Raw genomic sequence first — 72,089 nt, 5'->3', positions numbered from 1 at the left:
TGCTTTAGAAGTACGATTCAAGAAAGAAGACAAGATGGATTGGTAACATTGGTAACCCTTTTGCTATATTTGCAAAATCCACAAAACACTTCAACAAAGAAATCTAGTGTATTTCCACTAGTTTCAAAACTCGATATCATTAAGTTATCTGGAAAAATATTGTCCAGAATATATCCAAATTTTTCTATGGAAACAGATTCCGATATATCGGAGACGGAGAAACTATTAATCAGGGCAATGCTCTAAAAGAAGCCATGGAAAAATCAATTCATAGGTTTCTTGAGGAACCTGAAGAAATAATATCAAATCTGAAGACACTGAAGGCTGAATTTTCAGTATTTGAGGCAACCAATAAAAGAACAAAAAATTTCGATTTATTATTTGATGCCCTGAAAACGATAAAACCAAGTTCAGTAGCCAGTGAGAGAGTATTTTCTATTTCAGACAATTTTGTATCTATAATAAGAACAAGATTAAGTAATCATTCAGTGGACATTTTATGTTTTTTGAAATATTTCCTGAAGAAAAATACTAAATGAAATAAAAATTTATAATTTATATTTTGTACGGATTTTAGTTATTTTCGTTTTTTATTTATTAAAAATTCGAAAACCGGTTTTTTTGGAAATACTAGAATTTGAAAACCGGTTTTTGTATAAACCCTAATTTTCACCTTCCAAATACTGAGTGGAACTTGTGAATTTGTCACTCACATAATAGCAGAACTTTTCTAGATTTATTGGATGACTGCTTTCTAGAGGCAACAAGAGAAAGCAATACTACTGATCTGATTACCTGCAGTGACTTTTCAGGTATAAGAATATCCAGATAAAGGAACCACCAGGTGGAAGTCATCATAATATACAGATGTGAAATTTACTTTAAGGATAGAACTATTGTCAAGGATAAAAGAAAAGGATTTTGCTTTTGTAAAGGTTACTAAATGGTTTAGACCAGTGGTTCCCAAACTACTGAGATCTATGACCCCTTCAAAAATGGAAAAAAAAAAAAAAAAAAAAAAATTTGTGGACCCCCCTATATATATATATATATATATATATATATGTATGTATGTATGTTTTTGTGCATGTGTGTGTGAACACTGGGTTTTCTGAAAAGAAAATTCAAAGTTTTATGTTTAAAACAACTCAACTTTATTCTTTTTACATAAATATATAATAACAACTTTATCATCAATTTGCTATAAATAAAACAAATAATTTGACCAGTTCTAGAGGGTAGTTTTGCGGACCCCCCCCGAACTGGTCTGCAGACCCCAGTTTGGGAATCACTGGTTTAGACAATTTAATTTCTTCTTAACAGGGCAAACTGATGATGTTGCCACTGCAAATTCTAAATGAGAAACATTTTGGGAAGTAATCATAACAGTATATATCCTTTTTGTAACAACTAGGAAATATACTGTTCAAGATTTAGACCTCAAATGGATGTCAGATGAGCTGGTGACACAGAAGAAAAATGCATGAGATAATTATAAATTATCAGGGGAGAGATTACACTGGTCAACACGTAAAATGTTACGAAAACGAAAATACCCAATCTCAACTAATTTCATGCTGCTGAACTCACAAATCACATTAAAATTTGTTGATTGGCTCTTGTTTTCGAATTACAGTTGGGGCCTCATATTAGTGAGTTACTCTACATTATCAGCTACAGCTCTCAGCAAAATGCATGGCAATGCTGCAGTTTCAGTACCACATGCTTTTATCACGTGATCAATAATGTCACCTTGCTCTGCATTACGTGATAAGTTGCTGCCGCTTCAAATACATCTTCAACTCTGTTGCAGTAATCCTTGAATATGGCTAGGTAAAAAAGTAAAAAAAGTAAAGTGCAGCCATTATCAACCCACTGCAGGATGGAAGCCTCCTCAACAATTCATGTTGAGGGAAATGGACCATAATCTGCCACGCTGGTCCTGTGCGGGTTGGCAGATCAACCGTATTCAGCAGTCAGGGGCTTGAACCCCGGTCTACTCAAAGAGCGTGTGCTACTGCACTCCCGCTCCTGCCCACTCGGCTACGGAGGCCGTCTCTTTTTGGGTAGGTACTCAGTGATTTCTTCTCAGTTAACGGTTGTTCTCTATGAGATTCCTACTTTTTGTGCAGTATTTGTGTCATGTAAGATTAATATGTCCTGGAATTGTGTGAACAGTCCGGATGACTTCTGTTATGTATGTGGAGAAGTCACGTTAGCTTCAAGAAAGCGCTGCTTAACTTAGTCATAAAAAAGGCCTACTTCTTGTACTTTGGGTGTAAAGTAGATGACCAGGACAAGAACTGGGCTCTAAACATATGCTGCACTACCTGTTCATCAAAACTCAACACGTGGATGAATCGAAAGGGACATTTTATGCATTGCGCAGTGCCCATGATATGGAGGGAGCCAACATATCACGTTACAGACTGTTACTTCTGTATGGTGCCTCCTATTAGAAAAGGGATGACAATGAAGAAAATGTGGACAGTAACGTACCCAAATATACCATCTGCAATTCATCTCATGCCTCATGGTGAAGTACTACCTATTCCTGAATCGCCCAACTGTTTTTCTGTACACTCTGATGAATATCAACTCAATATACATAAAGTACAGTAGCCGTCTACGTAGGGTTCCGCCGTTTTGTCCAAACCTTTATTCTTCTGAACCACATAAGATCACAGAAAGTGAGCTTAATGACCTCAGATCACAGATCTTGAACTGCCAAAGAACAAGGCAGAGTTTTTGGCCCTAAGGCTGCAACAGTGGAATCTTCTAGATTGTTCTGTGAAAGTGACATTTCTTACTCGAACTAAAGACTATGATAAATTCTATCAAACAGAAGGTGAACTCACTGTTTGTAAGGATGTTGATGGTCTAATGGCAGCAATGAACACGAGGCATGTTCCTGAAGAATGGTGACTATAGATGCTGCTAAGGTTAGCCTTAAGGCTGTGTTATTACACAACAGAAATATGCTGCCTTCAATACCACTTGCATATGCAGTCCACAAAAAAGAAATATACACTAACATGGAGAATATCCTCTTAGGTGTACACTATCAGAAAGTGTGAGTAGCAAATATGTGGTGATTTAAAGGTAATCTCCATTTTATTAGGACTATGGTTACACTAATTATTGTTGCTTTCTCTGCAAGTGGGATAGTCGTGCCAAGGATATGCACTACAAGAAAAGGAGTTGGCCTCAACGAAAATCATTAACACCTGGAATGAAGAATGTAGCAGATCTGAACCTCTGGTAGATCAAAATAAAATTTTGCTTCCACCACTCCAATCAAACTCGGGGCTCATGAAAAGTTTTGTGAAGGCTTTGGAAGTGAATGGTCCTGCATTCACATACTAGAGAGAGAAATTCCCAAAACTTAGTACAGAACTGTGGTGCCGTCAGCGACGAACATGGTGAGCACTTCCATCAAGACATTGCAGCGATGGAACAAAGATACAAAAGCAAACGGAGTGCTGCCATGTTAGCCGATTAGTGTTGGATGGCAAAAAGGGATGCTCCTGAAGCTGAATACAAGCGAAGGCAAAAAGGTCCCGTGTTTGATACAAGTATGTTCTTAGCTATACCTTGCTGCCATATAAATAAAAGATATCTTGTATAAATATAAAAAACACTTTTTTGAAAACAAGAGCCAATGTGCAATTTTAAGCACTATTTCCATGTTTAGTACCCCAAATTCTACAAGCACTATTTCCGTGTTTAGGACCACAAAATTTATAAGCACTATTTCTGTGTTTAGCACCCCAAAATCTATGAAACTTACTTTCATGCCTAAAACAAGATATTACCCAAAATTTGTTCTTCGGTGTAATCTACTATAAGTAAAAACTAATCTGCAATAAGTCACTACGGGGGATGTAGTAGGCTAAAGAAGGTTACAAGAAGTCTGTGACTAAGAATACAAAAAAAGTAGCAAATAATTCTTTAGTAATGAATGGGCCTGGTGTACTGGGGTCCATGGTTGAAAGAACAAATATAGACACGTATAATTATAACCCAGTTTAATGTAAAATATACTAACAGGCAGTAGCTTTCGAGACTGGCGTTTCTCTTTATCAACTGAAATTCAAATACAACAGATAAGTGCAATGAGCTGAGTGAGGCACGTTAATTTTGTGCCATTGTTGTTGTTGTACGGACGTGCGCTGCTTTTACTCCACTGATCATCTAGCATTAAAACGGTTGTCTCTAGGATGGGGTGTAGACGTATGCCTTTGTGGTGGTTTATTGCCTTTGGATTGTTTAATATGTTAAGTGACTCTAGCCACAGGCGGTGGCGAAAGTGTCGTGAGTGGTCTACTATTTCAAAGTCACGTTTGGAATCAAGATCGTGGTTGGTGGCCCAAAAATGTTCCGCGACTGCGGACTGGTCAGTTTCGGCAAGCCGGATTGCTCTGTCATGTTCCGTAAGGCGATCTTGGAGATGCCTTGATGTTTCTCCTATGTAGCAACTGTCACAGTCTCTACAGGTGATGCGATATACTACATTGCTGCATAAGACAGGTGTGACAGGGGTCTTCACACTGGAGACAAGTGAATGTAGGTTCCTGCAGGGTAACTGCACGCATTTGATGCTGTAATTTCTAAGGACCTTCGAGATCCGTCTTGACACGCCTGGATAATAGGGAATGTAGGCGGACGATATACCGTCTTGGTTTGGCGGTCTTGGGTAGGTTGTGAGTTCTTGTGCCTGTAATAGCCACCTGCTTAGCACGTGGGATGGATAACCACATTTGGTTAGGTCTGCCTTCTAGGTTACGCACCCTATTCTCCAGGGCTTGAAGCCATTCCAGCACTGATACAATTAGGCGTAATGAGATCTCCCGTGTGAAGGCAGACCTAACCAAATGTGGTTATCCATCCCATGTGCTAAGCAGGTGCCTATTACAGGCACAAGAACTCACATCCCAACCAAGACGGTATATCACCGCCCGCCTACATTCCCTATTATCCAGGCATGTCAGGACGGATCTCGAAGGTCCTTAGAAATTACAACATCAAATGCGTGCAGTTACCCTGCAGGAACCTATGTTCACTTGTCTCCAGTGTGAAGACCCCTGTCACACCTGTCTTATGCAGCAATGTGGTATATCACATCACCTGTAGAGACTGTGACAGTTGTTACATAAGAGAAACATCAACGCGTCTCCAAGATCGCCTTACGGAACATGACAGAGCAATCCGGCTTGCCGAAACTGACCAGTCCGCAGTCGCGGAACATTTTTGGGCCACCAACCACGATCTTGATCCCAAACGTGACTTTGAAATAGTAGACCACTCAACAGTTTCGCCACCGCCTATGGCTAGAGTCACTTAACATATTAAACAATCCAAAGGCAATAAACCACCACAAAGGCATACATCTACACTCCATCCTAGAGACAACCGTTTTAATGCTAGATGATCAGTGGAGTAAAAACAGTGCACGTCTGTGCAACAACGATGGCACATGATTAATGTACCTCACTCAGCTCATTGCACTTATCCGTTGTATTTGTATTTGAATTTCAGTTGATAAAGAGACACGCCAGTCTCAAAAGCTACTGCCTGTTAGTATATTTTACATTAAACTGGGTTATAATTATACGTGTCTATATTTGTTCTTTCAAATAATTCTTTACTTGTATTATTAGAAGGAAAGGGATGAATTATATTACCCCAGATAAGAATGCCATAAATATTGATGATCCTGTTCATATTTTGAATTTATATTCACACGTGAAAAAGTTTTTAGAGATTGGAAAGCCAGAATTATGAGTGCTAAAGGATTTTATGATAACTGAGAAGAAAGTGTAAGAGAAATTCAAGTAAAAAGTAAATAAGGCAACTGGAGCTTATGGAATCTAACCAATTATATTAAAATAAGTGGCAAATGAGGTATCTTTGGCAACAATTATGAAAGCAACCTTGAATTCAGGGGAGGACCCTATAGATTGGAGATAAGCAATGTCTCTCCTATTCATAAAGAGAACTGTGGTGCAATGACTCTCCCAGCAGTCTCTGAGTTCAAAGGACAAAATGAATAATTACAGACCCAGATGTAAGCCTAAGTTCAGTTTCAAGGAAAATAATGGCGTCTGTGGTTAAAGGAGTATTCCAGTATCATCCTGACAGGAATGGAGTTACATGTAAATCATAACATGAATCTGTTATGGGGAGATCTGGTCTGACCAATCTAATTAGCTAAATAGTAGCTAATTAGATTTGTCAGACCAAACAAACAGTAACAAACGAACTGGATGAAATAGTTTTGACATCATATATTTTGATTTTAGTAAAGCTTCTGACGGTGTTCCACATGAATGGCTGCTATACAAGGTGAACCAGTGTGGTATTGGGGTCAAGGTACTGCTATGGATAAAGGGATGGTTGAGCAGCAGAAGTAGTTATAAATGTATACTGCTCTTTTGGATTAAGATTCTATTGGAATGAGCAGCAGCCTGGAAAACAAGACGCAGGGTATATCAGAGACTGCTGGGAGTCATTGCAGTACAAGTAAACACATGGGTTGTTGTTGTTGATATGGAGGTTTGATGGCGCATAGGCTACTTTGGCCATAATGCGCACATGGGTTGTGTTAGGGTAGCTACGAAAAGCATGTATACTTGCATGTACATCAATGTTAGGAGTTTGGTAAATAAATTTAAAAAATTTGATGAATTTGAGGTATTGCTCAAAACATCAAAAGCAGATATTGTTGGGATATCAGAGACTTGATGTTACACAGATATAAGGAATGCAGAACTGGAATTTGGGGAGTACATTGTGTACAGGAAGGGAGCAGGCATTATGCCATTAGTTAAGAAACACAAAATCCAAGGTGGTAGGTACAGCCAGTCGATATCGCTGGACATTGCAGTTGTTTGTTTGGTTTTTAGGAGCATTAGCAACTAAGGCCATATTGCTCCGGGGATATGAGGTGGTCATTCCCTGACCTTTCTGCATCCCCTGTATTTGGTGGTCATGGGCTCGAACCCTGGTCTAATCAAGAAGCTTGTGCTACGCACTGCTGCTCCTGCCCACCTGGCTACGGAGGCACCAGAACAGTGCAGTGTCGAGTCAGTTTGGTGTGACATAAGCATTGGGAGATCAAAATTGAGAGTAGGAGTGTGCTACAGGCCTAATGACTCTGATGAGTATAATAAGAAACTGTACAGGGAAATAGAGTGGGCCAGTAAATCAGAGAGTCTTATAATGGGAGATTTTAATTTCCCAGATATTGACTGGAATTTGGGGGCTGGTTACTCACACACTAGCAGGGCTTTTGTGGATTTATTGGATGATTGTTTTCTACACCAGCATGTTTGGGAGGCAAGTAGAGGGAGTAACACTCTTGATCTGATTATCAGTAGTAATTCTTCATGCATTAAGAATCTGCAGATAAAGAAACCACTAGGTGGCAGTGATCAGAGTGTATGCTGAAGTGGGATTTACTCAAAGAGGTAACTACCATTAGGGGTAAAAGGAAAGGTTTTTGCTTTCGTAAAGGCCACTACGGTGGTCTGAGACATCATTTAAATTCTATATGGTGGGACCAACTGAGGATGTTACCAACAGCAAATTCAAAATGGGAAGCATTCAAAGAATTAATCTTGGAAGCTACTAGGCTTTAGATACCAACTAAGAAATATTGTTCAAGGTTTAGGCCTAAATGGATGTCAGATGAACTAATGAGACATATGGCAGAGAAGAAAAATGCATGGGATACATATAAATTAATGGGTGACATGGATGCTTATGATAGATATAATCTGGTCTGTAACCAAGTCAAAAAAAAGAGATTAGGCAGGCAAAGGCAGATTATGAGAAATCCTTGGCAAAGGATGCAAAGAAAAACACAGAGTTTTTTACCTATATAAACTCTAGAAGGAAAGGGATGAATCAGATTGGTCCACTGGATATTGATGGTTCAACTGTTGATGATCCTGCTCAGTTAGCTAACAAACTAAATGAGTATTTTGCATCTACATTCACCCATGAGGAGTTATTCAGGGAGGGGAATGCCAGAGGTGAGTTAAACTCTGGTAGTGAGCTAGATGATTTTGTAATAACTAAGGAAAGTAGAGGAGAAATGGTTGAAGATAAACATAAAAAAGGCACCTGGGGTGGATGGGATTAACCAGTTATATTAAAGGAGGCAGCAAAGGAAGTAAGCAAACCCTTAGACATAATTATGAGAGCTTCTTTGGAGGAGGTACCCATGGACTTGAGATGTGCAAATGTGACCCCAATTCACAAAGGAGGATCAAAGGGCAACACAAGTAATTATAGACCTGTTAGTTTAACTTCTGTACCAGGAAAATTAATAGAGGCACTGGTTAAAGAAGCACTGAAGGATCATCTAGACAAGACTTCAGTTACAGCTCGCACACAGCACAGTTTTGTTAAGGGAAAGTCCTGCCTGACCAATTTGATTGGATACTATGATGTGGTCACAAAGCAACTGGATGCTGGGAATAACTTTGATATTATATACTTGGATCTTAGAAAGGTTTTTGATACTGTTGAACATGGAAGACTGCTGCACAAATTGGAGCAATGCGGCATTGGAGGCAAATTGCTGCTTTGGATAAAGGGATGGTTGAGTGGGAGAAGACAGTGGTAATCAATGGACACTGCTCTTTGTGGACTAATGTTATTAGTGGAGTCCCTCAGGGTTCAGTGTTCGGCCCATTATTGTTTTCTGTATTTATAAATGATATTGATGATGGTATATCAAGCTTAATGTCCAGACAATACAAAGGTTGGCAGGGTTGTTAAGGACACTACTGACGCTATGCTGCTGAAACAGGATCTAGAAAAGTTGAGCAGATGGGCTGAGGGGTGGAAAATTAAGTTTAACATTGACAAATGTAAAGTACTACATATGGGAAGCAGTAACCCCAGAGTAACGTATCAACTCTGTGGTACTACACTGACAGTGGTCGAGAATGAAAGGGACCTGGGGGTGGTTGTGCAGGCAGATATGAAGTTTTCTGAGCAGTGCAGATGGTCTGCAAGAGTAGCTCGTGGTGTCTTGTCAATGATATACAGGAATTTTTCTAGCAAGGATAAGGAGGTGATTATCCCCTTGTATAAGGCAATAGTCGAACCACACCCTGAGTACTGTATACAAGTCTGGAGGCCTCATTTTAAGAAGGATGTAGAGTACAGAGAAGGGCAACAAGATTGTTGAATGGAACAAAGGGTTGCTGTTACGAAGAAAGACTTAAGTTCTGCAAATTGCAGTGTCTGGAGACTAGACACCTATGAGGTGATCTGAGTGAGGTGTATAAGGCTTTGAATGGTTTGAGCATGCTCAATGCTGATGGGATCATTCCTCTTGGTCAGAATAATCACCTGAGAGGGCATAAAATTCAAATTGAGGAAAGACAGATGTAGGATAGATGTGCAGAAGTTTGCCTTTAGCCAGCGGGTAGTTGATTGGTGGAACAGACTTCCATCTTTTGTTGTGGAAGTGGATAGCCTAAATAAATTTAAGGCTGAGCTGGACAGGTATTTAGAACGAATGGAGGGGTAAAATTGGACCTTTTTTTTTTTGACTGATGCTGCATAAGCTTGCCTTCATGCATCGTGTGCCTCTACTAATGCTAATGCTAACTGTAACGACTAACATGAAGTTGTCTTAGCAGTGCTGGCACACTGCTATGAGAGCTCATAAGATTCTGCCAATGACAGTCTTATTTTCTCTACACATTGTATTCACCAAATTAAAATTCTGAATCCCTTTTGCCTGGGAGGCACCATGTTTCTAATATCCCTACAGTGTTAACTTCAATTTGTTTACCATACTCCTAGCACAGGTGTATAAGCAAGTGCATGTACTGTTTCTGAACACAATTCATATATGTGCCTGACTACAGAGGATCCTTAGTAGGTCATGTATCCCCCAACACCTTGCTTTCCAGGTTGCTATATGTCCCTCTAGAAACAACACATAGGTGACTCAGTTTTATCTCTGCTTGCAGGTACTGTTAGTCTGTGTATCCCCTCCCCAAACCTAGCAGTTTTCTGAACCACGCTAATAGTTCCGTGATCAGCAGACATTCTTGCAATTCTGCTACTCTACTGTATCTCATCAAAATAAAACAGTCTGTCCTGTTAACAAGTATTAGCATTAGCAGAGGCACACGATACAAGAAAGCAAGCTTATACAGCATTGGCCAAGAAAAAAACATATATATTCTCATTTCACCCATATATTAGGTCCAAATGTTTGTGTAGTTCTGACTTGAATTTATTTAAGCTTTCAACTTCAACAACTGATGAAAGTTTGTTCCAGCAATCAACCATATACTGGCTAAAGGCAAACTTCCACACATCTATCTTACAACTGTCTTTCCTCAATTTGAATTTATGTTTTCTCAGACAATTACTCCAAGCAAGAGTAAGAATCCCATCAGCATTCAGCTTGCTTAAACCATTCAAGGCCTTATACACCTCAATCAGATCACCTTGCAAGTGCCTTGTCACCAGACACTGCAATTTGCAAATCCTTCCTTCTTAAGAGCAACCCTTTGTTACATTCACTAATCTTGTTTCCCTTCTCTGTACTCTTCTAGCAATTCTACATCCTTTCTAAAATGAGGCCTCCAGACCTGTATACAGTACTCAAGGTGTGGCCGGACCATTGCCTTTAAAAGGGGTTAATCACATTCTTATCCCTGCTAGAAAAATTCCTGTATATCACTGACATGACACCATGAGCTACTCTTGCAAACTGTCTGCACTGTGCAGAAAACTTCATATCTGACTGCACAATTACGCCTAGGTCCTTTTCATTCTCTACCACCTTGAGTGTAGTACCACACATTTGATATGTTACTCTGAGATTAATGCTACCCATATGCAGTACCTTACATCTGTCAAGGTTAAACTTCTTTTGCCACCTCTCAGCCCATCTACTCAACTTTTCTAGGTCCTCTTGAAGTAACATACCATCATTAACAACTGTGCTAACCTTCGTCTCATCTGCAAACTTGGACTTTAAGCCCTGATATACCTTCATCAGTATCATTAATAAATACAGAAAACAACAAACTAAACTCTGGGGGACTGCACTAATAACATTAGTCCACAAAGAGCAGTGTCCATTGATTACTACTTTCTGTCATCTCCCACTCATCCATCCCTTTACCCATAGAAGCATTTTGCCCTTAACGTCATACTGCTCCAATCTGTACAGTAGTCTTCCACATGCAACCAGTAACAAAGACTTTACTAAGATTAGCATTAATTAAGACATACGATGCAAGAAAGCAAATTTATGCAGCATCAGCAAAAAAAAAAAAACCCCTCCCATTTCACCCCACCATTCATTCCAAATACCTGTCCAGCACAGCCTTAAATCTATTTAGGCTATCAACTTCCACAACAATAGATGGAAGACTGTTCCACCAATCAATTACCTGCTGGCTAAAGGCAAATTTACACACATCTATTCTACAACTGTCTTTAATCAATTTGAATCTATGCCACTTCAGGTTCTTAATCCAAGTAAGAGATTCCAAGGAAGCTCTCATAATTATAGCTAAGGGTTTGCTTACTTCATCCTTTAATATAATTGGATAGATCCCATCCACCCCAGTTGCCTTTTTCATGTTTATCTTCAACAATTTCTCCTCCACTTTGCTCTCCATTATTAAAAAATCATTTAACTCACTACCATAGTTTAATATACCTCTGGTATTCCCCTCCCTGAATAACTCCTAATGTGCAAATGTAGATGCAAAATACTCATTCAGTTTGTTAGCCAATTGAACAGGATCATCTACAGTAGAACAATCGATATCACGTGGACCAATCTGATTCATCCCGTTGCTTCTAGAGTTTACATAAGTAAAGAACTGTTTGCTGTTTTTTTTTTTGCATTATTTGCCAAAGATTTCTCATAATCTGCCTTTGCTTGCCTAACCTCCTTTGTGACTTGGTTAAAGACCAGCTTATATCTATCGTAGGCTTCATGTCACCCATTAATTTATATGTATCCCATGCATTTTCTTCTCTGCCACATGTCTCATTAGTTCATCTGACATCCATTTAGGCCTATACCTTGAACAATATTTCTTAGTTGGTATGTAAAGCCTAGTAGCTTCCAAAATTAATTCTTTGAATGCTTCCCATTTTGAATTTGCTGTTGGTAACATCATCAGTTGGTCCCACCGTATAGAATTTAAATACTGTCTCAGACCTTCGTAGTCGCCTTTACGAAAGCAAAACTCCTTCCCGTTTTCTTCGATGGTAGTTACCTTTTTGATTAAATCTCACTTCAGCACAATGTGATCAGTGCCACTCAGTGGAAGTGATCACAGTGTTCTGCAGATTATTAATGCATGAAGAATCACTTATTTAGCTGCAGATTATTAATGCATGAAGAATCATTACTGATTATCAAATTAAGATTATTACTCCCTCTGGTTACCACCCAAACATGCTGCTATAGAAAACAATCATCCAATAAATCCACAAAAGCGTTGCTAGTGTGCAAATGACCAACCCACAAGTTCCAGTCAATATCTGGAAAATTAAAATCCCCCAATATAAGACAATGTGATTTAATTGGCCACTATTTCTCTATACAGCTGTTCATTATACTCATCAGAGTCATTAGGCCTATAGCACACTCCTACTGTCAATTTTGCTTTCCCAGGGCTTAGGTCACACCAAACTGACTCAACACTGCACTGTCCACCCATGTCAATTGGATGCACTTCCTAAGATTTAATGTGTTTCTTAACTAATATCATAACCCCTCCTCCCTTCCTATCTTTCCTGTACACATTGTACTCCCCAAATTCCAATTCTGCATTCCTCATATCTGTGTGAAACCACTTCTCTGATATCTCAACAATATCTGCCTTTGATGTTTTGATCAGCACCTCAAATTCATCAAATTTATTTACTACACTCCTAGCATTGGTGTACACGCAATTATACATGCACCTGTTCTTATTCTTAGGTACCCTAACACAGCCCATGTATTTACTTGTTCCGCAATGACTTCCAGCAGTGTCTGAAATACTCCACACCTTGTTTTCCAGGCTGCTGCTCATTCCAGTAGAAGTGCAAGAATCACTTTCACCTCTACCAGCAGCTACTGTTAATCTATTAGTCCATGTATCCTCCCCCCAACCTAGTAGTTTTCCGATCCACCTAACACTGCCGCGATAGCATCAGCAAATATACTTGCGCCCCTCTCTATTTAAGTGTATCCCATTCCTGTAGAAGCAGTCTCACCTGTTAACAAGCACAGACCATGCTGAAAAAAATTCTACCCCATGAGCCTTGCACAATCTCTCCATGACCGAGAGAGGGAGTATATGATGAGCGCCTTGATCGACAAGGCACTCATCATATACTCCCTCCTATCGTGTCTGGGCAGAATTGCAGACACTTTCAAATTCAACCCTAATGCACTTCTTTTCCTCACATTCCTTACATCGAGCACACACAAAGACATTCCCCTTGGCAATATCATGTCTTGTTCCTGATTATCCACAAACATCAAACAAGCAGTACATTTCAAAATGCTGTGATTCAGAGGACAAATTCCATCTGTTCTTCCCTGAGCCACAGCACTGCCACCACCTTGAGCCTTTTGCTTTGCTGCTCTGAGGCATGATTTCGATTTAATTTTAATACAATTCAAATATAATTTTAATAAAATTAAAAGTATCAAACTAAATGTCTATCCCAATGCAGTAATAACAGTACAAATATATTTCAGTATCGAGTTTTATCTCCTTCCGAATTACATTATATTAATTTCGTGTCATCTATCAAGTTTAAGTTATAACGTTGCGTTTGTAAAATCTAAGTGGTTATATGTATTAAGTTAAAACGTTATGTTTGTAAAATCGAATTATTTATAATAGATAATAAATTTAACTATCTACTGCCACCCACTTGGTCCAAACTCTCACGGCAGCTGTGCCAAATCACTGATTCTAAAAGCTCTACTAATATTATTATTGTTGTACCTTACGTCTACGTGACAAGTTATTAAAACACGTAAGCAGTGCTATAATTTATAGTTTATAATCCTCTGCTGACACTATTTACACTGCTACAAGTTACGTATAAACTTCCTGTATCTGCTATACCGATATGGAAAATAATGGCAGCAGATTCGTATGCTACTGTCAATACAGTGTTGGAAGAATCGATTGTGGTTTTCTATGCAATTACAAAGCCAAGTAACGAATAAATTAACCAAATTAATCATAAAATCACAAAATATACTATACTAATAAATTTAAATCAAAAGTTATACAAAAAAAAATAAAATAAAATTTCTCAGTACTGAGAAAAATTCTACCCCACCAGCATTGCACAATGTCTCCAGGCCTGAATTGATTGACAAGGCTCTCGTGTAATCCCTGCTATCATGTCTAGGCAGCATTCCAGGCAATTTAAAATTTTAACCAAACTCACTGCTTTTTCTCAGTATTACTCTATACCTTTTAAGTAAATCCTCCAATTGACCATTCTTAATATCATTGGACCAACACGTACAACAATATCATCTTTTGTGCCCTTAAAGGATAACTGTTCTTCTACAACATTATTACCAGACATACCTTGATCCTATTCCACTTATCATTTTTGCATAATACATTTCCTGTACCCCGACAACAGAATTACCAAGTATAGCTACTTCCTGTGGGACCAGCAGTTTCTGCCTTTGGAGAGAAAGTGCTGGTCTGAGAAAATGTTATGTTGGCTCTAGTATTGAGCTTTGCAACTGAGTAACTGATGGGTTTCTCTTTTTAATTCATTCGAGCCCTTCAACCAAGCCCTTCTTCAAATGTTCATATTCTTCTATCACAATGACAAATTTCTGTTTATTCTCTCATATTCTTTGCTTTAAAAACAGAGAAAAGCGAGGTATCCTCTTGGCTGTATAATGTCCTATCTTGGATGGTCTCGCAAACATGCTACAAACTATAAAGTCCTGATATGTAGGGGAACTTGCCCTCATCAGTTCTACTCTCAGAGCATTCACACTAATTGGAGCTCTTGACTTTACTACTTCTAGTCTGAGACATGATTTTAACTTAAATTTAAACTAAAAATACTACACTAAACTAAGAGATACACAAGTAGAATAATAATGCTGCACTATTCTCATTATGAAACAGTAGTATATGCTTACACTGTTATAAAATTACTTTTGCACTATTATAAATTTATAGTTTACAGACCTCACATAAAAATACCTCTAATATTAATTCTACTCACCTCATAAAAATACTTCTAATATTAATTCTACTCCTATGGAATTCCATAAAAGAATATTAAATAGTGTTTATAGTTATTTTAACATTTTTATATTGATGCAATGAATAATGAATTTATGCCCACTCATGTGAGTAATCTGAGCAACAAGAAGAATCCTAATGCCAATGAGATTCTGTATCTTGCTCAGACTATGCACATGAGGTGACCTAAATTCAAATTGAGGAAGGATGGTTGCAGAATAGATTGTGCTTTCAGCCAGCTTGAGGTTTATGGAACAAACTTTCATCTGTTGTTGTTGTTGTGGAAGTGAATAGACAGGTGATGTGGGAATTTTTTTTTTTTTTTTTTACTGATGCTGTATATTATTATTATTAGCCATATGGTCCAAGGAAGCCTGAGGCTTATGCTGCAACAAAAAAAAACAAAAAAAAAAAAAAAAAACTTACTTTCTTGCATCACTTGCCACTATTAATACAAATAGCAACAGAATTGCTCAAAAATGAGTCATCTATTGCGACTCATTTTTGAGCAACTTCTAAGGGGCTAATTAATAAATAATTTCAACTACTTTATCAGATTAACACAAATAACAACTACATTACTAATCTGAAACACAAAGATATCAAAAACTAGTAATTTTTACATAATAAAAAAAAAATCTACTTAGATTTTTCAAACTAACTGCTTTCAAAAATGACCTCTGCTTAATAATTAGTAAATGCCCTTGTTCCTATCCTGTTTATCACCCTTAGTACCACTCATCTGAGTCAAATTGTGCTTCAACAAGTGAGTATGCAAAAATCACATGCTGCTGTTTTACTGTTTATAGTCAATAATGTTAAGAAAACAATAATTTACTTACACAGAGAAACCATGAAAACGTAGGCAGCAAGGTTACTTACATGTGCTCAGATTTTGACATTTACTTCTTTTACAATTCATGAGGGAAAAGAAAATACTAGTAACACTGTTACTAGTATTTTCTTCTGACTGTTGGATTAATATCTGTTGGAAGGTAGGTCAAGTTAATTCCTATTTCAGTATGATGTATGGTACCAGGATATGGTATTTTGAAATCCAATCAGACTAAGACAGTAAGTATAGCAAAAATTTTATAAATTAAAACCTCTTTTCATTTGTGCTTTTTATGGAGAGCAATATGCACAGATAAGCTAAAAACAAACCTTTCAACCTAACACAGAATGAAAATCCAGTTTCAAGAAAATATATATTTTGGATGGAGAATATTCAAGTTGTATCAGTAATAAAAAATAATGCTGCATTTTGTAGTTATATAAAATGAAAACTAACAGAAAAAAGGAATCATAACAAAAACAAAGAATACAACACTATGTTGTGTTCTTTGTTTAAAGATTTATATATATATATATATATATATACAGTGAAACTTCTAACGGACACCTCTCGTTAACGGACATCTCTCTACAACGGACATTTTCAAATTCCCAACTCACCTCTATTGGTTTTAATGTGTTTACAGCTTCTGTCTAGCGGACATTCTCTGTAACGGACGCGGACAGGCAATCTGCACTATTTCGTTTAGATTAGCACTTAATTTGATCTCCCCATAACGGACAGCGGGCGAGCTTACGGCCCTCTTTTTAGGAACTTTTCTTCCACGTATTGCCTCAATCGTGTGTTTATTTTCTATTTCCGATTCTCTGAATTTTATCAAGGTTTACGTCGCGGTTCTAAACCCTTTTTCAAGAATTTTAAGGCACGTGTAAAACTTCTGATGAATTCAGTGTGTGCAGGGGGGGGGGGAATATGGTTGGCCTTTCGTCTTTTCAGTTTCAGTTTTCAGTTTTGTTCAGTGTCGTGTGAAGTGCACAATGTCTTCTCGTAAACATTTAACTTTAACAGATAAAGTCGAACTCATTAATGCGTATGATCGGCAAAAAAATAGTGTTCGCAATCTCGCTGCAAAATTCAAAATCGGGAAGACGCAGGTAAGCGACATCCTAAAGGGAAAAAAATGAACTGCTCAAACAATTTTGGCAACACGGAAATGATCAGTTTCAAAAATGATTCCCGAAAACTGTTGGACTTCAAATTGACAATGTTACGTATGAGTGGTTTTTGTCGCGAACGTGATAAAAAAATTCCCATTAATGGTCCTATTACGTGTATTAGGGAAAAGGCTTTGGAGGTTGCGAAATCTATGGGAGTAAATGAGTTCAAAGCTTCTGTGGGATGGCTAGACAAGTTCAAAACTCGGCATAAAATTTCTTGGAAAACCGTAAGTGGTGAAGGTGGATCTGTTGATACTGGGGTTGTAACAGAGTGGACCGTCAAACTGGAAGATTTATGTCGTGATTTTGAAGCTAAGGATATTTACGACTGTGATGAAACAGGGTTGTTTTTTAAAGCTCTTCCTGAAAAAACAATGAGTCTAAAAAAAACGAAAAGTGCCAGGGCGGAAATATTTCTAAGGAACGCTTGACTGTACTATTGTGTACAAATATGCTGGGAGACTTTGAACAAACTCTTGTTATAGGAAAACCACAAAATCCTCGTTGTTTCAAGGGCATAAAGTTGAATCTTTTGAATGTTGACTGGAAGTCTAATAAAAAAGCGTGGATGACACGAGATATCATGAGCGAATGGATAAGTCACTTTAACCAAAACATGATTCATCAAAACAGAAAAATTATTCTTTTCATGGATAATGCTGCATCTCACCCGCACATTGAATTGTGCAACATTCAAATCATTTTTCTGCCACCAAACACATCTGCAGAGTGTCAGCCCTTGGATCAAGGGATAATAAAAAAATTTAAACTTCACTACAGAAAACGTGTTTTAAGACATCTCATTGCAAACATGAACGATGTAACATGTGCGAGTGACCTTGCAAAGAAAATCAGCATCCTAGATGCGATTCAATGGATTTCCTCTTCAGTAAACGCAATTAGAAAACAAACTGTCGTGAACTGTTTTGTAAAGTCTGGCTTCTCAAATGCAAAAATTGAAGTTGTGAACAGCAATGTAGAGCACCAAGAAGAACAAGAACTTCAACATCTATTGATAACGTACGATACTTCAGCTACAAGTGACCCTGGCTACAAAGATATAGACTCGAACCTCACTACAGAAGATGGTACTCTAGATATCAACGACATTATCATCGATATTTTTCAAGAAGTTCCTCATGAAGATGAAGAAATGGAAGGAGGTCATTCTGTCGAAGAACATATTAACGACGAACCACCGATGAAAATAGAAGAAGCGCTCATACAAATCAATCGTTTAAAAATGTTTTTCGCCGCTGAAGAAGATACTGAAGGAATTTCAATGGTTTCTTCACTCCAAACAAATGTTGAAAACAAAATTATCAGCCGGAAGAAGGTGCAGAAGAAAATAAGTGATTACTGTATGTATTTTTCTTAATATAAAGTCATAATATGCATAGCACAATTGTATGTATATTATTTACAAAAATATTGTCCAAAATCTGTATATATTTTAATTTAATTTTACATTAAACGTTTAACGATTTTTCATTTTTTTTCTTGTTAGCGGACACTTCTCTCTAACGGACACATTTTCGTTCCCCATGGCTGTCCGTTAAAGGGAAGTTTCACTGTATATATATATTTAAAGATATACAGAAAGATCTCTTCAGATAATAATGTATGAATAATTTCTAGAATAATTTTTACAAAGTAATACATAGATTGTATCTATAGCAAGTATAAATTATAGTTGACATATAGGGAAACTTTTGGGCTCGAAATGGTACCAATGACTCCCAGGGAACATGCATGAACTGCATATCCAAGCCTTTCCAGAGGGAACATTCAGCGCAACTTAAAGCTAAAAAATAAAGGAAGTTTCCCAGTTCTTTTTTGCTGCCAATAATCATATAACAACTTAGATACAATCAATATTATCAAAACAGATATAATAGAATTTAAAACATCCAAGTAATTTATTAACTGAACTGCTTGCGAACAGAGTTCTGATTTCATTAGTTTATATATAACCTGATTAGCATTGACACCACTGTCAGCAGAGCATCTAATTCCTTCAATATCTTGTACCTGTTTATAATGGTTTTGAAGCCATGTCTGAAACCTAACAGTATTGCAGTTGCATTTCCAAGGATTATCTGCTAAATATAATTCCACTAAACGTGAAGAAAACTGATCCAACAGATGAACAGGAATTTCTGATAACCTATTTTTGGTCAGTCGCAGAACAATGAGGTTTTTTAGCAAACGAGTTCCTTCTATACCTTTTAGTGTTTCAATTGTATTATTATCAAGGTACAGTTGTTGGACAGTTTCCCATGCTTTTATTTGAATATGGTCTATAGCTAAAGAGTTAATTTGATTATTCTCCAAGTTAACAACACGTGTATCATAAGGGAGCTTCTCAGGAAGAATTTTAAAATTCATGTCTTTGCAGTGTACAAGTGTTGCCACTTTCTGTTTATCCACAGTACAGTTACAAACTTTACACAATGGAGATTCCTGACTTTTCTTGTCGAGATGAATAGCTTCAACTGCTTTTAGAACAGTTTGGTTTTCAAAGCTTGGAGGACTCCGGCATGTCACCGTGTCATCAAATGGAATATTTCTGTGAAGTGTTGACCATTCTTGTAGCCAATATAAGACTTCATCACAGTGCCATGGATTGCCTATATTCAAATATTAAAATAATTTTTTTTCTTACAAACATATCTTTACATCACTGAACAAAGAGTATTTATGATTACCTGATACTGCTTAGTACTGCAAGTGATTTTTTCAGACAGTTTATTTTAACAGGAAAAAAAACAAAAAACTACTAAATTCTAACCAAATACAAGAGAGGCAATCAAATCAATCCCGGATCAATCAAATCAAGCCCATAGTAACTTCTTGTTTACCACATATTTTGTGCTATCCATTGTTGTTATGTAGTTTTTTTTTAATTAAAAAATGTTCTTCATTAATCCCTTCATCAGGTACATGGTACCTACAAGCCACTTCTTTTGTGATTTGCTACAAATTACAAGAAGGTAATAGTTGGTGTTCTTCAACTAATTTTAAGAAATAGGATAGAAAGGAATACTGAAAGATATACACTGTCATTAATGTGGCACCTAATAGACACTAACTGCATGACTGCGTATTTCTTTCTTCAAATTACTTGGAGGATACAAATACCCCATATCCTGCAATAATGTTTCATCCTCACACCCATAAAGGCAGAATCTATGCACCACTGGCATTGTATAATTTGGCTCATGGTACCATGTACAGTTGTCAGAAAGTTATTATTTTTTGACAGATAAAATATAGAGGGGAAGTAGAATACAACAGTAGAGTGAAAAATTAATAGAAAACAACAAATTTCAAGCAGTGAAAAATAGATTAATTATGTAAATCATAATTAATAAAACATCACTTTCATTCCATGAAAGAATCAAAAAATAAAGTTTTTATAATACAAACAATCTAATAGGTTGCCATGTGCGCATTTGCATTCCATTTATTATTATTAGCTTTATGGTGCAAGGAAGCCTGAAGCTTATGCTGCACAAGCCAAAAAAAAAAATTCCCGAGTTACCCTGAGAGAGAGAGAGAGAGAGAGAGAGAGAGAAGTAAAAGGGAATCACAAGGAAAGAGAAGGATGATGATATCCACCTCAGGATCCTGGGTGTGCAAAGCCCAAACACACCAGATATGAGCCCTAGGAATGCTAAAGATGCTAGAACTAAAGCAGAAAGAAAAATATACCGATTGAAGCAAAATATCATTGTAAACTTCACCAGAAAAACAAATAACTTTAATGCACTGCAAATTCATTTAATTAACAGTGCTCTAAATTATTTTGAAATATTCATTTACACTGGTATATTTACATAAAGAAAAAATCCATTGTAAAGCAAATAGGTTGTACTATCTATAGGAAAACTTATAGGGTGTTTCATAACATATGGATCATACTTTCAGAATTAATTTGGGACTTGAAACCAATGAAGCTAGGGGCTATGGATGTTACATTTTAAAAAATGGCTGTGAAGTCTCATGGCAAAATTAATAAATATAAAATAAATAAGAATAAGCAGACACATATTTGGTATAATTGTTTATTTATATTACTACAGATGCATCGGAACAGCATACTGGAAGTTAAAAAGATATAAAAAAAAAATTCATATATTTAAAACAAAAAAAACTATTTTAAAATAAAAATAATTTTTAGCATTAGTAGAGGTATATGATGCAAGTAAGCAAGATTATGCAGCATCAGACAAAAAAAAACATTTCCACTTCACCCCTCCATTCGTTTGAAATACCTGTCCAGCTGAGCCTTAAATTTATTTGGGCTATCAACTTCCACAACAAGGGATGGAAGTCTGTTCCACCAACCAACTACCCGCTGGCTAAAGGCAAATTTCCGCACATCTATCCTACATCTGTCTTTCCTCAATTTGAATTTATGCCCTCTCAGGTGATTATTCTGAGCAACAGGAAGAATCCCATCAGCATTGGCCATGCTCAAACCATTCAAGGCTTTATACACCTCTATCAGATTACCTCGCTGGTGCCTAGTCCCCAGACACTGTAATTTGCAAAACTTAAGCCTTTCTTCGTAAGAGCATCCCTTTGTTCCATTCACTAATCTTGTTGCCCTTCTCTGTACTCGTTCCAGCAGCTCTACATTCTTCTTGAAATGAGGCCTCCAGACCTGTATACAGTATTCAAGGTGAGGCCTGACCATTGCCTTATACAAGGGAATAATCAAATCCTTATCCCTGCTAGAAAAATTCCTGTATATCATTGACAAGACACTATGAGCTACCCTTGCAGCCCGTCTGCACTGCTCAAAGAACTTCATATCTGCCTGCACAGTTACCCCCAGATCTTTTTCATTCTCTACCACTGTCAGTGTAGTACCACAGAGCTGATACGTTGCTCTCGGGTTGCTGTTTCCCATATGTAGTACTTTACATTTGTCAATCTTAAACTTCATTTGCCACCTCTCAGCCCATCTGCTCAACCTTTCCAAATCCTGTTGCAGCAGCATAGCATCAGTAGTGTCCTTAACAACCCTGTCAACCTTTGTATTGTCTGCAAAACTTGGACATTAAGCTTGATATACCATCATCAATATCATTTATAAATACAGAAAACAACAATGGATCCAACACTGAACCCTGAGGGACTCCACTAATAACATTAGTCCACAAGGAGCAGTGTCCATTGATTACCACTCTCTGTCTTCTCCGCCTCAACCACCCCTTTATCCATAGCAGCAATTTGCTTCCAATGCCACACTGCTCCAATTTGTACAGCAGTCTTCCATGTGCAACAGTATCAAAAGCCGTTCTAAGATCCAAGTATATAATATCAAAGTTATTCCCTGCATCCAGTTCTTTTGTGACTGCATCATAGTACCCAATCAAATTGGTCAGGCAAGACTTTCCCTTAACAAAACCATGCTGTGTTCGAGCTATAACTGAAGTCTTGTCTAGATGATCCTGCAGTGCTTCTTTAACCAGTGCCTCTATTAATTTTCCTGGAACAGAAGTTAAACTCACAGGTCTATAATTACTTGTGTCAGCCTTTGATCCTCCTTTGTGAATTGGGGTCACATTCGCACATCTCCAGTCTATGGGTACCTCCCCTGAGTCCAAGGAAGCTCTCATTATTATGGCTAAGGGTTTGCTTACTTCCTTTGCTGCCTCCTTTAATATAACTGGATAGATCCCATCCACCCCCCAGGTGCCTTTCTTGTGTTTATCTTCAACAATTTCTCCTCCACTTTACTCTCAGTTATTACAAGATTATCTAGCTTACTGCCAGAGTTGAATACACCTCTGGCATTCCCCTCACTGAATAACTCCTCAAGTGTGAATGTCGATGCAAAATATTCATTTAATTTGTTAGCTACCTGAGCAGGATCATCAACAGTTGAACCATCGATATCAAGTGGACCAATCTGATTCATCCCCTTCCTTCTAGAGTTTACATAAGTAAAGAACTCTTTGCTGTTTTTCTTTGCATCCTTTGTCAAAGATTTCTCGTAATCTGCCTTCGCCTGCCTAACCTCCTTTGTAACTTTTTTACAGATCAACTTATATCTATCATAGGCTTCTGTGTCACTTGTTAATTTATATGTATCCCATGCATTTTTCTTCTCTGCCATATGTCTGATTAGTTCATCTGACATCCATTTTGGCCTAAACCTCGAACAATATTTCTTAGTTGGTATGTAAAGCCTACTATCTTCCAAGATAAGCTCTTTGAATGCTTCCCATTTTGAATTTGCTGTTGGTAACATATAAGTTGGTCCCACCATATAGAATTTAAATACTGTCTCAGACCATCGTAGTCGCCTTTACGAAAGCAAAAACCTTTCCTTTTACCCCTGATGGTAGTTACCTCTTTAAGTAAATCCCACTTCAGCACACACTCTGATCACTGCCACCTAGTTGTTTCTTTATCTGCAGATTCTTAATCCATGAAGAATCACTACCGATAATCAGATCAAGAATATTACTCCCTCTACTTGCCTCCCAAACATGCTGATGTAGAAAACAATCATCCAATAAATCCACAAAAGCCTTGGTAGCGTTCGAGTGACCAACCCACAAATTCCAGTCAATATCTGGGAAATTAAAATTCTCCCATTATAAGACTCTCTGATTTACTGGCCCATGCTATTTCCCTGTACAGTTTCTTATTATACTCATCAGAGTCATTAGGCCTATAGCACACTCCTACTCTCAATTTTGATCTCCCAATGCTTATGTCACACCAAACTGTCTCGGCACTGTGCACTGTCCAGCAATGTCGACTGGCTTCACTTCCTTGGATTTTATGTTTCTTAACTAATAGCATAACTCCCTCCTCCCTTCCTATCGTGTCCATCCTTTCTGCCTAACCACTAGGAACTGGAATTTTGGGAGTACACATTGTACTCCCCAAATTCCAGTTTTGCATTCCTTATATCTGTGTGACACCACGTCTCTGATATCCCAACAATATCCACCTTTGATGCTTTGAGCAATACCTCAAATTCATCAAATTTAATTACCAAACTCCTAGCATTGGTGTACACGCAAGTATACATGCACCTGTTCTTATTCTTAGCTACCCTAACACAACCCATGTGTTTACTTGTACTGCAATGACTCCCAGCAGTCTCTGAAATATGCTGCATCTTGTTTTCCAGGCTTCTGCTCATTCCAATAAAAGCAGTGCAAGAATCACTTTCACCTCTGCCAGTGGCTATGTTAATCTATTAGTCCTCGTATCCCCCCAAGCCAGCAGTTTTCCAACCCACCTAACACTGCCTCGATAGCATGGATGATACGAGATATCATGCAAATATTCTTGCACCCTTTCTATTTAAGTGTATCCCATCCCTGTAGAAGCAGTTTATTATTACTAATGCTGTTGGTACATTGTGTGTCAGCAGAGAATTAAGGTAGATGTACAGCTTAACTTTGTGACTCATCTATTGAAGCATTTGCCAATCAGAACTCTTAATTAATAATTTAAATGCTTAATAAAACCATGGCTTATTCAGGGCCATCATGCTGCTATAGACAAACAGTAAAAAAGGAAATCACAATAAAAAATATGATAAACATACTTTTACTGTGAAAATCTTTATAAAAACACTTTGAATAATAAATAAATAATACCTATTAAATTAGTTTTGTCCAATTTACTATACTTTTGTAATCTGAAATGTCAGATTAGCACTTATGATGCTATTATTTAAAAGCAACACTGGGGAATGAAACACATACTACTTAAAGTGTGTTATTATTGACATCCAATAAAGGAAATGGTGACTTTATTAAACACACTGCAACAAATAAGCAGGAGTGGGCAGGGTAAGCAGCAAAGTAAAAAGCAGCCAAAATGATAAAATAAATTTTTTCTTGAGATCCAAAAAAACATTCAAAACTAACCGTTTAAAGACTTTAGACTTTCTAAAAAAAAAAACCCAAATTCAAAAATAAGGTTTGGGCACCATGACTAAAATTTCTGCCCCTGGAGAATTTTTAGAAATTCATGGTGCCAAAACCCAGACACCTCCCCCCCATCTTTCCTAGAGGGACTTCCTCAGCATTCCAGAAGTGTATACAGTAATACCCCGAAGTTACGCAATAGGTGGGTCCGACGAAAATCGCTTAAGTCGAATTCGCGTAAGTCGGGGTACAACTTTGCATATAAATACATATAAATTTTGTTTAATTGGGACCAAGGACTAACAAAAACACTAATTTAGAAGAAAAATATTTAATAAAATTGCAGTTCTTTATACATATTAATACAAAATATGTATTAAAAAAATAAATGAGTTACATAAAAAAGCTATTTCGATGTCGATGGCTTCATAAAATCTAACAAATTCGTCTGAAGACACAGCGCTTTTTTTTCACGCAGAATTTCTTCGTAGCAAGCTAATAATTTTTTTATTCCTTGCTTTGTAGCTATAATGCGTTCTTCGTTAGAGTCTATGTTTTCTAAAATTTTTAATCCCTTTTCAATTGAGCTGAGACCTTCTGTCAAGCTTGCAATTGTCATGTGCTTTTCTGGTGAAACTGGGTCTGAAGTGTCGGATACTTCAGTGACGTTTTGCTCATGCATCTCTATGAGCTCATTCATTGTCAGCTCCTGACTGTGTGAATCCAACAGCTCATTGACATCATCACCATTGACTTCCAAATCTAACTGCCTGGCAAGATTAACAACTTCTTCTATTACATGAGCGACATGATCGGTTTCTGGCATTGTTTTCGTCTCATTTTTGAAAAAAAATGGACAAAGTTTCTTCCAGACACCATTCAATGTTTTTTTGTGAATTTCATCCCAAGATTCTTCAATGATTCTTACGGCATCTAAAACATTGAATTGTTTCCAAAAGTCTTTAACAAATATCTCACTATTTTGTCTCATAGCTTCATTCAGACGTGCAAACGAACGCCTCGTGTAGTAAGCCTTGAATGTTTTGATGACTCCCTGGTCCATCGGTTGAAGCAAGCTGATTGTGTTTGGAGGCAAAAACACAACTTTCACTTGGATCGAAATTAATTAGGGTGGTAGGAGAGTGACCAGGTGCATTATCAATAAGAAGCATCACTTTAAATGGAATCTGTTTAGACTTGCAATAATGTTCGACTTCGGGTATGAAGTGGTGACCAAACCAGTCTTCAAAAACGGAAGCTGTCACCCAAGCTTTATGATTGGACTTCCAAATCATTGGTAAGCTAATTTTATATATACACCAAACGAAAAAATCAAGAACTGCGTAACTCTGAGTTCGCGTAATTCGGGGTATTACTGTATTTCATAAAAAAAAGGCCTTGCTACTACATGTTTACTTTATAATAATTTTATTATTTTTTACGATTAAACTTCAGAGCCATTTGTAAAATTCAAACAGCCAAAGCTCCATACCCATATAGAATTGGACACATGTTTATATAAACTTTTTGTTTTCAGGTCCTGAATCAATCAATTCTAAAGTACAGCCACACATTATGAAAGGCACTGTTTAAAATAACTAAATGCACAAGGCATAATACATTAAAAGTTTAATATCTATATAATATCGGTGTGTAGATACACCATAGACAACTCTTAAGAAACTACAAAGTAGTTGTTGTAGGCATCATTTGCTCTTTCTCATATTGTGCTCTGCCTTCACGACGAGTTGCCATGATATTGCATTACCTCGAATAAGTAACGCCTCACTAATAGAGAAGACTATTGTTACTTATTCTCAGTGAGTACCATCACCACCCAGACATGTTTCAAGGCTATAGTGAAGCATTACTTATTCAAGGTAGTGCAATATCATGGCAACTCGTCGTGAAGGCAGAGCACAATATGAGAAAGAGCAAATGATGCCTACAACAACTACTTTGTAGTTTCTTAAGAGTTGTCTATGAAAGGCACTGTATATGTATTTAAAAGATTCACCAGATAGTTTTCAGCACAGAAAATTAAGAACAAATGATAATGCACACTAAATCATACTTTCAAATCAACATATCTCATTAAATCAATACTTTCAGAACAATATATTTTATTATATCAATATTTTATTCTATACATTAAAATCAACACATTAAATCAAGGCAATTTTTTTTTTTTTTTTGTGGGTGAATTTTTACTTGTCTTGTGTTTTTTTGAAAACTCTTGTGCTCTTTTTGCAAACAATAACGGTAGTCATGATGGAAGAATACTATCATTAGCATTAGTAGATGCATACGATGCAAGAAAGCAAGCTTATGCAGCATCAGCCAAAAAAAAAAAAAAAAAAACCAACACCGTCCAATTTCTTGCCTCCATTCGTTCCAAATGCCTGTCCAGCTCAGCCTTAAATTTATTTAAGCTATTAGCTTAAATAAATTTGGAAGCCTGTTCCGCCAATCAACTATCCACTGGCTAAACGCAAATTTCTGCAAATTTATTCTACAACTTTCTTTCCTCAATTTGAAAATGTGCCCCCTCAGGTTCTTGGTCTGAGCAAGAGGAAGAATCCCATCAGCATTCAGCTTGCTCAACCCATTCGAGGCCTTATACACCTTAATCAGATCAACTTGAAGATGCCTACTCTCCAGGTGCTGCAATTTGCAGAACTTAAGCCTTTCTTTAGCATTAGCATTTAGCATTAGTAGAGGCATTTGATGCAAGAAAGTAAGCTTATCATCAGCCAAAAAAAAAAAAAAATAAATAAATTAAAAAAAATAATAATAACCACTTCTACTTCACCCCTCTGTCCGTTCGAAATACCTGTCCAGCTGAGTCTTAAACTTATTTAGGCTATCAACTTACACGACAAGGGATGGAAGTCTGTTCCACCAACCAACCACCCCCTGGCTAAAGGCAAATTTCCGCACATCTATCCTACATCTGTCTTTCCTCAATTTGAATTTATGCCCTCTTGGTAAGAGTATCCCCTTTGTTCCCCTCACCAATCTTGTTGCCCTTCTTTGTACTCGTTCTAGCAACTCTACATCCTTCCTAAAATGAGGCCTCTAGACCTGTATACAGTACTCTAGGTGCGGCCTGATCATTGCCTTGTATAACGGGATAATCACCTTCCTGTCCTTGTAGCAAAATTCCTATATAACACTGACAAGACTCCATGACCTGTCCTGGCAGTCCATCTGCACTGTTCAGCAAACTTCATATTTGACTGTACAATTACCCCAGGTCTTTTTCACTTTCCACTTCCCTGAGTGTAGTACCACACAGTTGGTACATTTCTCTTCAGTTATTGTTACCCATATGTAGTACTTTGCATTTGTCAGTGTAAAACTTCAGTTGCCACTTCTCAGCCCATTTTCCCAACTTATCTAGATCCAGCTGGAGTAGCATACTGTCTTTACTGTCGTTGCCAACCTTTGTATTATCTGCAAACTTGGATATTAAACTTGATACACCTTCATCAATATCACTGATACATATAAAAAACAACAATGGGCCCAACACTGAACCCTGGGGGAACTCCACTAATAACATTAGTCCAAGAAGAGCAGTGTCCATTGATTACCACTCTCTGTTGTCTCCCACTCAACCATCCCTTTATTCATTATAGCAACTTGCCCTTAATGTTATACCTCTCCAATTCGTACAGCAGTCTTCCATGTGCAACAGTATCAAAAGCTTTCCTGAAATCCAAGTATATGATATCAAAATTTTTGGCATTCAGTTCCTTTGTGAAAACATCATAGTATCCAATCAAATTGGTCAGAGAAGACCTCCCTTTAACAAACCCATGCTGTGCCTTAACTATTACTGCAGTCTTGTCTAGATGATCCTGCAATGCTTCTTTAACCAGTGATTCCATTATTTTCCCTGGAATACAAGTTAAACTAACAGGTCTGTAGTTACTTTTGTCACCTTTTGAATCCCCTTTGTGAATTGGTGATACATTGACCAACCCCCAAATTCCAGTCAATATCTGGAAAGTTAAAATCCCCCATTATAAGACATTCTGATTTACTGGCCCACTCTATTTCTCTGCACAATAGCTCATTATACTCATCAGATTCATTAGGCCTATAACACACACCTACTCTCATTTTTCCTTTCCCAGTGCTAATTTCACACTAAACAGACTCAACACTGCATTGTCCACCAACACAATTGGATGCACTTCCTCATATTTTATTTGTTTCTTAACTAACAGCATAACCCCTCCTCCCTTCCTGTCCTGTCTATCCTCCTGTACACATTGTACTCCCCGAATTCCTGTCTCCCATCATCACTTCATTCCATTTACTGTTTTATCTTTTTGATATCTTGGTGAAATCTTTCACACTTTTCTTCATTCACTGCACCAAGTTTCTATACAGAAAATTAACCTTCAAACTCATATTGCAACCGGTTTATAGAAATTAATATGTATGTTGCTGGCAATCTTCTCATAGTCCTCTTATTTATAAATGAACCAAAAATTTAAATAAACAAATTTATTTAAAACTAAATAAAACTAACTCTCACAACAATCTTGAGTACTAACCAAGCCACTTCTTTCTGAGACAGTATTCATGGTAACAGCATATTGCTGAAGCTCTCTGATTTTGTGGGTCCAAAGAAACCACCAACACTGAGTTTAGGCAGAAGCAGTTTACTTGGTGAGACAAGAGGATCACTGATGATATTTTTTCTTCCAGTGTGAGATTAGTCCTTTTTGGACATGTTCTTGTTTTACAGCGATCTTTTTTTTTTTTTTTTTTTAAGGAGCATTAGCAACTAAGACCATATTGCTCCGGGTCATGCGGTGGTCATTCCCTGACCTTTCCGCATCCTCCGTATTTGGTGGTGACGGGCTCGAACCCCGGTTTAATCAAGGAGCGTGTGCTACGCACTGCTGCTCCTTCCCACCTGGCTATTACAGCGATCTAACACGACCACTAGGTCAGGGGAGTTTACAATTAATTATTTTAACAACAAATTCAATCGTTTAGTGGTCACACTGTCTACATGGGCCAATGAATCTAAATTTGATGAATCATATGTAACATGCAGTACTCTGATTAAACCATTACATCAGAGTGCAAAAACCTTGTAGTAGATGAGAATGAATTCTTTTTCTCTTTATCTATTCCAAGCAAATGAAATGCCATGTACTAACAGATTCTTTTCACTCAACCTGGAGCCTAACAGCTGTGCTAAATTCTTCCACAGATCAAAGTCCCACACCAGATAGCTCATTCAGCTTGTGCAAACTGTTGTCTATTTTTTTAACATGGCTTCAACTTCACCAGTGCCTACAATATTATATTACAGCTTTGCTCCTAGTGCTGTATCCTGTAATACTAAACATACAAATATAGCAATTCCATGTGTGGTCTTTAGTTTCTGAGTTCACATAACACCATATGCACTTTTCATGATTTTCATCTTCTATTTACCTAATGTCTCCTCACTTTCAATGCATGGTAGATATCATCTGTAGCCAATGATTTGTCTCAGTAACCAAATGAATGGCAAAATAGGAAATGCAAATATATGCAAAAAATAAGCATGATATACATAAAAATGACTGTCTCTCATTTTGTGGTATAGTTTCCAAAGGTGTAGCAGAAGGAATTGGGGTTGTTCATTAACCAAAGAACGTTTCAAGTACCTTGCCGATACCCATCATCAGACCTTGCTGCTGACCAAATCCTCCTGCTGGACGCTCAGACCTAAATGGGGCAATGGCAGAAGCAATTTACCTGATGAGACAAGAGGATCACTAATGATATTTTTTTCCCAGTGTGAGATTAGTCCTTTTACATGTTCTTGTTTTACAGTGATCTAGCTTGACCACTAGGTCAGAGGAGTTTACAATTCAGCCCATTTAGGTCTGAGCATCTGACAGGAGGATTCGGTCAGCAGCAAGGTCTGATGATGCGTATCGGCAAGATACTTGAAACGTTACTCAATGTATATTAGTTTAGGTAACACCGAAATAAAATACATTAAAAACTCCACATGGTATAAGAGTGGTAATTTAGATATATTATAATTGAAATTTTGAAAAAAATTTTTTTGAAAACCATAACAGAAAAAAAATATATAGTACTAGTTTTTGGTAATCTCATGAGATAAGGAAAAAAAACCTGTGCTCATAATTTTCAGTCAGCAAATATCATGCACACCAGTGTTTTATATATATATATATTTGTACAAGCTAAGGATACAATACAAAAAAAAAATACACCAACCAACAATAGTAATATCAAAAAATACTTTATTTCTGTCCCATATGTTGAACAGTGGCACAAACAACTTAACAGATTCTTTAAAGAAAACGAATTTAAAATTGTAGCCAGGCCAATACGGAAATTACACACTATACTGAACAATCGCTCAGTCCTTTCCTTGTGTGCAAATAAATGACCTGGTATACAACATTTCTTGCGGTGACTGCGACTTATCTTATCAGGGTTCTATGCGGTTCCTCTGAATTTTCGTGTTAATCAACACAACGCCCTTAGTTTGTGTTTCTCGTTCAAGCAGCGTCAGAATTAGCCTTTTATGCCATTAATGAAAAACATACTTTTTTATTTAACGAGTCCAAAATACTTAGGGTCCAACGTAATTATATGGGACTATTAATTGCAGAAACCGTTGAAATTAAATTACATGAGAATTCTGTAAATGTTCGCCAGCCATATCTAATCTCCGACTCATGATCCTTACACGCATGCGCAAAGACAAATAATCCGTATTTAAGTTTTATGCTCACCCCTATTCAGTAATTTTCATTACTGTTATCACAACATATGGTCAAAAAGCATTGTCAGCTTCAGGAAGAAAAATCGTTAGGAAATATTTTTCGTTAAATTAATTTTTTACTTAATTTTTAATTGTGTTAAATTGATTTCTAATTGTTCATTTGATTTTTAATTATTATTAATTATTTCTTACTGTAATATAAGATTTTTGATTTTTTTAATTGTTTTCGTTTTAATTTCTGGAGAGTATCACATAGAAGTGTTCTATGTATCATATTGAGGTAAACTTCTCTTATTCTTTTACAAATACACACACACACACACACACACACATATATATAGATAGATGCATGCAATTTTCCCTTTAGTCTACTCAAATGCCAATTTTAAAATTAATAACACACAAGTAAAACTCAAATAAAATACACATTATAAAAATAAATAAATTCAAACAAAGAATATAATTTCAGAAGCATACTTTATTTCTAAGGATTAGATAACAAATTAAAACTTAATAAATCACAAATTGAAATATAGTAAATCATTAGTTTTCATATATACAATATGTTTTGTTATACTGTTCAGAATTAAACTAGTGCTAAGTGCTAAGAGAACTGAGTCGGCGCCTCTGTTGCCAGGTGAGCAGGAGCAGCTCTACATCCTTCTTAAAATGAGGCCTCCAGACCTGTATACAGTACTCAAGGTATGGCCTGAACATTGCCTTATACAAGGGGAAAATCACTTCCTTATCCCTGCTAGAAATATTCCTGTATATCATTGACAAGACACCATGAGCTACTCTTGCAGACCGTCTGCACTGCTCAGAAAACTTCATATCTGCCTGCACAATTACCCCCAGGTCCTTTTCATTCTCTACCATTGTCAGTGTGGTACCACAGAGTTGATACGTTACTCTGGGATTACTGCTTCCCATATGTACTTTACATTTGTCAATGTTAAATTAATTTGTCACCTCTCAGCCCATCTGCTCAACTTATCTAGATCCTGTTGCAGCAGTGTATCATTAGTGTCCTTAACAACCCTGCCAACCTTCGTATCGTCTGCAAACTTGGACATTAAGCCTGATATACCATCATCAATATTATTTATAAATACAGAAAACAACAATGGACCCAACACTAAACCCTGAGGGACTCCACTAATAACATTAGTCCACGAAGAGCAGTGTCAATTGATTACCACTCTCAGCTTTCTCCCATTCAACCATCATTTTATCCATAGCAGCAATTTGCCTCCAATGCCACACTGCTCCAATTTGTGCAGCAGTCTTCCATGTGCAACAGTATCAAAGGCCTTTCTAAGATCCAAATATATGATATCAAAGTTATTCTTTGCATCCAGTTCCTTTGTGACTACATCATAGTATCCAATCAAATTTGTCAGACAAGACTTCCCCTTAACAAACCCATGCTGTGTTCGAGCTATAACTGAAGTCTTGTCTAGATGATCCTGCAATGCTTCTTCAACCAGTGCCTCCATTAATTTCCCTGGAACAGATGTTAAACTACCAGGTCTGTAATTACCTGTGTCTCCCTTTTATCCTCCTTTTGTGGATTGGGGTCACATTTGCACATCTCCAGTCCATGGGTACCTCCCCTGGGACCAGGAAAGCTCTCATAATCATGGCTAAGGGTTTGCTTACTTCCTTTGCCGCCTCCTTTAATATAGCTGGATAGATTCCATCCACCCCCAGGTGCCTTTCTTATGTTTATCTTCAACAATTTCTCCTCCACTTCACTCTCAGTTATTACAAATTATCTCTATTTGGCACCTCCGTAGCCAGGTGGGCAGGAGCAGAAGCGGGTAGCACACGCTCCTTGATTAGACCAGGGTTCGAGCCCATGACCACCAAATACAAAGGATGCGGAAAGGTCAGGGAATGACTACCGCATATCCCCAGAGCAATATAGCCTTAGTTGCTAATGCTCCTAAAAAACCAAACAACAACAAGATTATCTAGCTTACTGCCAGAGTTGAATACACCTCTGGTATTCCCCTCCCTGAATAACTCCTAATTTCTCCATTACTTTAGAAAGAGCAGAAGTAATTGCAATGGGATGATAATTGGATGGGAGGGATTTGTCACCCTTTTTAGGAACTGGTTGGATATGAGCAAATTTCCAAGCAGAAGGAAAAACATCTTTGGAATAAGAAAGTGAAAAAAGGCAGCAAAGAACAGGAGTAAGTTCAGGAGCATAAGTTTTGAGAACAAGTGGAGAAATACCATTAGGACCTGGAGCTTTCTTAGTATTAAAATTTCGTCAAAATCCTTCTGACATCCTTTTGATGGATTTTGTTTGTTTGTTTGTTTTGGTTTTTAGTAGCATTAGCAACTAAGGCTATATTGCTCCGGGAATATGCGGTAGCCATTCCCTGACCTTCCCGCATCCTCCGTATTTGTGGTGACAGGCTCGAACACCGATCTAATCAAGAAGCGTGTGCTATGCACTGCTGCTCCTTCCCACCTGGCTATGGAGGCACCCCCATCCTTTTGACAGAAGACCACAGGCGGCATTCAATGAAGTGTATTGGGAATGGTGGGAGGTGTTTTACCAAGATCATTAATACATAAGTTGGAAGAAAAATGGTATGCTAGCAGATCGGCTTTATCCTTGGGTGAAGTGACAACAGAACCATCCAGTTTTGACAGAGGTGGGAGCACAGATGGGCAAAAGTTGTGGCTGATAGCTTTGGCAAGAGACCAGAATGTTCGGCTACCATTAGGGCAAGAAACAAGTTTTCTACTCTTAGCCTGTTCAACCTTTAGTTTGGACTGATTAATCACTGTTTTTCAATTGTTCCGAGCTTTGGTGTAGGCAGAAAATGAAACTGAAGAATTGGAAACAAGTCAATTACGATATGTAACTTTCTTCTCTTGAACAGCTTTAGCACATTTATTGGAAAACCAAAGTTTAGATAAAGGACGAGATTTAAAGAGTGTGGAATAAAGGATTCCATTCCTACAAGAATAATTTCACTGACACTATCTGAGCAAACGTTGACATTAGAAGTTTTGAAACAGTAATCCAACAAAGGAAAAGAAGAAAAAAAATCTCGCAGGTCACCCCATTTTGCATTCTTGTAATGCCAAACAACACAAGGTTGAGAATTGCCATGAGATAAAGGCTCCATTGGAAGCCTTTATCTCATGGCTATTCCCATGAGATAAAGGCTTCCAATCTTGGAATTGTCTCAGAAGGGACAATCGCCAAGTTGTGATCTGAGGTGCCTAAAGGACCATTCACTTCGACCGTGTACTTAGAAGAGTTGTTTGTGAGAAAAAGATCAAGCGTGTTGGCTGTATGGTTAGGATTGTCCAGTATTCTTGTAGGAAAATGAACAATCTGTCCAGGGTCATTGGTAATTGCAAAAGCCTCAGCATCTTGACCAGCTGGGTCGGTGTGACTAGAAAACGGAAGCCAGCTGGAGTTGTGAACATTAAAATCGGCAAGGAAAATTACCTCACTGTTAGGAAAATTGGACTGAAGAAAGTCAAGTTGCAAAGAGAGAAAGTCAAAGAGCATGTGATTAGTGGAGTTGTTGGGAGAACGGTAGAGTCAACAGATGAATTTGACACAATGTGGTAGAGAGATTTTAAACCAGAGAAGATCAAAGAGAGGAGATTCCAAATTACCAAGTTTGTTTGTTTGTTTGTTATTTAGTTTTTAGGAGCATTAGCAACTAAGGCCATATTGCTCCGGGGATATGCGGTGGTCATTCTCTGACCTTTCCACATCCTCCGTATTTGGTGGTCATGGGCTCGAACCCTGGTCTAATCAAGAAGCATGTGCTACGCACTGCTGCTCCTGCCCACCTAGCTTCCGAGGCGCCAAATTACCAAGTCTCTGACAGGGAATATTGGAACGGACATATGCACAAGTACCACTTTTGAGGCGGAAAGAATCATACAGCGAATAATTTGGGCAACTGAGATGAGCAGTAGTTGAATCAACCGATAACTGAGATTCTGTCAGAAAAAGTACATGGGGTTTGGCAGACTGCAAGTGGAAATGGACATCGTTGAGATTTGAATTGAGACTACGTATATTTGCGAAATGAACTAGGAAGTATTGCTAAAGACTCAACACTGGAAGTGACTGTATAAAACTTTTTACTTTTCCCCTTCCAAAATAGACCACACATATAGTATATAGGCAAAATTTGAAAGGAAATAATTTGATTTTTACTGTGCTGTGTAATATTTACTGTACTTTTTACATCTAGTGTACAATTAGTCTCAGGACGAGCCTCAGCTACTGACCGGGTCGCAGGTGGCAGATAGCAAAAGGCCCTCAGGTATGGGGGTTAGCTGTGAATAAGGAGCCCAACAGTCCTGAACTGAGGCGACATTGCTAATAGGGTGTAGGTGGATTACAGGTGGTATGGTTACACACAGAACTACATATATCCAATGATGGCACTGTGACATAGCAAGGAAGCATTTCCATTAAATAAGAGCTACCATGCCTATACAGCTGCAACAGGTTTGGCAGATCGGCAGCTTAAATTTATTGGTTTCAACAGAAAAATAAGCCTCAGAAGAATAAAATGTACAGCAAATGTAATAGTCACATAAAATGTAATAACCCAGGACAAGACATCCAGGGTTATTACATTTTATGTAACACACCCCATCTTGGTGATATCTATAATGGCGCATCGTGCACAAGCCCGATGATCACCAAGCAGGAGGACAACCAATATTAAACTAGCCACACAAAATATTATGACACTGTCAGGAAAAATTGAGGAGTGTGCGGAAATATTAATGGACAGAAAAATAAACATACTAGGACTGGGTGAATCAAACTGGAGAGGAAATGGGTGTAGAGAGTTATAGGAGGCTATTACCTCTATTGGTCTGGAGGTGACATAGCGAGGAAGGGTGCAGCCATCATTATAGATCACAGGATGAAGGAAAGATTACTGGAGGTCATTAACATCAGCAACAGACTCATGTCAATTAAATTGCAAATGAACAGCTGTGAAACATTGAAGATTGTACAATGCTACACATCGCAAGCCAGTTGCGAAGAAATGTAGAAGCTGGAGTTTGAAGACAAGCTTGAATGTCACCCATAATGACTGTCCTGAATGCAAAAGTCGGAGTGGAAATACAAGGAGTGGAAGACATCATGGGTCCGCATGGATGGGGACCTAGGAATGATGCGGTGAGAGGCTGTTGGATTTCTGCTTATGGAACAGCTTGGTCATAGGAAACACCTGGTTCAAGAAGAGGAAGTGTCACAAAGTGACAAGATACAGATGGGACAGTCAGCAGGAATTCCTCATTGAATATATACTAGTGGATAAGGAGCAACAAAGAATACTAGTGGACATCAAGGTCATTCTGAGTGTCTCCCTGGGCAGTGATCACGGGTTACTTGTTGGAGTTATAAGATTCTCTAAATTAAAGAGGATCAAAATAACAAGAAAGAAAAAACTGTGGGTGTGGAAATTAAAAGAAGAGGAAACATTCAGACAACAGTTCAGGTTTTTTTGGTTTTTTTTAGGAGCATTAGCAACTAAGGCCATATTGCTCAGGGAAATGCGGTGGTCATTCCTTGACCTTTCCGCATCCTCCGTATTTGGTGGTGACGGGCTCGAACCCCGGTCTAATCAAGAAGCGTGTGCTACGCACTACTGCTCCTTCCCACCTGGCTACGGAGGCGCCCAACAGTTCAGGAAGGTTATACCTAAGACAGTAGTGAACAGTGTGGACTCCGAATGGAAAGCATTTGAAGACTGCATAATAGGACTGACAGAGCAGGTATGCAGAAGGACAAGGAAAGAAATCCCATGGTGTTTGAAAAGATAAGAGAGAGGATGCGAAAAAAAAAAAAAAGAATAATGCATTCGGGACCTACTTCCAGAACAGAAATGATGACAATAAAGAGAGAGAGAGAGAGAGAGAGATAAAACTGCAAAGAGAGGGATGTGGTTGGAAGAATGGAGTGAAACTATACAACAAAATATCGATGGTAGTAAAAAGATGCTGTATGGCATGGCCAGGAATAGGAGAAGAGACAGTGAGCAGAGAAAATGCCTGATTGATGAGAATGACAATCTAATAACCAAGGATGAAAAGATAAGAGAAACATGGAACTATTTCAACAATCTGCTGAATGTGCAGGACAGCAAGCAAAAGGGACAAAGGCAGGTTTGTCATAAAAGAGAGGATGAGGGAGAAAATACAGAGAGAGAGACCAGACAGACCTAACACAAAGTGATGTGGTGCAGGTAAATCTGCTGGTTTAGAAGAGATAAATGGAGCGGTGCTGATGGCTACAGGTGAGGCAGGAATAGAGTGGATATACAGACTGTTTTGCAAGATCTGGGATGAGAGACAGTTGCCAAAGGACTGGAAATAAGGTGTGATCATCCTGTTGTTCAAGGGGGGAACAGGAAGAAGTGTTCTTATTATAGAGGCATCACATGTGAGCAAGCTGTATGAGAGAGTGTTGGAGCAGATGATAAGTGAAACAATTGAAAACCTGATGGCTGAGGAATAGTATGGCTTAGGCCTGGCAGATCAACAGTGGATCTAATTTTCTGTATCAAGCAACTGATGGAAAAATATCATGAACACAACAAAGAACTTTTTGGACATAAGGATGTCATGAAAATGGAGTTTTTGGACATAAGGATGTCATGAAGAGAGAGAAAGTGTGGGAAGTTTTGAGAAACTTGGGGATAGAGGAACATCTTGTGGAGAGAATAGAGAATATATACACCAACACAGTGAGCAAAGTAAGAACAGTGGTTGGGTTGACAGAGAGCTTCAAAATAACTTCAGGTTTGAGACAAGGAGGCATCCCATCACCACTACTATTCATAGCTGTCATGAATGATGTGCAATGTAGAGTGGCAGAACAAAGCGGACAAGATCAGATTAAAGTGATGCTCTTCACAGATGACATCTGTATATGAGGAAAGAACAGGGAACAAGTGCAATGGCTAGTTGATGTGTGGACTAGTATGGCCAAAGAATTTGGACTGGTCTTCAACCAGGAGAAGAGTGAAGTAATGGTTCTAAAGAGGTGTGGCAAGCCAGACAGATACATTACAATGGAAGGATACAAGCTGGCGGGAATTTCTAAAGTTTGGGAGGCTATATACCAGACTTACTATGTACCAATTGTGACATATACATCTGAAACTTGGACTGTGAGGAAAAAGGATGAAAGCAGAATGCAGGGGGTAGAAATGAAATTTGTGAGGAGCATAACCAGAAAGACAAGATGTGACAAAATCAGGAATAATGTGATTAGGGAGAAAATGCAGGTAAAAAAAACTCCAGAATAGGATTGAAAGGTCCTGCTTAAGATGATTTAAAAGACACATTGAGAGGATGAACAAGAGGTGTTTGCCAAGAAAAATGTTTGATTTACAACTAAAAGACAAAAGACCGGGGGGAAACTAAGAATGAGGTGACAAGACATGATAAAGACTGATGTCATAGAAGAGGAAACTGGATTGAAGTCAACGAAGGAGAGAAGTACATGGCCAGGACATGGTGGCAAGGCTTCTTATGGCAACCCGTGGAACAATGACAGATGATGATGAACAATTAGTGGGCTATGCACCAATGAGCCAAAACATTATGACCAGCGAGTTATTACACAAATCAAAGAAACTGCAGGTGAACTGCGGCACGGGTCGGAACATGGTATCAAAAACACCTGATACTCTGCTCCGTTAATCAGTGTTACTCTTGTTCTTCAGATGGGAAAGGCAGCGGACTTAAGTGAGTTTCACAAAGGCCAAATTATAATGGCCACATGACTGGGTCAAAGCATATCTGAAATGGCACGGCTGGTGGGGTGCTCACGGTCAGCCGTGGTTAGTACCTACCGAAAGTGGTCCGAGGAGGGAAAATCCACGAACTGCCAGCAAGGCTCATCGATGCTCAAGGTGAGCGAAGGCTTTCCTGAATGGTACGTGGCAACAGAAGGGCAACTGTGGCGCAACTCGCCAGTAATTGGAATGCTGGTGACGGGAGTAACATGTCACAACACACAGTACATCGAACTCTGCTGAAAATGGGGCTGCGTAGCCACAGCCCGCTCCGAGTGCCCATGCTAACCATGGTTCACTGGCAACAGCAAGGTTTACTGCCCTTGTAATAACCATTCATTGTGCATTTGACATTCTTATCTGTTTCACAGTTTCAGGAATTTGGTGCTGCACCCAATGTGGTCTTCATTCTTTGTTGTTTTAATTTTTTTTTCCTTAGGGCTTTGAATCATTATCCTCTTACATTTTAAGTATGTTAAAATACCATTCACCTTATAAACCTTTTGGGTAATTTATACATTAATATCTGGATACCCCTACACGGATAGCTGGTCACATCTTATTCAAGCACCATGTGTCAGATATATCTATAAATATTCTTGGGGACTGGTTTGAGGAGACAGTGGTACAATTGTGAATGCATGAAGCTACAATAAATGGAGTTCATAGACTTCCAGCACAGAATAATAATAGGGTGACACATAATCAATCAGTCTGTACATCACATTTCTTTGGCACTGAAGATCCCTAGGTTGACGATTGGTGATGTGATTTACAAATGCAAGCAGACTGGTGCTGAAACCATTGTGAAACAACCTGGGAAACCTATGAAGCTGATGGAACATGAAAGGAGAACACTGCAAAGAATCATCTGTTTGGAATGCAGATTGATGTAGGAGCATACACAAGCCATCGGGCGACTGGGACTCATGCAGCTGTGCTACTGGTAGGATAAGTCATGGTTCATGGTCTATCAGTAGCACAGCTACTGGTAGACCATGTACCATGACTTATCCTACCAGTAGCACAGCTGCATGTATAGCACAGCTACTGGTAGACCATGTACCATGACTTATCCTACCAGTCTGACAGTTGTGCCTGGGTGTGTGGATCTCTGGAGAAAGCTACCTGCCAGACTGGTGCCGAAACCATTGTGAAACAACCTGGCTCTCCTGGAAAACCTTTGAAGCTGATGGAACATGACAGGAGAACACTGCAAAGAAACATCTGTTTGGAATGCAGATTGATGTAGGAACATACACAGGCCATCGGGTGACTAAGACTCATGCCAGCACCAGTACAGTGTGCAGGAAACTGCATAATATGGGTTACCAACTGTTATGCACTAATCACTCTGACTAATACCAGATGCCATCGAGATTGGTGTAAGGCCCACTGTTCTTGGAAAGCTGTGCTTTGGAGTGATAAGTCATGGTACGTGGTCTACCAGTCTGACAGTTGTGCCTGGGTGTGGTGGATGTCTGGAGAAAGCTACCTGGCAGACTCTGTCGTCCTAATGATGAATTTTGGCAGAGGTAGCATAATGGTCTGGAACTGTTTTTCATAGTTTGGCCTGGGACGTGGTTGTTTTGGAAGAAACCATGAATTCTGAGGTCTATATAGATGTCCTGGACAATAATGCATACGAGTCTTCTGGTAGCATGCCAGAAAACTCATATCTATATCAGCTGGACAACATTCAGTGTCATACTGTTTGCACTGTGATGGACTGGTTTGAGGACCTGGGCATTGTAAAGTTGGACTGGCAAGCCGATAGCTGAACTGGTCACTATTCTGAAGGCTGAATGGTGGAAAGTATTACAAGACAATTACAAAAAAATTGGTGTTCCATAGGACTAGGGACAGTAAGGTTATTTGTAGATACAAAAGCCAGATATTAATGGTAGGGCAGTGTGTGTGCATGTTATTTTTTTTTTTATCTGCTAATGCTTTGAAATAATTATAAAAAATATTTCTGTTTACACTATGCTTACAACAAAATCGCTTCAATCATACTGGAACCATTTCTGTTTACACTATGCTTACAACAAAATCGCTTCAATCACACTGGAACCATTGTAATTGCTAATGATGCATGCCATAAGCAAGTGCTTCACATACTGTCAAACATTGTATTTCATGATGGAGGAGGCACAACATGAACTTCACAGCATAAATACACAAATATTTTATGGTATTAATAACTGAAAGCAAGCAGTGGCAATAAAATATTTTGAATCTTATCTGTTCACCTTTAATAAATCATCCAAACATTACCAAAGCACTAAGAATTGAGTTAAATTTGTTGGTAACTCATTTCAAAAGAAATTTTTCTAAATTAAAAGTAACAAAATTCTTTTTTAATCCACTATACTTTCTTTTTAATCTGCTATACCTGCCAGCTATTCTGTTAAAGACTATCAGAAATGAATCAGAAATGGTATAAATTTTAAATTTAGAGGAAATCTTTAAAGGATTTATTGGGGTGAAGGTGCTTTAATTTCTGAAAAGCATGAGATGTAATAGTTCTGATTTTATTATTTGAAAATGAAAGACTGACTAGATTAGTTAAAGAATCCATATATTTTTCTGACAGGTAGGATAACTGTGCCCTCAAATGCCCAGTGGGTTCTGTATATATATGTTATTCAAACTATTTTAAAGTGCATTATAATTTCAGAAGTAGCACCTTGAAAAACAACAAAAAACCTTTCAAATAATTTTAATAATATTCAAATTCAAAGGATACTGAAATTTTTTAATAGTCCTTTGATTAATGATAGTATACATTACATATGTAGAGCTGGTTCCAGGCAAGTGTAAGATGTGCACTGAAACCTGCACCCACATGTCTGAACCGGCCTTGCACTCATTCTTGTCCTTTGGAATTACTGGTGCACTGACTACCCAGGCCAAAATGCACCAGTTCTTATTGAACTCCAGTTCATAGGTTAGTCTTGTATAGGCTAAACACCTGGAATAACTCATGGCACATTACCTTACTCCCTCTACCTGATATTGGCTGACTACAGTGCCAACTTATAAAACTTGAAGAGGCCTTTAAAAATTTCTCCAGCTTCTAATGGGTTTCAATCTCATCAGACCTCAACAAACAAGTAACCAAATACTAATAATCAGACTGCAGTTTTTTTTTGCATCTGGTTTGGAAAATCCCAGAGCTACCTAGAGCCAGTTCCTGACAAAAAAGAGAAAAATTAGGGAAGAGGCTGGCCCATTATTATTTTTTTTATTATGATCAACACTGTGAATTTCTGGAAGGTTAAGATATGAACCTGAAAACAGAAGACATTTATAAATCTCTTAATGACAATCATATAATCACAAGCATCAAGTTTATCACTTGAATTATAATACAGAATTATTCACTGCTATTACCTACCTGCAAGTTCAACATTCAGTCTATTGCTATTTAATATTCCTTCTTCGAGACTTTCAAGGCAATTATTGGCAATTATCAACTTCAAAAGATTCTGCATAGGCAAAATACAATCTGGTGACAGTTGTTTCAATCTATTATTAGACAAATCAAGAAATTCAAGAAAATGTAGATTCTGAAAAGTATCTGCATCAAAGGATTGAAGTTCATTGTAAGATAATGATAAAACCAAAAGGCTAGTTAAATTTTCAAACCACTTTGTATCAAGCTTAGTTAGATGATTTCCTGAAAGATTCAAGCTTTGAAGATGCTTTAATTTCTGAAAAGCATGAGATGAAATAGTTCTGATTTTATTATTTGAAAATGAAAGATTGACTAGATTACTTAAAGAATCCATATATTTTTCTGACACCTCTATCAAACTATTATTTGACATGTCCAAATTTTGTAGGTTACTTAATTTTCTAAATGCATTTGAAGAAATACTGCTCACAGAATTGCATGATAAGTTTAAGCTTTTAAGGTCTTTCAAACTAGAACTGAAATAATTTTCTGCTATTATTTTTATATTACTATAAAGAATGTGTATATTAGTGCATTTTCCATGTAAATTTTTCATCATTTGTTGGAAAGTGGATTGATTTGGCAATTCAGTACATATTAAGGTAACTTCTTCCAGGCCAAGAGAATTGGGAGTTTTTTCAACCTTACATTCAGAAGGAAGGCCTTGCTGTATCAAACAATCAAATGGTCTATCTGATAATGATTTGCTGATAACAGACACCAAACAAGCTAATATATATACCCACTGCACTACTGAAACTGAGGGCATGATGATTAATTAAATGATGTTAAAAAGCCAGATCTTGATTTGTTGACACTCAAATTCAGAAATGAAAGGTTTGACTGCTTCTTGGTTTCAGTATAAAAAATTTCTTTAATACCTGAAAATAAAATAACACACTTCAGAAAAACATAACTGACAGGTACATGTATAATTCTTGGAAAACACAATTTTGTGGAAGAAATGCAACATATGATAATGTTATCTGTACAATAACCATTAGGCCAATATGATATATGAGACTTTGCTTAATGTTGCCTTACTTAATGTTTTAATGTTAAGAAAGAGTTTGATCAACAAACAGTTTTAACGTGTATAAATCAACAAGCATGTTACATTATAACAGAAGAAACAGCTTATTCTATAGTTTTTTTCAGACAGTTATATAACTGGTCTTTATTCAAATTACGAAGTTAATTTTATAAGATAAAGTTATGCGGCAATCTGAACTTGTGATCGAAATTCTTATATTTTCTGGACTGTTATTGTGTTTTTTCTGCAAGTTTTTAGGAGTTTCTTATAGCTGAACAAAAGTGGTCACTAAAACTTCTGAATAAAAAAATAAAAAAAATAAATTAAATGTAATAAAAGCATTTCCAGGGTGTCAAATATAGTGGCAACAATGAACAACCCACCCTATCTCTCACTCCTAGCATAAAGGTTAATTACTATCATTAAAACATCTATTAAAATAAAAAAAAATTAAAGTTTAAGCTACTTCATATACTGCTCCATTTGTTAGAAGTAGGATTAACGGATAACAGAGACAGCAACAAAAAAATACCTCTTCTTCATCTTAAAACTCCAAAACCATTCATGCAATAAATTATGGTGCCACCGTAGCTATGTGGGCAGGAGCAGCATTGCGTAGCACACGCTTCTTGATTAGACCGGGGTTCAAGCCCGTGACCACCAAATACGGAGGATGCGGGAAGTTCAGGGAATGACCACCGCACATCCCCAGAGCAATATGGCCTTAGTTGCTAATGCTTCTAAAAACCAAATAACAACAGCAATAAATTATGCTAAAACTAAGGTTCGCTACAGTGGCAGACAAAAAAACTGCATCACTTGTGAATTTTGTAAATACAGTAGGCCCTCGATTTAATGGCCAAAAAATTTTTGTCCTAAAGGAAAAATTTAGAACTTTTTTTTATTCGCGAATAGAGCACGCTAAAAGGTTGGGTCAATGAGTCAGCATTATCTTATCATGCATCTGGTGTTGGGCTCGGTGTATTACATCATTTAGGTGAGGAGGGTAATAGAGGGGGATTGATTAGCAGTGTGCATCAACACTCGGTCTTTTAGTGCAGTTCGTCCTATTCTATTGTTTACGTTTTGCATTTTACATATTTTATAATAAATACATAATATTTGTCTATCATTATGGCCTCCAGGATAAAGAAGTAAAGCATAAACGTGTTAACTTGAGTGTTGCACAAAAATTAAAACTGATTGAGATGCTTGAATGTGGTGTAACCATTGCATGTGTGTGCGAGATTTATAGTCAAAAAGTAAACAGTTTCAGACATTCGCAAAAAAAAAAAAAAACTTAAGGTGTTTGCATTAAAATACAGTGTAGATGGTTGTTCCAAGACTACTTCTACAGTTGGTAGTAGAAAACATATGAAAGTGGCCGAAGATAAAAACCTAGAGGAAGCAGTGTACAAGTGGTTTGTTCAGCAGTGCTCAAGTGGTGTTGTTGTTGTGTTAAATGTGTTGAGTTAAAGTCAGCTGCTGAAAGGCTTGCTAAGCATATGGGCCTAAAATTTCAGAGGAGTGATGGATGGTTATGGTGTTTTTGAAAGCACCACTGCATTGTTAATAAAAGAACCTGTGGTGAACCTTTAGGTGCAGAGGAAGAATAGTTGAGTTGGAGTTGAATAGTTGAAGTAAAGTTGAGGCTTTCAGAAAATATCTAAATGACCTCATTAAAAATGAGGGCCTCATTTTATCATAGCTTTATAATGCTGATGAGACTGGGCTTTTTGATCATGCTGTTCCTGAAAATACCTAGGCTTACAAGCACCCCTGGTCGTATGCTAAATAAGGAGTGAATTTCAGTTTTATTTTGTGCAAATGCTGATGGCTTATACCAGGCTTAAGCCTATGGTAGTTGGTAAAGCAAAAAAACCTTGTGCTATAAAGGATTTATAGTACAAGGTTTTTTTGAAGCAGTTACCCATTCAAAAAATAACTGGTTTACAATGGATATTTTCTGACTGGTCCTTAACTATTTTATTCCTGATGTGCAATGCTATCAGACAGATATGTTGAAAATTCCGTCTCATGAAATAAAGGCTGTTTTACTGCTAGATAATGCACCTGCTCACCCTAATGCTGAGAGGTTAGTTAGCAGGGATGGGAGAATAAAATGTGTTTTTCTGCCTCCTAACACTACTTCACTGATACAGCCAATGGATCAGGGTGTAATTGTTGCATGTAAGAAGTGAAATAAGAAGAAGTTTTAGAAGAGTTGATGGTTATTTTGGAAAAAACAGAAGATAAAGAAGATGATACAAGAGGCACAGGACACTGCAAAATTTACATGAATGCAACATCAGATGTGCTATCTTCAACTTAGCAGCTGCGTGGAAAGATATGAAGATTACTTACTACCTTGGCTAATGCTTGGAAGAAATTGTTGTACGACACAGAATCTGAAATGGACTTTGAGGGAGTTGAGACGTCTAATTTTCGGGATACTCTGCAAATGCAAGTGAGAATGATGTGGAACAGTGGCTCAAAAATGATGAGTTTTAGCAGAGTTGATGGTTATTTTGGAAAAAACAGAAGATAAAGAAGATGATACAAGAGGCACCAGGACACTGCAAAATTTACATGCATGCAACATCAGATGTGCTATCTTCAACTTAGCAGCTGCGTGGAAAGATATGAAGATTACTTACTACCTTGGCTAATGCTTGGAAGAAGTTGTTGTACGACATAGAATCTGAAATGGACTTTGAGGGAGTTGAGACGTCTAATTTTCAAGATACTCTGCAAATGCAAGTGAGAATGATGTGGAACAGTGGCTCAAAAATGATGAAGGTGATCCCGGCTATCAAATTTTTTCTGAGGTAGAGATTGCGGAAAATGTTTTTCATGGAGAACAAGAGGATAATGATGATGATGATGACAAAGAACAAAAACAAGTTGCACCTCATCCTAAATTATCTGTTATAAGACAACATATGGATGACATCATACATTATATTGAATCATCATCACACCCTGATGTGCTTCCTTATTATGAACATTTTAGAGAATTTTGATCTACAGGAACAAGGAAGCAGCACCAAGGTTAAGGCAACTGAAGCTTGATGATTCAGCACCACTTCATCAACAGAACTCTCTACCAGTAAGGAATTAACACCTCTCTCTCTCTCTCTCTCTCTCTCTCTCTCTCTCTCTCTCTCTCTCTCTCTCTCTCTCTCTCTCTCTCTCTCCCTCCCTCTCTCTCTCTCTCTCCCCCTCTCCATATGACAGTTGTTTTCTGACTCTGAAAATTGTGATTCTTTCACAATTAAGTTAATATTAATATTGAATAATATTATGTATCTTTTCTAACTTTTTTTTTATGTATGTTTTTATTCAATGGAGTTTAAGAATTTTAAAGTATTTTTTTCCCTCTAAAATGGATTTAAATGAAAAAACTAATTTTCACATTGAAAACAACTTTGTGTGAGCTTTAAGGAAAAAAAAGGGGTGCAAACACTCCATTAGTTACATTGTATAGTTTTTTACGTGTTTAATTAAAATAAAGTTTGGTTCCTGTCATAAATTTATTTTTATATTTTAGTGGCATGTATAAATTACTCAGTGTACATTATAATATTTTATTCATATTTATATATTATAATAACATTTTAATACATCCCATCCTGTACATTGTAAGTTTGTTATTAATATATGTTTTAAAAATACATTTGATTTAATAGACTTTCGGCAATAGTGGACACCCTCTCAGCATGTTCAGCATGACATCAGCATGTTCGTGAGGCAACAAGAGGGAGCAATACTCTTGATCTGATTATCAGTAGTGATTCCTCATGCATTAAGAACCTGCAGATAAATGAACCACTAGGTGGCAGTGATCACAGTGTGTTGAAGTGGGATTTACTCAAGGAGGTAACTACCATCAGAGGTAAAGGGAAGGGTTTTTGTTTTCGTAAAGGCGACTATGATGGCCTGAGACAGTATTTAAATTCTATACAGTGGGACCAACTGATGATGTTACCAACAGCAAACTCAAAATGGGAAGCATTCAAGGAACTAATCTTGGAGGCTACCAGGCTTTACATACCAACTAAGAAATATTGTTCAAGGTTTAGGCCTAAATGGTTGTCAGATGAACTAATGAGACATGTGGCAGAGAAGAAAAATGCATGGGATACATACAAATTAATGGGTGACATGGAAGCCTATGATAGATATTAAGTTGGTCTGTAACCAAGTCACAAAGGAGATTAGGCAGGCAAAGGCAGACTATGAAAAATCCTTGGCAAAGGATGCAAAGAAAAACAAAAAAGAGTTCTTTACATACTTGAACTCGAAAAGGAAAGGGATGAATCAGATTGGTCCCACTGGATATTGATGGTTCAACAGTTGAGGATCCTGCTCAGGTGGCTAACAATCTAAACGAGTATTTTGCATCTACATTCACGCATGAGGAGTTATTCAGGAAGGAGAATGATGTAGGTAAAGTAAGCATTGGCAGTGAGCTGGATGATTTTGTAATAACTGAGAGGAAAGTGGAGGAGAGATTGTTGGGGATAAACATAAAAAGGCACCTGGGGTGGATGGGATCTATCCAGTTATATTAAAGGAGGCAGCAAAGGAAGTAAGCAAAACCCTTAGCCATAATTATGAGAGCTTCCTTGGACTCAGGGGAGGTACCTATGGACTGGAGATGTGCAAATGTGACCCCAATTCACAAAGGAGGTTCAAAGGCTGACACAAGTAATTATAGACCTGTTAGTTTAACTTCTGTTCCAGGTAAATTAATGGAGGCACTGGTTAAAGAAGCACTGCAGGATCATCTAGACAAGAATTCAGTTATAGCTCAGACGCAGCATGGTTTTGTTAAGGGCAGGTCTTGCCTGACCAATTTGATTGGATACTATGATGTAGTCACAAAAGAACTGGATGCAGGGAATAACTTTGATATTATATATTTGGATCTTAGAAAGGCTTTTGATACTGTTGCACATGGAAGACTGCTGCACAAATTGGAGCAGTGTGGCATTGGAGGCAAATTGCTGCTATGGATAAGGGGATGGTTGAGTGGCAGAAGACAGAGAGTGGTAATCAATGGACACTGCTCAACGTGGACTAATGTTATTAGTGGAGTTCCTCAAGGTTCAGTGTTGGGTCCGTTGTTGTTTTCGGTGTTTATGAATGATATTGATGATGGGATATCAAGTTTAATGTCCAAGTTTGCAGATGATACAAAGGTTGGCAGGGTCGTTAAGGACAATACTGACGCTATGCTGCTGCAACAGGATCTGGACAGGTTGAACAGATGGGCTGAGAGGTGGCAAATGAGGTTTAACATCGACAAATGTAAAGTGCTGCATATGGGAAACAGTAACCCCAGAGCAACGTATCAACTCTGCGGTACTACACTGACAGTGGTGGAGAATGAAAAGGACCTGGGGGTAATTGTGCAGGCAGATATGAAGTTCTCTGAGCAGTGCAGACGAGCTGCAAGAGTAGCTCATGGTGTCTTGTCAATGATATACAGGAATTTTTCTAGCAGGGATAAGGAGGTGATTATTCCCTTGTATAAGGCAATGGTAAGGCCACATCTTGAGTACTGTATACAGGTCTGGAGGCCTCATTTCAAGAAGGATGTAGAGCTGCTGGAACGGGTACAGAGAAGGGCAACAAGATTAGTAAATGGAACAAAGGGTTGCTCTTACGAAGAAAGGCTTAAGTTTTGCAAATTACAGAGTCTGGAGACTAGGCACCGGCGAGGTGATCTGATAGAGGTGTATAAGGCTTTGAATGGTTTGAGCATGCTCAATGCCAATGGGATTCTTCATCTTTCTCAGAATAATCACCTCAGAGGGCATAAATTCAAATTGAGGAAGGACGGATGTCGGATAGATGTGCGGAAATTTGCCTTTGGCCAGCGGGTGGTTGGTTGGTGGAACCGACTTCCATCACTTGTTGTTGAAGTTGATAGCCTAAACAAATTTAAAGCTCAACTGGACAGGTATTTTGAACGAACGGAGGGGTGAAATGGGAGTGGGTTTTTTTTTTTTTTTTTTGTTTTTTTTTTTTGGCTGATGCTGAATAAGCTTGCTTTCTTGCATCATATGCCTCTGCTAATGCTAATGCTAATGCTAATGCTAATGCTCTCCCCCCAATTAGTCCACCAAATCGAGGGCTGTAATGTGTTTTGCACTGCATTGTGGGTTGCAGAAATGTTTGAAATGCATTTGTTAGATGGGATATCTCTGTGAATGAAATCCAATAAAAAGACTCCACTTGATATACCTAATTGCCATAAATATCTTTCCAAAAGATAAAATAATCGCCTGAGAGGGCATAAATTAAAATTGAGCAAAGACAGTTGTAGGATAGATGTGCGGAAATTTGTCTTTAGCCAGCAGGTGGTTGATTGCTGGAACAAACTTCCATCTGTCGTAGAAGTTGATAGCTTAAACAGATTCAAGGCAGAACTAGAATTTGAACAAACTTTGAACAAAATTTGAAATAGAACAAACATTTGGAGTGAGTGGATGGGTGAAATGAGAAGGGTGTGTGTGTTTGTTTTTTTTTTTTTTTGGCTAATACTATATAAGCTTGCTTTCTTGCATCCATGTGCCTTTGCTAATGCTAATTAATAGAAATATGAGAAATCATACAAATGGCAATTATGACAACCACACATACATTTTATTGCATTTATGTGTACAAACTGAAATAACAAATTAATGTAATACAGCCATTCCCCGGCTTACATAATACTTGACTTATGGAAATTCGACTTTATATAAGTTTTGCCGGCCAGTGCAAACTTAAAAAAATCATGGAAACGTATTTTGCATCCAGTAGGAATAAATGGAAGTATCGTAATGTGAACCCGATAACACATTGTTTTTTTTTGGTAATTTGTTCCAAGGCCATGGAAGTTGAAATTTTCGCTATACAACTAAGCTATTTATCTCTCTAAAGGTCATTTTTATAATGGAAATTGCACTACACATTCATCGTTATCATATGTTCCGTTATAAGAACCGATTTTGAACGCCTTTGTGATATTTTCTAAAACACATTTCTGGAGGTCATTACCATAGAAACAATAAAAACAATTTGCACTTTCTGGTTTATTGGGTTTTTCTGTTTAGTGTAATCTATTATAAATGGGCAGTAAACTATCTTATTGCATTTGTGATAATACTGATAACTAGATTTTGTGGGTTTTTATGTTACGGTATTATGGTGAAATGAGTTGCCCTTCACTGAAATCTTCAATCATTATGAAAAGCAATAAATAAATTTTCAGAATCTTCTCTTCATTCCTACTTTACTTATTACAATGGTGAAGGAAAGGGACCAACGGAAAGTGCAAGTGCTGGCAGTGCTAGGAAACAAAACAAAATTGATTCAGAAATGAAGATAATTAATTAAGAAGTACAAAGCAGGACAAAGTTTGTCACCTAATTGCACCGGAATTAGGTCTCAATGCTTCAACAGTGACTACTATTTTAAGGGACAGTGCGCGTATAAAAGAACATGTTAAAGGATCAACGCATTTAAGATCAGCAGTGATCACAAAACAGCATTCAGGTGCTATATCGAAGATGGAAAAGCTATTAATAATATGGATGGAAAATCCGATTCAGAAGCAAGTGTCCCTGAATTCGATGGCCATTAAGCAAAAGCAAGAAGTACAGTAGAACCCGGATAAGAAATTCCCACATAAGAAGTTTTCCCTGTACTAGGTTTGGTTTCTTAAGTCCCAATTTCAACTCTATATGTTGTGATGTATTTCAACTCTATATGCTGTGACTTTTTTACCCAGGAAACGTCTTACTGCGTAAGATGTTTCCTGGGTAAAACGTTTTCCCATAAAAATTTTGTGACAATAGAATTACACAGTGTATTATTATAATGGCATTTTCCACTTGATATGTTTTATTAAATATAGAAATTATTTATTTTAATATTAAAAAATATTAAACAATATGGTAATCGAACAAGTTAATGCCAACCATCATTTTAGTTCAGTTCATAGTAAACCAGCCGAATTAGGTGAAATGGCATCATTTTTGATATTCATGTATCTCATATTGTGGATGCCTTCACAAGTTGCCCTGATATCGCACTACCTCCAATAAATAACGCTTCGCCAATGGAGAAAACTAACTTAAGTTATTCTCGGAGGCAGTGAGGTTGTCGTATCCACCGAGAATCCACTAGCGAAGTAGTAAGTAGAGAAGGCATGTGATGGCAAGAAGCATATATAGCATCAGCCTTATCAAAAAAAAAAAAACATTTCACACATCCATTCCCTCTAAAAGTCCAGTTCCTCCTTGAATTCATTTAAGCTATCAACTTCCACAACAACAACAGATGGAAGATTGTTCCAGCAATCAACTACCTGCTGTCTAAAGGCAAATTTCCGCACATCTATTCTACAGCTTTTCTTTACTTGATTTGAATCTATGCCCCCCCCCTCAGGTTCTTAATCTGAGCAAGCTGAAGTATCCCATCAGCATTGAGCCTGCTCAAACCATTCAAGGCCTTATACACCTCAATCCGATCACCTCACAGATACCAAGTCTTCAGATGCTACAATTTGCAGAACTTAAGCCTCTCTTGGTAAGAGGATCCCTTCATTCCCCTCACCAATATTGTTGCTCTTCTCTGTACACGCTCAAGAAAATCTACATCCTTCCTAAAATGAGGCCTCCAGACCTGTACATAGTACTCAAGGCATGGCCTGACCATTGCCTTATACAAAGGGATAATCACCTCCTTTTCCCTACTAGCAAAATTCCTGTATTGCCTATTCGAGAATCCACTGTCGAAGCGTTGCTTATTTGAGGTAGTTCAATATCACAGCAACTTGTTGTGAAGGCATTCACAATATAAGATATAACAGAAACGATGGTATTTCACTTACTTCGGTGATTTACTACAAACTGAAATGATGCTTGGCACTAACTTGTTTTATTAGTGAATTTTCCAAAATGTTTATACTAAAAAGGTTTTAGCGCTTTCAGCGCTAAAATCTTTTTAGTATAAACATTTTGATATTATGGAAGTGACATATTGCAATTGTTTTCATCGATAATCGGATATGTACACCACATAAAGCGTTAAGTTCTGATGGTTGTGAACAGTTCTGAATTACTTAGTGGATTGTTCTCTGTCTTATTGTAATTGTGACCTTTTAAGGTATGTTGAAACTCCAACAGAGCTCATTTTTCCAACTTATAAGTTTATTGAACAGAATGTCAAGCAATTAGAAATCCTCAGTTTAAAAATGTTTCCCATAAAATTCTGAAATAGTACTTAAGTATGATCTTTAACTTATGTATGTGTATCTTTTCATTTTTATTTGTGAAGTTAATAATTCCTAACCTTAGGTCATTTTCCCTTCTAAGAAGTTTTCCCACGTAAGAAGTTCCAAACCTCAAGTCCCTTGGAAAACTTCTTATCCAGGTTCTACCATATTAAGACATGGTAGAACCCAGAAGTATGGCAAACCCCAAGCCAAGTTCATGGCAAGCAATGGTTGGTTTAATAGGTTCAAGCATGTGGTGAAGTCACCAGTGCCGATTCTGCAGCTGCAGAGAAATTTTGTGATGTGTTGGAAAAAACCCCTTCTAAATCTCCACAGCCCTCAACTTCCGCAGCGGCATGTTTATCAGCTGGAGCATTAATTCTGGCAACGATGCTTGAAAGGTAAAACTTGCTGACGTTATGCCTGTCTCCTCTCTCTTTTTGTAATTTTATAATTTTTCCTGCGAATGAGATAAAAAAATTGAATAAATAATTCTATTTACAAGTTCGTCAAATATTTCTTTTTTGCTTCAATCAAATTTGTGAGTACTGCCTAAGTATTTAGGGAAATTCCGAATTAATTAACTTCTGGATATACAGTTGCCCAATTTCGTGGTCCCACACTCTTACAATGCTCTCCTGCAGCTGAATCTTACTTGTTGGCTTCTTCTGAGCAATTTTAGACGACATTATATACCAGCAATTTTCACTAGGGTTCAAAATCTGACTTTTTCCGGGCCAGTCCAACACTGTAATACCAGCATTTCTGAGGTATAACTGCACCTTAAGGGAGAAAAACAAGGGAAAATATTGGTGTATGTATGTTTTAAGCCTTGTGAGACAATAAGACAAACTCATCATTAAATCTTACCAATTTTGCTGTGTGGCAAGGTGCTGAGTCCTGTTGAAAAATGCAGTTTTGGATGTCTGTGTGACGATCTCTAATAACAGGTTTCAGGCACTCCTCCAATTTAGCAGTGTAGGTTTCTGCATTCACCATTCTGTTAATAAACCTAATTTGCCACACCCCTTTGCTTGTTATGCATCTCCAGACCATCTGACTGGCGGGGAACTTTACAGTCAGCATTATGCTGTCAAGATGGTATGCCTCCGATCTTCGTCTTCAGACACATCGCTTCCCATCTGAGCCATGCAGGTTGAATTTCGATTCATCAGAAAAGATGATGGCGTCCCATTGCTCTGCATTCACCATTCTGTTAATAAACCTAATTTGCCGCACCCCTTTGCTTGTTATGCATCTCCAGACCATCTGACTGGCGGGGAACTTTACAGTCAGCATTATGCAGTCAAGATGGTATGCCTCCGATCTTCGTCTTCAGACATATCGCTTCCCATCCGAGCCATGCAGGTTGAATTTTGATTCATCAGAAAAGATGACGGTGTCCCATTGCTCTTTTGTCCAAGAAACATGATTTTTAGCCCAAGCAAGTCGCTTCTTCCTCATTTGTTGAGTCAACAAAGACGCCTTTGTTGTTTGTTGAAGAAGCCCACATTCTGAAAGCCATCTTTGGATAGTTTGTGCACTTGTTTCAACACCAGAAGCCATCTCAAAGTCCAGTTTTAGATCAGGAGCACTAGTATGGCGATTACAGGCATAGCCATTTGAAATATCGATCTTGGGAAAGCGTAGTCTTACGGCCTGATCCAGGTCTTCTCTTCACATCACCGGTTTCACGCTTTAATTTCAGCACCCGGGATACTGTTGACTGGTGGCAGCCTATTTTATCAGTGATAACACGTGTAGAAAGCCCTTCCTGGGACAGAGCAACAGCTATACTTTTTTTTCTTGGTGTCAACTGAACATATGGAGCCATGCTTACACCTCCACAAAATAGGATACTAATGAGCATATATACCCTTCCAGTGCCTTATTTATAGAAACAGCTGATGCAATACCTTGCAATTACTGTCTGATGCAATAGAAGCATTATCTGACACAATACCTTTGCTTTGCGACAAACAAAATGACTGTAATCAAACAATATCTTACAAGTTTCACTTCAAATGTTACTTTTTTTAAGGTGATGCAGTTTTTTTCTCCGCCACTGTACTGTTAGGAGTACAGTAAACAAATTTGATGAACTTGAAGTATGTGGTTCAGTCATCAAATGCAGAACATTGTAGGGTACTGGAGCCATAATGTCACTCAGACATATCTGATAAAGAAATTTGAATATGGTAAGTACAATGTATACAGAAAGGACAAATAGGACAGGAGAGGGGGAGAGTTATGCTCTTGGGAAAAAGAAAACCATAGGACCTAAGGCAGTGCACTCAGTTGACACGGGTGGCCAGTATAAGGCTGAATCAGTCTAATGCAGTGATATTCAAACTGGGTTCTGTGAGACATTTTCTAGGGTTCCATGAGAAATTTTCTGAAGTTTCACAAAAATTATAATTTTCGTTTTTTTTATAATTATATTATTTTAAAAATTTATTAAAATAGCACTTACACTTGAGAAAAAAATGGAACATATCGTAACAGTAAAAATTTTCACAACATAATTTTAAAGAGCTATTCATTTTCTATATAAATTACGTATTACCAGGCCCCCTTAATCGGAAGCACTCTATTACTGCTTACTGTGACTTCGGCTGTATTAACAAGCAACTGTAGAAATATTGTGCATTCTTCATTCCAGTTGAGTATTATTATTGATTTTCTGATACATACAGACAAGTCATTTATGTACTTAAAAACATGTATTAACTGAGTAGGATTCCACAGAAATAATATTTAGAGACAAATGTTCCATAGATATTGAAAGTTTGAAGACCACTGGTCTAGCATAACGTAAGTACCGGAAAAATTAAAATAAGATTAGGAGTCTGTTATAGGATTGTTATTTTTGGTTTTTAGGAGCATTAGCAACTAAGGCCATATTGCTCCGGGGATATGCGGTGGTCATTCACTGACCTCTCCGCATCCTCCGTATTTGGTGGCTCACAAACTTGAACTCCTGTCTAATCAAGAAGCATGCGCTACGCACTGCTGCTCCTGCCCACCTGGCTACAGAGGAGCCCATCTGTCTGTTATAGGACAAATGACAGTGATGACATTTGATGAAGATAACAGACAACAAATAGAGTGGGCTAGTAAATCAGAATGTCTTATAATGGGAGATACTGACTAAAAATTGTGTGCTTATGAGTTTGTCAGCACACAATAGCAGAACTTTTCTGTATTTATGGATGACTGCTTTCACACCAGTTACATGTTAGGGGCAAAAAGAGAAAGCAAACATTGCATCTGATTATCACCAGTGACTCTTCATGCAGTAAGAATCTCCAGATAAAGGAACCACTAAGTAGCACTAAACAAAATATAGTGATGTTAGAATTACTTAGATGTAACTGTCAAGGGTAAAGGGAAAGGATTTTACTTTTGTAAACATGACTACAATGATCGGAGATGGGTCCACATCAATTTTATGCATAACAATTCAATGTATAACATTAAGTTTGGTGTACGAGTCATATTTGCAAAGAAATGTAGCAAAAAAGATGGTACTTCTCTTTGTCTACTTATTGCTACTTGCAAATATAGAATTTCATGAAACTCCATCCACTAGGAGTAGTTATTACAGGTGGATGAATGGATGGGTATGGTGAAGACAAGAGATGCATTACACATATATGCTATCATGCCTAAAAATGTTATAAAAATTACATGTAGACAGATTTGTAGTTTTAATGCATTTAAAGGACTTTTTTTCTTTTTTTTTTAGTGAATATTGCACAAATTATTTCAAAATGCTTTATATATCTGCAGATAGAGGAACCACTAGGTGGCAGTGATCACAGTCTGCTAAAGTGGGATTTACTCAAAGCGGTAACTACCATCAGGAGAAAAGGGATGGGTTATTGCTTTCGTAAAGGCGACTACGATGGTCTCAGACAGTATTTAAATTCTATACAGTGGGACAAACTGATGTTACCAACAGCAAATTCAAAATGGGAAGCATTCAAAGAACTTATCTTGGAAGCTACTAGGCTTTACATACCAATTAAGAAATATTTTTCAAGGTTTAGGCCTAAATGGATGTCAGATGAACTAATGTGACATATGGCAGAGAAGAAAAATACATGGGATACATATAAATTAACAAGTGACACAGATGCCTATGATAGATAAGTTGATCCGTAACCAAGTTACAAAGGAGGTTAGGCAGGCGAAGGCAGATTACGTGAAATTTTTGGCGAGGGATGCAAAGAAAAACAGCAAAGAGTTCTTTACTTATGTAAACTCTAGAAGGAAGGGGATGAATCAGATTGGTCCACTTGATATCGATGGTTCAACTGTTGAGCATCCTGCTCAGGTAGCTAACAAACTAAAAGAATATTTTGCATCAACATTCACACACGAGGAGTTATTCAGTGAGGAGAATGCCAGAGGTGTATTCAACTCTGGCAGTAAGCTAGATGATTTTGTAATAACTGAGAGGAAAGTGGAGGAGAAATTCTTGAGGATAAACATAAAAAAGGCACCTGGGGTGGATGGGATCTATCCAGTTATATTAAAGGCAGCAGCAAAGGAAGTCAGCAAACCCTTAGCCATAATTATGAGAGCTTCTCTGGACTCAGGTGAGGTACCCCCATAGACTGGAGATGTGCAAATGTGACCCCAATTCACAAAGGAGGATCAAAGACTGACACAAGTAATTATAGACCTGTGAGTTTAACTTCTGTTCCAGGAAAATTAATGGACGCACTGGTTAAAGAAGCACTGCAGGATCACCTAGACAAGACTTCAGTTATAGCTCGGACACAGCATGGTTTTGATAAGGGAAAGTCTTGTCTGACCAATTTGATTGGATACTATGATGCAGTCACAAAATAACTGGATGCAGGGAATAACTTTGATATTATATACTTGGAAGACTGCTGCACAAATTGGAGCAGTGTGGCATTGGAGGCAAACTGCTGCTATGGATAAAGGGATGGTTGAAGGGGGAGAAGACAGAGAGTGGTAATCAATGGACACTGCTCATCGTGGACTAATGTTATTAGTGGAGTTCCTCGGGATTCAGTGTTGGATCCATTGTTGTTTTCTGTATTTATAAATGATATTGATGGTGGTATAACAAGCTTAATGTCCAAGTTTGCAGATGATACAAAGGTTGGCAGAGTTGTTAAGGACACCACTGACGCTATGCTACTGCAACGGGATCTGGAAAGGTTGAGCAGATGGGCTGAGAGGTGGTAAATGAAGTTTCACATTGACAAATGTAAAATACTACATATGAGAAACAGTAACCCCAGAGTAACGTATCAACTCTGTGGTACTACACTGACAGTGGTAGAGAATGAAAAGGACCTGGGGGTAATTGTGCAGGCAGATATGAAGTTCTCTGAGCAGTGCAGATGGGCTGCAAGAGTAGCTCATGGTGTCTTGTCAATGATATACAGAAATTTTTCTAGCAGGGATAAGGAAGTGATTATTCCCTTGTATAAGGCAATGGTCAGGCCACACCTTGAGTACTGTTTGTTTGTTGTTGGGTTTTATTGGCGCATTAGCAACTAAGGCTATAATGCGCCAAAACCTGGTCCTTGAGTACTGTATACAGGTCTGGAGGCCTCATTTCAAGAAAGATGTAGAGCTGCTGGAACGAGTACAGAGAAGGGCAACAAGATTAGTGAATGTAACAAAGGGTTGCTCTTACGAAGAAAGGCTTAAGTTTTGCAAATTACAGTCTGGAGAGTAGGCACCGACGAGGTGATCTGACAGAGGTGTATAAATCCTTGAATGGTTTGAGTATGCTCAATGCCGATGGGATTGTTCCTCTTGCTCAGAATAATCGCCTGAGAGGGTATAAATTCTAATTGAGGAAAGACAGATGCAGGATAGATGGGCAGAAATTTGCCTTTAGCCAGCGGGTAGTTGATTGGTGGAACAAACTTCCATCCCTTGTTGTGGAAGTTGATAGCCTAAATAAATTTAAGGCTCAGCTGGACAGGTATTTCGAACGAACGGAGGGATGAAATGGGAGTGGTTTTTTTTTTTTTTTTTTTTGGCTGATGCTGCATAAGCTTGCTTTCTTGCATCATATGCCTCTATTAATGCTAATGCTAATATATTAAAAAATACGACTCTTAGTTTGATGAATGTAAACAGAAAATGTTATACTGTTACTGCGTACAGATAGGCAACATTTTTTCTCTACGTTTATTCGAAAACACTAAGTTTGAGATAAGCATAAAAGAAACCTAAGCAAAGCTAATACTGAAACGAAACAAATAATAAGGAAAACTAATACTAACATTTAACATTTACTATTATGGTTAAAATGAAATTTTAAAAAATATAATGCATTAATTGCTTGGTCAGAAAGCCTGGACCTTTGCTTAGTTACAAAGAAGCCTGAAGTAGAAAAATTTCTTTCATTTTGGGTTGAAGTAGGTCTCACCGTTAGCAGTGCATTTAATAAAATTTTTAGATTCGGTGTCAACATACAAGCCGCTTCACATAAATTCATATCACTTCTTAATGATGAAAATACCTTATTTTATTGGATTGGCTCTGGTTTTGCCGTTGAAATGGATATATCTCTCAAACTCAGTTTTTAGATCCACTTCTAATCACCTGGGTTCTGAATTTTCCATTTCTTTGTTCATATTGTTTTCTGTTTCAAACTCTTCTATTGAAGTTCACTGTTCTTTGAAAATTCATTTCATTATCGATTTTGCAGATCGCATAATTTCATTTTTATTTGCCATAACAAAAAAATCATTATTAACATAATTTAATTTATTTGGATTGCTTAAATATCAAATAGGGATACTAAGACATTATCTCTACATTTAAAAAGCTGCTATTTAATTTCCTTTAAAAGCTTATTAATTAAAATAGAATTTTGTTTTTCCAAATTACAAAAGAAGAATCTAAAAATTCCTTCACTTGTTTGTAGATTTGTGTTATGATTACTTAATGCTTCTACTGTGAGTCGCACGGGTTTTAAATAGTTTAATATATCTTCAGCGTTTTTGGATATCCGGCCTTCCATAGATAAGAGAGCTTTATTCATATAAAGCAATTCAGTCAAAGTTAACACTTAACTGTGACTTCCTGCTGTGCATGCACTGACTCACACAGAAGGGTCTGGAATTATGATTAATTTAGAAAATACACAATTATTTTAACCTGGAATTATCGCTGTTCTCGTGGCAAAAGTGCAGTATTTTTCTGAATGGACGAGAATATAGATCACAAAATTAGATAAAGAAAATTAAATGGTTATTTGCAACTATATTTAAATAAAAATTAAGCATTTTAAAATAAATTATTTAACAGTCTGTATATTACAAAAACAAAAATCAAGTCTCAATTTCTCGGGAAATGTTTTTGGTTTTCCCGAAAATCGGGAATTTTAAAGTTATGATTTTTTTGCGAGAATTCTTGGGAAGAAACCCTGTTCATCATACTAAGATTTTTGGGGAAATAAGCTTAAATATGAATGCAAGAAATGAAGTTTCAGGGACATCTCATTTCTTTATATGCATTAAGCAGTTTCTGAAATCCATCTTTGTACGTGGGAGACCTGCATCTCCATCTTTGTATGAGTGTTCCAAAAAGTTGCCACAAAAACCACTTGAAAACTTGCCATGCTTTTGGTTCTAATAAATTGTGACATTTTTTAAAGTGTCCCTCCTTCAGAATCTCTCTGATTTGAAGCCCACAAAGATTTTCTCTTTTTTACTTTGTTTTTAGAAATTTCTCACGTAAATAATGAAATCCTCTAGAATTCATCTTATCCCATCACTTTCACAAAATTCTTCATTGTATTCACTAATGGAACAAACTGAACACTGCTCATATATGGCTTCTTTGAGCGCAGTAATATCTGATGTAGAGGTCTGCAGTAGAACAGCTGTCCCTACAGGCATAGTAAACAATATTTTGTGCACTCTCCTTGCATGCTCAATAACATATCAATATTTTTAGCATTTTTATCATTAGTCGAGGCATTTGATACAAGCAAGCATATACAGCACCAGCCAAAAAAAACATTCCCATTTCACCCATCCATTCGCTCCAAAGGTTTGTCTAGTTCTGCCTTGAATTTATTTAAACTGCCAACTTCTACAATGACATATGGAAGTTTGTTCCAGCAATCAACCACCTGCTGGCTAAAGACAAACTTCTGCACATATATTCTACAATTCTTTCCTCAATTTGAATTTATGTTTCCTTAGGTAATTAATCTGGGCAAGAGGAAGAATCCCATCAGAATTGAGCTTCCTCAAACCACTCAATACCTTATACACCTCAATGAGATCACCTCACAGGTGCCTAGTCTCAGATGTAATTTGTAAATCATAAGCCTTTCTTCGTAAGAACAACCCTTTGTTCATTCACTAATCTTGTTGCCCTTCTCTGTACTCATTCCAGCAGCTCTACATCCTCCCTAAAATGAGGCCTCCAGACCTGTATACAGTACTCAAGGTGTGGCTTGACCATTGCCTTATACAAGGGAATAATCACCTCCTTGTCCCTGCTAGAAAAATTCCTGTATATCATTGACAAGACACCATGAGCAACTCTTGCAGCCTGTCTGCATTGCTCAGAGAACTTCATATCTGCCTGCACAATTACCCCCAGGTCCTTTTCATTCTCTACCACCCCGGGTGTAGTACCACACAGTTGATACGTTATTCTGGGGTTACTGCTACCCATATGCAGTACTTTACATTTGTCAATGTTAAACTTCAGTTGCTATCTCTCAACCCACCTGCTCAACTTTTCTAATCCTGTTGCAGTAGCGTCAATAACAACCCTGTCAGCCTTCGTATCGTCTGCCAATTTGGACATTAAGCCTAATATACCTTCATTAATATCGTTAATAAATAAAGAAAACAACAATAGACCCAACATTGAACCCTGTGGGACTCAACTAATAACATTAGTCCATGAAGAGCAGTGTCCATTGATTACCACTCTGTCTTCTCCCACTCGACCATCTCTTTATCCCTAGCAGCAACTTGTCCTTAATGCCACAATGCAGCAATTTGTACAGCAGTCTTCCATGTGCAACAGTATCAAAAGCTTTCCTAAGATCCAAGTATACTGATATTAATCAAAATTATTCTTTGCATCTAGTTCCTTTGTGACCACATCATAGTATCCAATCAAATTGGTCAGACAAGACTTCTCCTTAAAAACCCATGCTGTGTCCGAACTACAACTGAAGTCTTGTCTAGATGATCCTGCAGTGCTTCTTTAACCAGTGCCTCTGTTAATTTCCCCAGAACAGAAGTTAAACTACCAGGTCTGTAATTACTTGTATCACCCTTTGATTCTCTTTTATGAATTGGGGTCACATTTGTACATCTGTAGTCCGTGGGTACTTCTCCCGAGTACAAGGAAGCTCCCATAATTATGGCTAAGGGTTTGCTTACTTCCTTTGCTGCCTCTTTAATATAACTGGATAGATCCCATCCACCCCAGGTGCCTTTCTTATGTTTATCTTCAACAATTTCTGCTCAACTTTGCTCTCAGTTATTACAAAATCACTAAGCTCCCTGTTACAGTTTGATAAACTTCTGCCATTCCCCTACCTGAATAAATCCTCATGTAAACATTGATGCAAAATACTCATTCAGTTTGTTAGCTACCTGAGCAGGCAAGTTGAACCATTGATATCAAGTGAACCAATCTGATTCATCTCCTGCCTTCTAGAATTTACATAAGTAAAGAACTCTTTGCCTTTTTTTTTTTTCTTTTTGCTTTCTCTTCTGCATTAACTGGGATTTGCTTTCTCCATTAGCTGCGATATTATGTGAAGGTGATCCATAGTTGAGAATCGTGTCCTAAAGCCAGCTTGCTCTTTCAGTTGATTCTCATCAACTGAAAGAGCAAGCTGTTTGTAATGACCCTTGTGAACAATTTGTAGATGTGGGAAAACAAGCTAATTGGTCTATAATTTACAATTTCTGAATTATCTCCTTCCTTATGCAGCAAAATTATGATTGCTTAATTCCACTCCTTAGGTGTCACGCTTTTTCTAATGTATTTTGTGAAGAGCCTTGCCAGTTTCTGTGGCATGCCACTTCCAATTTTAACAACTCTACAGTAACTTCATCTTCACCCATGGCTTTCTGATTCTTCATTTAATTCAATGCATGTTCTATCTCATCAGGAAGGATATCGGGTATGTCATATGTGTTACTAATTTGTGATCCATCTTCCCCACTGCTTGTATCATTTCCTTGCTTCTTATATAATTCTTTACAGTAGTCTACTGCTATTTATAAGTACATCATCACTATTCTTCAGATTCAGTATCATTTATCTTTCTGTATTATTGCTCATGACTGCCGATTTAAGTCCTTTATTTTCCCTTAATGCTTGTTCTACTTTTCTTGTGTTAAATCTTTTGATGTCCTCTCTGAGTCTCTTTCTAATGGCTTTGCATAACTCAGTATACTCAATTTTGTCTTTGGCAGTATGTATCTTGCTCTTCATTTGGCATCTTCAGTTCATCATGACAAGTGTTTCTTTGTCCTGAAAGGTCTTCAGAAGCTCAAACTTGTTCTTAAGTTAAACTGTGAATTAAGCAGTTGACACCAACCATGTTAAAGCATGTTGAATTATTTTCCGGGTCTAACTGAGCACATAGCGCGTGTGTTACGGAATTGCCAGACACGCTGTGTGCAGCTTCCAGGGCATAGGTTGCACACAGTTATGTCTCAGGTAAAAGACCCCATACCAAGAGAATCTATAAGTGGGGTCATTTATAGCATTAAATGCCCGGATTGTGGGGAATGTTATGTCAGTGAGACAAAACGGCGTTTTAAGGATTGTCTGGAGGGAGCATATGAGTGCGATAAGGAAAGCAGACTATGGAAAATCTGCTGTGGTGGAGCTGTTATTTTTATTTGATTTTTTTAAAGCTTTCCTGAAATCCAAATATATGATATAAAAATTATTTTTTGCATCCAGTTCCTTTGTAACCACATCATAATATCTAATCAAATTTTTCAGACAAGACTTTCCCTTAACAAACTCATGCTGTGTCTGAATTATTGCTGCAGTCTTGTCTAGATGATCCTGCAATGCATCTTTAACCAGTGACTTCATTATTTTGCCCGGAACAGAAGTTAAACTAACTGGTCTGTAATTACTTGTGTCACCCTTCGATCCCCCTTTGTGAATTGGGGATACATTTGCACATCTCCAGTCCATGGGGACCTCCCCTGAGTCCAAAGATGCTCTCATAATTATGGCTAAAGGTTTTCTTACTTCCTTTGCAGCCTCCTTTAATATAACTGGATAGATCCCATCCACCCAAAGTGCCTTTCTTATATTTAACTTCAACAATTTCTCCTCCACTTTGCTCTGTTATTACAAAATCATTAAGCACCCTGCTACAATTTGATGACCTTCTAGCATTTTCAAACCTTAACTGCTCATGTGTGAATGTAGATGCAAAATACTCATCAGTTTGTTTGCTCTCTGAGCAGGATCATCAACAGTCAAAACAGCAATATCAGGTGGACAAATCAGATTCATTTCCTTCCTTTCAGAGTTTATATAAGTAAAGAAATCCTTGCTGTTTTTCTTAGCATCCTTTGTCAAAGATTTCTCGTAATCTACCTTCGCCTGCCTAATCTCCTTTGTGACTTGATTACAGACTAGCTTATATCTGCCATAGTCCTCTGTGTCGCCTGATAATTTGTATGCATCCCATGCATTTTTCTTCTCTGCCATGAGTCTCATTAGTTCATTTGACAACCATTTAGGCCTAAACCTTGAAAAATATTTCTTAATAGGTATGAAATTTTTAGTAGCTTCCATGATTAATTCCTTGAATGCTTTCCACTTAGAATTTGCTGTTAGTAATATCATCAGTTGATCCCACTGTACAGAATTTAAAAACTGTCTGAGATCACTGTAGTCACCTTAACGGAAGCAAAAACCCTTTCCTTTACCCCTGATGGTAATTATATCTTTAAGTAAATCCCACATCAGTACACTGTGATCACTGCTACCTAATGGTTCCTTTATCTGCAAATTCTTAATACTCGAATGATTACTGCTGATAACCAGATCAAGAGTATTACCCTCTCTGGTTGCCTCTCAAACATGCTGCTGCAGAAAACAATCTTCCAATAAATCCACAAAAGTCTTACTAGTGTGCGAGTGACGAACCCACAAGTTCCAGTCAATATCTGGGAAGTTAAAATCCCCCATTATAAGACATTCTGATTTACTAGCCCACTCTATTTCTCTGTACAATTGTTCATTGTACTCATTCCAGTCATAAGGCCTCTAGCACACTCCTACTCTTATTTTTGCTTTTGCAGTGCTTATGTCACACCAAACTGACTCAACAGTGCACTTTTCATCTATATAAACTGGATGCACTTCCTTTGATTTTATGTTTTTCTTAATTAACAGCATAACACCTCCTCCCTGCCTATCCTTTCTGTACACATTGTACTCTCCAAATTCCAATTCTGCATTCCTAATATCTATATGACACGTCTCTGATATCCCAACAATATCCACCTCTGATGTCTTGACAAACACTTCAAAGTTATTTACTACACTTCTAGCATTGGTATACATTCACCTATTCTTATTCTTAGTTACCCTAACACATCCCATATACCCACCTGTTTTGCAATGACTGTCATCAGTCCCTGAAACCCCCAGCACCCCTCGCTCAAGACCGCTGCTTGAGAAGTAGTGCAAGAAACACCATCACCTCTGCCTGCGGCTACTTTTAACCTTTTAGTCTGTGAATCCCCCCCAAGCTAGCAGTTTTCTGACCCACCTAACACTGCCTCGATAGCATCAGCAAATATTCTTACACCCTTTCTATTTAAGTGTATCCCATCCCTGTAGGAGCAGTCTCTTCTGTTAACAAGCACAGACCACGCTGAAAAAAATTTTACCCCTTGAGCCTTGCACATTCCCTCCAGGGCTGAATTGATTGACAAGGCTCTCATCATGTACTCGCTCCTATTGTGTCTGGGCAGAATTGCAGACACATTCAAATTTAACCCTAACTCACGGCTTTTTTGCAATATGCATAGATTTCACAAAATGTCAAATATATCTTAACATATCATCTCCTCCACCAATTATATTCATTTTTTCTCTTCTTTTATATTCTTGTGCATTCTGCAGTGTACAGCATAGTAAAAAAGTCTCTTGGAAATGAAATCACTGCATATCTGCATGTTATCCTCTGCACTGAATACTATTTTTAGCTCACAATCATTAGCCATAGTTGAGTAATCTTTTGCTTTAGAATTCTACAAAATGCATTGTCGTGTGGTGTCAACTCAGGGCTTTGTGGTGGCCATGCTCTGATCCTCATCCAATCCACCATGGTTGTATTACTGAAATATTCTCAAACTGGGAGAGCATAATGAACCATCTTGCTGCAGGATGTATGCCAACTCAAAAGTTCTCTCTGAAGAAAACATGGAATGAACCATGTTCGAAACATGTTCAGATATGTTATATGGTTGATACCTTTATCAAAAAAGTAGGGACCGAAATGATCTGTTGAAACTACTCGCATCATAAGATGTGGGTGGGTCTGCATGTATTCCTCATAATAACGGGATTTTCCTTGAACCAAAAATAAATATTCCTAATTCAATTGATAAGATAAACTGCACGCGCACACACACACACACAAGACCTGCTAAAAAAGCATTCCTCCTTGAATAACTGTAGGAAACTACCAACTTCCACAACACTAATGGTATTTTGTTCCAACAATCAATGACTATGGCTGAAAGCAAATTTTCACAAATCTATTCTTTAGCCATCCTTTTTCAATTTAAGTTAGTCCCCTTGTATGTGTTATTCAAAAAAGAGTAGGAATACCATCAAGTTTACTCAATCAATTTGAAACATTAAACAGTTCATCAGGTCTCCTTGCAAGCCTAGTTTCTAAGTGCTGCAATTTACAGAACTGAAGTATTTTGTGGTAAGAGAACCAGTATGTCCTTTGACTAACTTGATTGCTTTTCTCTCCACCTATTACAAGAGATCCACATCTTTCTTAAAATGATGATTCCAGACCTGTATACATTACTCGAATGTATCCTAACCATTGCAATACACAATTTGATAATCATCTCCTTGTCTCTTCTACCAAAGTTCTTGTATATCACTGATGCATTAGTAGAGGCATATGAGGCAAGAAAGCAAGCTTATGCAGCATCAACCAAAAAAAAATCCTTCCCATTTCACCCAGCCATTCACTCCAAACACTGTCTAGTTCCGCCTTGAATTTATTTAAGCTGTCAACTTCCACGTTAGATAGACGTTTGTTCCAGCAATTAGCCACCTGCTGGCTAAAGGCAAATTTCCACACATATATTCTATAACTGTCTTTCCTCAATTTCAATCTATGCTCTCTCAGGTGCATAATCTGAGCAAGAGGAACCTCCAGGGGCTCACATCTGGTATGGGCTTGCACACACAGGGTCCTAAGCTGGATATCATCATTCTTCTCTTTCTTGGTGATTCCTTCCACTTCTGACTCTTGTTTTCTCTCTCTCAGGGTAATTCAGAAATATTCTTTTTTTTTTTTTTTTGGCTGGTTCAGCATAAGCCTCAGGTCTCCTTGCACCACAGGGCTAATAATAATAAGAATCCCATCAGCACTGAGCCCGCTCAAACCATTCAAGTCTTTATACACCTCAATCAGATCACCTCGCAGGTGCCTATTCTCCACCTGCTGAAATTTGCAGAACTTTCTTCGTAAGAGCAATCCTTTGTTCCACTCACCAATCTTGTTGCCGTTCTCTGTACTAGTTCCAGCAGCTCTACATCTTTCCTAAAATGAGGCCTCCAGACCTGTATGAGGTACTCAAGGTGTGCCTGACCATTAACAAAGGATTAATCACCTCTTTATCCCTGCTAGCAAAATTCCTGTATATCATTGACAAGACCCCATGAGCTTCACATCTGACTGCACAATTACCCCCACGTATTTTTCATGCTCCACTACCCTGAGTGTAGTACCACACATTTGGTACGTTTCTCTGGGGTTACTAATACCCATAGGCTAAACTTTGGTTGCCACCTCTTAGCCCATCTGCTCAACTTTTCTGGATCCTGTTGCAGCAGCATACTGTCATTAACAACCCTGCCAACCTTTGTGCCATCTGCAAACTTAAACATTAAGCCTGATATATCTTCATCAACATCATTGATAAATATACAAAACAGTGATGGGCTGAACACCGAACCCTGGGGGACCCCACTAATAACATTAGTTCATGAGAAGCAGTGTCCATTGATTACCACTCTCTATCCTCTCCCACTCAACCATCCCTTTATCCATAGCAGCAACTTTCCCTTAATGCCACACTGCTCCAATTAGTGCAGCAGTCTTCCAGGTGCAACAGTATCAAAAGCTTTCCTAAAATCCAAGTTTATGATATCAAAATTATTTTTTCATCCTGTTCCTTTGTGACCACATCATAGTATCCAATCAAATTGGTCAGACAAGCCTTCCCCTTAACAAACCCATGCTGTGTCTGAATTATTACTGCAGTTTGTCTAGATGATCTTGCAATGCTTCTTTAACCGATGACTTCATTTTTTTCCCTTAAATAGAAATTAAACTAACAGGTATGTAACTACTCGCGTCACCCTTTGATCCCCTTTTGTGAATTGAAAATACATTTGCACATCTCCAGTCCGTGGGGACATCCCCCGAGTCCAACGATGCTCTCATAATTATGGCTATGGGCTTGCTTACTTCCTTATCCCCTCCTTTAATTTAACTAGGTAGAGCCCATTCACTCCAGGTGCCTTTGTTATGTTTAGCTTCAACAATTTTGCCTCCACTTTTACAAAATCATTTAGCTCCCTGTTAGAGTCTGATAAGCTTCTGGCCTCCACTTCCCTACAGAATTCCTCACGTGTGAATGTAGATGCAAAATACTCATTCACTTTGTCAGCTACCTTGCAGAACCATCAACAATCGAACCATCGATATAAAGTGGACCAATCCAATTCATCCCCTTCCCCCTAGAATTTACATAAGTAATTGCTATTTTTCTTTGCATCCTTTGATAAAGATTTCAAAGATATCTCTTATATCAGTGAATTAACAATTTTTACAATACCATGTTTAAATGGTTTCAACCCTAACTCTGTTTTCATTAATTTTCTACAACATTCAGTGCAATTCTGAAGCAAAACTTCCATCTTGAAAATGATGCTTCAATCCCCATAATCTTTGTGTGATGCTGGACCCAGAATGTTTGCCATTAAGGATACTCTATTGAAAAGTCATTTTCTTCCATGTCTGCACTATTTCACGTGAAAGTGCAAGCTTATTAAACCTCTGCAAAAATTTTCTTCTTATACCTTCATCACTTTGTTCTCGTATTCTGTAATGATGTATCTAAACCCCAGGGGTTCACATCTGGTGAGTATGGGCTTGGCACACACACAGGGTCCTGAGCTGGATATCATCATTCTTCTCTCTTTCTTGGTGATTCCTTTCTACTTCTTTTTCTTTCTTTCTTTCTTTCCCTCTCTCTCTCTCTCTCCCAGGGTAACTCGGGAATTTTTTTTTTGTTTGGTGCAGCATAAGACTCAGGCTTCCTTGCACCATAAGGCTAATAATAATAATAATAAATACTAGCAATGCCTATCTTTCTTCTGTCATGCAATCACTTGTGTCTGTTGTATTGAACCACTGAGAATGCATAAACATATTAAAAAAATTAAAATAAACATATAAAAGTATAGTTTAAAAATGGAATAATTCATACCAAGGGACTTTGCATTCACATTCATATTTCATTGAATTATAAGGAAATGAAGCACTACCCTGGATAAAATCAAAAAAGTTCCTTTATTTCTTGGTGAGAATAATTACAGACACTGTTCTTGTTTTGTGGTATTTTCTTTATTACTTCATCGTCTAGGTTGCTATCTCCACATTGCCTGCTCTCACACATACGGTTCTGATCTTTCTGTATCATCGGGAACTAATTTCCTTGTCTCCAAAATAACATCATCTCGCACACGTCAAATTCTGACACTTGGAAAGAAAATACCACGAAACATCCCAGCAGGTAATTATTCCTAACAAAAAATAAAATCAGACTTTGACTCTACGTAACGTAGTACTTCAACTGCTCATAATTCAGTTCTATCCCCAGGGGCTCACATCTGGTGAGTATGGGCTTGGCACACCCAGGGTCCTGAGCTGGATATCATCATTCTTCTCTTTCTTTGTGATTCCCTTCTACTTTTGACTCTCTCTCTCAGGGTAACTCAGGAATTTTTTTTTTTTTTTTTTTTTCCTGGTGCAGCATAAGCCTCAAGCTTCCTTGCACCATATGGCTATTAATAACAATAATAATGATGCAATTCTAATGCATCATAGTCTGATTTTTTAACATTTATTACAGCAAGGCAGTCACATTTTATTTTTGCATAAGCCGAATATACAAATAAAAGGTACAACAATTTTTCATTCGCACTCCACTACGGCCCCAAGCAGTTCTCATCCCCATCTAACTGCATTATTGTAGCTGAGGAAAAACAACAATGTCCTATGCGGCAATATACTGGAACATTGCGGAACGGAATCTAGATTTCGCAATGTTCACGTTGCATACGTCATCCTTGCATTTTATTCGAAACAAAGGTGTATTTAAATCGAATTCTAACTGTATTTGGCATCTCCCCCCACCTTAATACTTGTTTATATACACAGAAATGTAAAATCAAGAACAAGTTTATTTTTTCTTCTTTGTTTAGCCACAAAATAATTCAGGTACAGCCAACAGCATCATCGTAATCAGATGTAAAACTAAATGAACAAACTAACTTTACGTGAAAAGATACATGAAAGCAAAGTTAAACTTCCGATTACCACTCATGTTATTTATTCAATTGTGTAAACTTGTTGCCCAACCTTGGCAACTTAAACGATTCAGTTTAAATTAATGTACTCACTGCATTGCTCCGCAGGTAACCCAGCCTGAACTACAGGAAATAAACTGGTTTTACTAGGAAGCCATTTCTCTCTCGGTATGTGGTGAACAAATGAATAATATTCTAAGATAAACTGAGTCATCACACGTCATTCAACTTTGCAACGAAATAATGTTTAACTTCGCCAGTCATTTACTCCAGCGACATGTGACTGAATTCAAATTGCTCGGTCGGCTGCAACGTGTGAACCAGGGCTCCCACTCCTGGGTTTTTCCACCCAGATCTGGGTTTTTTGATTGTCATCTGGGTTGATAGGTTTTTTTCACAAAAATATCTCATTATCTGGGTTTTTTCGGTAATTTTTAATTTTAAGTCAAAATTTATTTTTATTTCTTGTAAATACAATACAATTTAATACATTTAATAACAGTTTACAATTTTCTTAATTTTATATTCTAATCATAATTTGTAATATCTCAAGTGCTTGTACAAAATACTACAAATGTAAAAGGATTTCAAAGTTTTCGCAGGGTTCTACACTATGAAATTACGCTTACATGTTCATACATATAAGCAT

General features: G+C 37.7%; 1 protein-coding gene across 1 annotated transcript; it reads right to left on the bottom strand.

Annotated features, from left to right (window-relative positions):
- Positions 1-18,938: 18,938 nt before the first annotated feature.
- LOC150083102 (protein singed wings 2-like) lies at positions 18,939-71,755 on the bottom strand. Its single transcript, XM_090377044.1, has 3 exons — positions 71,534-71,755; positions 43,200-44,140; positions 18,939-19,930 (listed from the first exon to the last, which is right to left on the bottom strand). Exons 2-3 carry the CDS (start codon positions 44,026-44,028, stop codon positions 19,089-19,091), a joined length of 1,671 nt encoding a protein of 556 aa, XP_090233170.1. The 5' UTR covers positions 44,029-44,140; positions 71,534-71,755; the 3' UTR covers positions 18,939-19,088.
- Between the last annotated feature and the right edge of the window lie 334 nt (positions 71,756-72,089).

This window comes from Mastigoproctus giganteus, chromosome 7 (assembly GCF_048544385.1).
Source record: "Mastigoproctus giganteus isolate SK-2022 chromosome 7, ASM4854438v1, whole genome shotgun sequence".
NCBI lineage: Eukaryota > Metazoa > Arthropoda > Arachnida > Uropygi > Thelyphonidae > Mastigoproctus > Mastigoproctus giganteus.
Note: the sequence above shows the minus strand (reverse complement) of the source record. Positions and strands in the feature narration are given on the sequence as shown.

Excerpts from the sequence above, each read along its gene's own strand:
- LOC150083102 (XM_090377044.1), bottom strand. The coding sequence starts at position 44,028 with ATGCCCTCAGTTTCAGTAGTGCAGTGGGTATATATATTAGCTTGTTTG. Across the intron at positions 19,931-43,199 it reads ACTGAATGTTGAACTTGCAG|GCAATCCATGGCACTGTGAT; the intron begins GTAGGTAATAGC and ends ATTTGAATATAG.